Below are 72089 nucleotides of genomic sequence, written 5' to 3'. Positions count from 1 at the left end.
GTGTTTGTGGTTAAACTCCTTCGAAAAGGCTCGACCGATTCTCATGAAATTTGGTGCATATTGGGTATGTCAGAGAATCGGACAAAATCTATTTTTCATCCCCCTAAATGTTAAGGGTAGTCCACTCCTTTTTTTTTTAGATTTTTTTTTTATGTTACAACATTAAAAAATACACAGAACCCCTAACTTTCACCCCACTACGATCAACCCCTATTTTTTTATTATAAATGATATACATGGCAAAACGACGTTTGCCCAGTCAGCTAGTATATCATATATTTACCTTAGCCATCCGCCAAATCCTTGGTTTTCATCATCAAGGGAATCTTGGTTTGGGAGTACCTTTTCATCGACTTTGGTGATCGCGGTTTGAGGTTTGGATGTTTTCTTCACGGGAAAATTCTTTGATTTCTTCATAACTGTGTCATTTTTATAACAAAATTAGAATTGCTAAGACTAGAATTGCTACTTAAATTGATAAAAATAATAATTTATCGAGTTGAGATGTTCATTCATTTGAATAATATTGCTTTACTAGAATTATTCCAGTCGTAAGTTAGATTTCCGAGACTACACATTTCGAATATGGCTTGAATTATTAGAATACTAATTGATCACGTATTAATTTTCAACTGTTGAATATTATATACAGTAGTTGCACAGTTTCGGAAGCCAAGACAATTTAGGGGCACAGAGCAAGGGGAGTGTCAGTTGAACCATATTGTTTTACACTCTTTTATATGAAAAATCAAGAGTGTAAAACAAAAGACGGAAGATGGAACGATGCGTTTGATTGTGATTGGTTGCAATTATTTCGCGTCGCGTGTACGCGTATTGGACTACAGAAGCTGTTGAACAATTATAATAAAACGATACGTGCCACTCTTTTGTATTTCGTTTCACATTCTTACCTCCCAAATTATTTACATAAGCGTTTAATAATTTACCAAAACTTATGAATTTTTAAATAAACTAGACAACGGCTTACTGTGTATATACAGAGACATGTACATACTTATATATTTTACATTCAAATATTTGAATTTTTACGTAAAGTCAAAATCATTTCATATAGGTAACACACAATGTACACATATGAACGTCAAAAAAGAAATATGTATATATTAAATGCTTCTAATTTTAAATTTACTGCCAGTTCTCAAATCAAGAGCGTAGAACAGAAGAGAAGAACTGGCAATAAACTCTCCGTCACTCTTTTTAATCGCCAAGTTTTTTGTTATACACAATATTTGTAAGGATCTGCAACCGTTACACCATGTTCCACATGACATCTTAAGTAATCTATAGTTAATTAATCATAATAAAATAAATTAAAAACAAATATTTGTCCTCTATCTCGTGGGAATAATACATAAGACAATTTATACATAATATTACATATAACAAACGTCTTGGTAAAAATTTAAACAAATATTATTATTATTATATATAAAAAATAAAGTCTAGCATTACCTGTTACGGAAAAATAAGCCACGAATGTTAGCAGAAAACACGTTCCTTACCAGTTTGCACTCCAACTGCTAATCAAATATTGTCTGATCCAATATACGACGAGAGGATATAAGTCTAGGAGCTCCTAAATAAATATGACATAATAATTTTCATTATATCACTAACATTTAGTTATTTTTATTTAATGTTCAAAAAAGCAAATTAGGGATTGTTGGTAGTGGGATGCAGTAAAGTTTTCGCTGTATATTTAATTTGTATATTTTATACTCACTTGTTTTCTGTTATATACTGTTTCTCAGCTAACTCAACATAATTTAATATTAATCTTATGTATGAAATAATTTTTATTTAGAAATTTCTTTTCATTCGTTGTCTTTTGCATGTCGCAGAACATTGCTAGACTTGTAGCTTGTATGTATGATATGTATCCAATTTTTTATGACAGTAGTCTACCGCAGTAGAGTAATGAAACAAATGAACGTAACTGTCATTGTCAATTGAATTGTTCAGCAAGTTCATATAATCATTCTAACAAATTATCGTATTAAACCCTTCATCAAGGAATAATGACTTAAACAATTCCTACTGTAAATGAAAAATCAACAGCTCTTAAACTAAAAATAACACGTCACAGTCGAAGACTAACGAACCGCATTGAGTGAAACCTTTCAGTAATGATCGATATTTAACACTGAGGGTATTTAGGGCAGGTTTATTATTTAACTGGATTAAAATCTTAGTGATGTGCTCCGATTCCCTCAATAAATTCCATTGAAGTCACCCAAACCCCAATATTCTGTCAATAAATCAACCAGTGCGCGCGTAGCTAAAGTCTAGTCTTTTTGGTTTCATAAGTACATTTTTCGAAAAAAATACGATTGCATTGTTTGTCTATTGTTTCTGCAATTTGGTCGCAACGAACAAAAATGTAATAGAAAGAAAATAATTACAAAAATGTAGTACGGCCAAAAGACCCGTCCTGGCCACGAGGCGCAAAACTAAAATACATAATAATATGCAACAATCTGAGTTTAGTTTAATTTTTGTTTGTAGACTACATGAGTGAATCGTAGTGTTCTTCTGCTTTCACATTCATGGTATAGCTGATTCTTTTTGTAAAACATACTTGTTTCATACATATATTCATATTCCATCATTGAGTTTGTTCTTTATTATGTCTTTTGATTTAACCTGCAAATTTAATACAATTTAGGGAAGAAAAGGCAGGCTCGAGGCTGATCTTGATTATAATGAATTTGAAAACAGCATTCATGCATTTCGAGATCCTCTGATTTATGCATAAATACATAAATTATTATGAATTTAAATGAAATCCAAATTTAATTGTCATTGTGAATAAATCTATTGCAAAGAAGCTTTTATAGCTTGGAGAGTAAAATTTCCCTACTTCAAATAACAAAGTGAATTCGCTAACCTATCTAAAAATGTAACTTAAGAACCAATTTTAGTTCGACGGAGATACTAAGGATGCCACTTAAAAATCACTTAAGTGTGGATGGATTAAAAGCGCATTGTAGGTTGAATCTAAATTGAATATCTAAGATTTTCTTTCTCAATCGTTTTTTTACAATCAATGTGCACGATAAAAATATTCCTTTTATTTATATCCTTTAATTAAACGCACTTGTGAGCCTTCTGGCATTGTGAGTGTACATGGGCGGCGGTATCACTTAACATCAGGTGAGCCTCCTGCCCGTTTGCCTCCTATTACATAAAAAAATACTATTAATATTATGATCTAAAACTAAAAGTGCATTATAAATACCTTTAAACCAGCTGGTTTATACTTAAACTAAGCCTTAATTACATATTTAAAAACCGTATTGTTACGTTTAATTATTAGCTAAGTAATAAGGACAGATTATTTGCGATGGCGATACGGACTCATCGAATTCTTTGAATTGTTTGTCCCCATTTGAGGGTAAAATATCAATAGTATAAAGTTTCCATGAAAGAATATATTTATTAATAAGGTTTAAAACTAGCCGTTTTTAATAAATAATAAATTAAACCTGTATTATTTACTGCGTTTCTTCACACAGCGATTGCCGAAGACGGCATCAGGCCTTTTTAAAAAAAATAGGATCTGCCTGAGATCTTGGGTTGTCTTGGCGAACATAACTCTGCCTGAAATGGGCTTTACCTACGACTTACACAAAACGTTTTCTACGAGATTCGGACATCGACTAGGGCCGTCGTGGGTGGTCGATTGCGTGAAGGGCAGGACGAAAGCTCGCTGCAGTAAGTGAAGATCGAAGTTGAGGACCTCTTCTTCCCCGATGAAGGCGGATTTTCACCTGCCTGAATAGGCTTTTCCGCACGGGTGGCTTTATTATTAGCCTTGTCGAAGTGACGTTTGGACACGGCAACGAACCAGACGCGAGGTGAGATTGTGAGTGTATTGGATAATTGACAGTTACAGAATAAGAAGTCTATTTAGTAAGACAGTACAATAAGTTTTAAAAATATGAGTTGCACTTATTTCGGAATAATCTTTTGTCAAAGAATCTTGGCATTTCAGCTTCCATATAAAATACCATATTAATAGACCGACTTTACCCTTTATAATCCAAATTCCTACTTTTAAAGTTATAAATATTAATAGCCTCATTAAAAGGATATTCACATTGAATACTTTGAGTATTAATATTATATACTCCAGCGAAATGATATTGAAAATTTTATGAGATTTACTTTTATTACGATGGTAATCTACTTCAAAGGATTCCACGTCATGGATTATGATAAGCAAGAAAATATTTAATTATATAATTATGCCTACCATCTCTGTCGCTACTTAGATTACATACAATGGTCCTTCTGTAAATAATAATAAATGAAAATGATAGCAATAACTTTGTATGTACTTTAAAATTGAAGCACAGAAACACATCGTTTTATTATTCGTATAGCAAACTACGTCTACAAAGGAAATAAAATAGTCACAGATATGTGTTACCCCATTATTATTCTATACGTATATGTTACGGAAACTAAAACTAAAAATAAATTGTCTCAATAATACATTACATATTTTTCTTTACTTCGCATTTCTACTAAACGTAATAAAAAAAGGTTTTTCTGATAAACGTTACGATGAAATTATATACGTATATATTGGCTGCATTACATGTAAGAGTTTGGACTTTGGTTGGAAACTTATTGTTCAATTACTGCAGAGTAACTAAACAATAGTTTGGTCTGTTTTAGTTGATTTTGTATAAATACTTGTAATATTGACGTAATATCTTCTCTGTGACTTTTCAAAGAGACTTCTAGATTCTATATAGAGAATCTCTCTAGATTTTTTTTAATAAGGTAGGAATAAAAAAAATCATATTACCGTTTTAACATCAGATGATTTGTCTCTTTCTATAAAACTCACGTACGTCACGTAAATAAAATAGTATTTACTATGGGTTTTATAGTGTGTTACCACTTAGGCCATAGTATAAATGGAAGGTCTTAAAATTTATTTTAGTAAAATAAGGTACCTCTAGAAGTAAGCTCCAGAATAATAAGCTTTCGAGTTTACGTAACACGTTGATCAGATTAGCAGCGTCAATTTCGGGAAGCTCAGGTGTGCTAACATCCATGAAAGAGCCGGAGTAGGAAGTACTTCACAATCGCCCCACTGAGGTACTACTTAAATAAAGCCTTCGAGACAACTGCTAAGTCACAAGATAAATTAAAGTGTTAATGCTTATTAATGTTTGATTGTTAATTTAAAACTTTAAATAAATAAATCAGTGGCGCTACAACCTCTTTTAGGTCTTGGCCTAAGATTTCTGAATCTGTTTCATGATCATTTTTAAATCTAATAGGCAAGTAGCTGATCAGCCTCCAGTGCCTGACACACGCCGTCGACTTTTTGGGTCTAAGACATGTGGGTTTCCTCACGATGTTTTCATTCACCGTTCCAGCAATTGTTAAATGCGCATTGCGCACATAGAAAGAAAGTCCATTGGTGCACAGCCGGGGATCGAACCTCCGACCTCAGATATGAGAGTCACACGCTGAAGCTACTTTTTTCTTCTTTTTTTTCGTGGGGAAATGCGTTACACATACCCTCCCGCGGCACAGTTGACCTGGTGGGGAAGGGTCGCACGCTGTTTTAAAATCCAATAAAATAATATAAGCTCTAAATAGTTTATATTTCGACACTTGTCTAGTTATATAATTATATCTTTTAATATAGTTTACGCCGCAGGAAGTGAAAATCTAATTAGTGCTTTCGAAGTTTGTGGCCAAGTTTAATTCGTTTACACTTCGACCCGACCGCTTCCTTGAAAATATTCTTACGCGAACAAAATAAACACCTCTAATTGAATTTTTCATAAGAAAATTGTTCTCAGAAAAATTTCTGGCGGTTCATGATAGATAATTTGCCGGGTATTGAGTGAAAAATATTTAACATGATAATATTTATATTTAGGATTTTTGCAAAATATGCATTATAAAAATATATTATGTTTATTTAAACCTTTAATTTGAATTCTTAATACTTATTACCGATTGTAGATTATGGATTTTTTATATAAAAACTAGCTGACCCGGCAGACGTTGTTTTGCCATGTATATTATTTCTAGGAAACAATTTTAAGTTCAATAAAAAATACTATCTACAATAATAAAATAGGGGTAGATCTTAGAGGGGTGAAAATTAGGGGTTGTATGTGTTTTTGTATGTAGTATCATAAAAAATAAAAACAAAAAAACTAAAAAATAATTTTTTTTTTTTTGGGGTGGACAACCCTTAACACTTAGGGGTTTCAAATATAGATGGTAGCCGTTTCTCAGACTTACTAAATATGCATAAAAAATTTCATAAGAATCGCTCGAGCCGTTTCAGAGGAGTATGGGAACAATAATTGTGACACGAGAATTATATAAAGATATTGTATTATTACTTAGATACAAGCACAAGTTTAACTTTTTAGCTAAATATGTATCTATGTATATATGTTCGTACATTATAATTTAAAAAAAGATAAGTTGGCCACTAAAATAAATTTCCTAGTGTTCTTAGTAAATGTAAATATATAAGTAACATTAAATTATTTTTATCATTTCTCTAGAGTTTGAACCAATCTGGTCTCACGATTTAGAAAGTTCCAGTTCTATTTGATATAACGGAGACCCTCAGATAGCGTCAATCTTCCGAATGGGTCACATCCTACACAATTATATCAAAATGACATTGCTAGAATGAAGACAGTTTATTAAACTTCCAGCATTTTATGTCTTTAGGGAGTTGAGGAATGCTTTCGAGTTTAAAAAGGATTTAAGCTCTTTATTTTCTAGAAGTCAACGATTGCGTATAGTGAATATTATGAATATTATGACAGTGAAGAAGCCTCTCTCGTATTAATGACTGTAGCGAGGTGAGGTATATGGCTCCTGCTTGAGAAAAAAGATATATCATAAAATAATTTTCAAACGAAAAAATTCAAACCCAAAAACATTTAAAAATAATATTTAAGATAGCCTAGTACTATATCAAAAATGTAAAAAAATAGACAATTTCCAACATTTCATTACATATATCCTTGTTTGTCCTTTGATATATTCTAACATAATATGTTTAGATACAGCTGCAAGATACCAATAATTTTATTTTCTTAGTAGTGGGACGAACTAGCAGAAGGCTCTTCTTAAAGGACGAACTTTTTCTAACCATGACGTAGTTTTAACATTAGATATTAATTACTTGATTTTTTAAATTACATACTAAACAATTTACGAAATATTGTAATTTATTTTTAAAAGTTATTTAATCTAAATGTCACATGTCATCTTACTCATACGAGTACAGTGTCTTCACTACAAATATAACCTTTAAATATGTACACTTCCGAATACAAAAGAATCATTTTGTTAAAGCAACAATGAGAAAATTATGCAAAGGCAAGTACTAATTTACTTTCAGACTCGAACTGAGCCAACGCATGCGAGATTGTACGTTAAAATAATCCTCTGGTACATTTCTCGTGACAAACGTTCACAGAATGCGAGTGCAAGATAACCTCCTACGAACGAATGGCTCATATCCGAAAAACATTGGCCTAAATTTTGCGCGACTAACTAAAAACCGTGTGTTCGTGGTACATTAAATAAATGTGGATTCTTTGTAAGTGCTATTTTACGTGAAGAAACATATCAATGTTATGATAAATAAATTAATATCTTTTTTCAAAGTATGTTGGTAATTTTGAAAAGAGTTGGCTTCAGCGTGCCACTCACATCTTTGAGGTCGTAGATTCAATCCCCGGCTGTGGATCAATGGACTTTCTGTTTAAGTGCGTGTTTAATATATGTTGTTTGGTGAAGGAAAACATCGTGAATAAATTGGCATTCCTTAAACCCGGCGTGTGTCAGGTACAGAAGGTGGATCACCTACTTAGTAAAATAATTACGAAAGAAATACAGAAATCTGAGGCCAGACCTAAAAGGTTGTATCGCCACGGGTTTATTTTCATATATTATGGAAACAGAAGCCAATTTTTGAATTACAGTAGTAGGGATTAAGTTTATATTTGATGAATGAAACTTCTGTGTTGCTGATATAATTATAGATTTATTTAAACAATAAACCTAATTTTTTAAGAAAAGTAAATTAATGAATAATTAATCAATTACCTGAAATAATAATATAAACAACATCTAAAGTTCGTTATTTCATAAAAGTTTTTAAAATAATTATTTTAAAATTAAATGATTCCTAATTACATTCCGCAAAAAAAAAGCTTTTTGTGAAAATTCTAGTGACAAGCCAAAACTCCCGTCATTTTCCACAGACTAACAAACTCTCTATGTTACAATTAAATAAAGGTCAATTTCGACGGATAGCAATATAGCAAACATTAGAAATTAAAAGTATTTATTTAAATGTATGAGATTAAGATTAAAATGACTCCTTAATAAGGAAATATAGAATAAATGTATTTATCATTAGTTGAAAATAAACTAAAATATCATTTGTAAACATTAAATAAATTTGTTATAAAAGTTTATTTTAAGCTTATTTATTTTTGCTGCTTAAATATTTTGACCCGTATGTTTACAAACGAACTATTTAGTGAAGATGTGTTTGTACGCCACAGCTTATTTGCGAGAAAAGCTCTGGAATATCTCAACTTGTAATGAAAATTTGAAGAAAAAATTTAGTCGTTATTGAAAAGTGTCATTCAGTTTTTGCTGATTTTACAAACGTCTTTGCAATATCAGTAAATTTTTATAAGATTATCTAGGATTTTAGTAAGCGCATATAAATTTTGCTTTTGTGGGACAATTTACGATGCACCTATTTAGTTCATTTTTATCTACAAAGATACTACCTTACTAATGTACGTTCGAAAGAATTATTTAAAAATAACATTTTCCTCATTGTTAGTCAAATATTTATTAAGAATAGAAAATTAATTAAAAATATTTCAATGATGATATTATAATAGTAAGTATTTCGTTAAACTTTTTTGTATTAATCTCATATCAGTTTTAAGAACCAATAATGATTAATTCTTCATACATCAGCATATAGGGCAAATCAGTCCACAATTATTTTGTGTGAGTATTTTCAAATTTTTAATATTTTTTGCCATTATTTTGCCGAGTCACAAACACACTTTACCTTTTGACTAAATAAACTAACTTAACTCGTGAATACATAAAGAAACCGATACTATTTAGAATGGATGATAGACAAAATCCTTTTGACTTTTTAAGATAAACTAAAATTACCGACGTTAAAAGACATCCCTCAGGGTACTTAGCTGGACCCACAACATTCCTATTCTGTGCCAAACTTTTGACGGGCTTAAGTAATGTCAAAGACTTTCAAAAACACTCTAGCGAGTTTGGGAATCGGCTTTCAATAAACTAACATGGATTATTAGTGTAATTTTATAAAGTTCCACAATATACTAATAGGACATGCCATCATTAGGCATTTCTGAACTGTTTTATTAATCGGTTAGATACGTTGTGGCTATTTGAAGGATTAATTTACCTTTGGTATATACCTAATAACTATTGGATACCTATGTACACACTAGTTGTTTTGCCCTCTTTATTTTAAGTCATTATTAGGAAAAAAAATACAAATTGCCTCTGCTCAAAGATACAATTTAACGTTACGATCTAGCAGACTAACTAACATAAGACTAATAAGTAATTTAATACTAACCTAATTAACTAAAAAGGTTAATTAACATAAGAAAGTGTCCAATAACACTACTTTAAGTCTATTAAGGGGAAGACAATCTCTTCTGTGTACTATAATGTTAAAATAAGTTATGTTTGTTCTACAGAATATTTTTGAAGTGAAAACTTCTTTAGCGGCGTTGTGCACTTTTTTTGGAATGGATAAAAAATGTTAAACTCGCGTCAGGATACGTGACCTGATCGAAAATTCGTAAGATGGATGGAGAGTAGACAGCTGGCGCGGTGTATTTAATGTAATATAAATTGTAATGTTTGTGTACGATAGCGCAATAAATAAATATTGTATTCTACCACATAAATGATAGTACTTTTATACAGATAATTAAAACATTTCTGTTCTCTGTTTATGCTTTAGGTTAAACTCTTCTGAGATAGGTTTTATATTTGTGTAATTTAATTTTTAATCTGTCTGTTTAGTTTCCTTGTTAAATTTTAGGTCAAAATGCCGGTTAACACAAATAAACACCAATCATTTAATTTAAAGCTTAAACACTATTTTACCACTTCTCTCTTTTCAGTTAATCTCCAAAAGATGCATTAAACATTTTTGTAAGTATTACAATGATGTCAAGGTTATAAGAAATATGTTGTACTAAAGTCTAAATACAATTCACAAGCTATGACTCTAAAGTATACACGCGTACAAATAATAATTTTTATTTGCATACGACAACTGCTGCTTTAAGTTGGCGAATGTAAGTAAGGAAGACCCTGAGTGCAATTCCACACAAAAGACTTCGTGTCTTGTTTGTAGCGGAAGGCTGGTCAGCTATTTGGCAATAAGATCGGTCTTTTGTCTACAACAGAGGTTTTTCATATCGAAACTCGACGTAAACGTAAAAATAGTTGTAGCTTTTAGGCCTAAACCGATTAGTTTGTCAGTCAAATTCTGAATAGTTGTAGATTTTGACAGCCGAATGCCATTAATAAGCAATGGTAGGTTGATATATATTTTAGTATATGCTTTAGATTATATAAAACCCTAATAGATATAGTATTTGTTGTCCTTGTCTGTCTCACACGAGTCTACATTTATATAAATGGGAGCGGAACAAAACATTCCTTAACCGCTTAACATTCGTTTACCGTCGTTCATCGTCAACGAGGGTCGCTTTTAAGTTTAAAAATAGATTTAACTGCACGTTGTATAACAATAATTAAAAACTTAAAGTGAACATTAACACGACCGCCATAAATAGCCTTAAAGTTCCATTAAATATAGTGGTGAAATGTGATAAATGTCATTCCGTGTAACGCGCTCGTGATTACATGCAATTTGTCATATTGGCTATTCGTATGCGACGCGATCTGACCATTAACGAGTTTACAAAGAAAAGCCTGATTTAAATTCTGCAACAGAAATAATTAAAACGTTTTTCATAGTGCAATTTATCATCTGGAGTTGTTTAATATAAAGGCGTTATTATACTATAAGCTGTGGAAAAACGTTACTTACGTGTAATAAAAAGAATGGATACGAGAGACGGCTGAAACACATTGTATACCAACATACAATGTAAAAGTTTTTAATTAATTTGTCAATGTAAACTCGCAGAACACTCGCTTATATAATGAAAATATCGTGAGGAAACCGGCATTCCATAGACACAAAAAGTCAACGGCTGATCACGTAAAAGGTTGTAGTTTTTTTTAAGCAATAGGAGGCAAGCGGGCAGGAGGCTTATCTGATATTAAGTGATACCGCCGCCCATGGACACTCACCTTGCCAGAAGGCTCGCAAGTGCGTTACCGGCCTTTTAAGATTTAGTACGCTCTTTTCTTGAAGGGCCCTAAGTCAAATTGGTTCGGGAATACTTCAGTGGGCAGTTTTCACATAGTGGTGGTGCGCGGCAAAAACTGGCTTAGGTACGCACAATTGGGGAACGACGGACGTTTGTTAAGTTGCATGGTTTATTTTATAGAGGCGGTCATAGATGATTGACTTCCTTCCTAACATTATATATCCACATTATTTTTAGTTTTGTCTAGACGGCATAGAAAACTGAAATATCTGCTTCATGCTACAACGCGGAATATGTTATTATTGAATGTGAATTTATTTTAATCATATTTCTATTTAAAATTTTCATATTTTTAATCACACAAGAAGTTACAAAAGTTTTATTCATAAACTGAATTTGAGTCAACAACGCGATAAAAAGCTTATTAATATTTTAATGAAAACGCTTGGCAATATTAAATACCTTAAAACGTGAAAATTACTGCGCCGTAATTACTAAAATTGCACATTATTTTATATCACGGTTTTAATACAATATTAAGTCTAAACGTTTTATTCTGGTGATACGAGAACACTCACGCGAGAATCGAGCACATACTTCGTAACTGACTCTTTAGCTTAGAATCATACTTCTACTGAAATTTCTATATTGCCACCCCACTATGTAATCTGAGGAGAAACATATTATCATTTTTATCGTTGCGTCAGAACTTACTGAACCACCACACTATTCTGAATTCAAGTAAGTCTTGAATTATCTTCCGAACATTTTTGCTTCTTTAAGTAAAGAGTTGTTTCGAATCCATTGATCGTTGAATGTACGTTTCTTGTTGTAGACACAATTCCACGCGGTGGAAGTCGAAGTTAAAGTGCAGTTACAGATACAATTTTTTTCATCGGCATCGTAAATCTATGACAGTTTGAGGCCTGTTCTTCTTTCTAGAACAAAATATTTTTTTCGTATGAAGTTTGACAGCGCTCAAGATTTGTTACATAATAACTTGTCATGTTTTATCAACATACATTTTTATATAGATACTAGTGCTCTTCGAGAGGGGGCCTGCCAAGTTAATAAAATAAATATAAATAACTTATTAGAATATACGACCAATCGTCTAAATTTGAATCTACCCCATTCTCAAATAAAAAAAAAAACATAAAATCATCTAACTGTAAATCTAAACCATTCTCAAACACAAAAATTCCAAATCGTTCTCGCCGTTTAGGGGGAGTTAAATAACTAATACACACAGAAGATTTATATATATATATATAGATTATTCTTAACTATGGAGATGGTTTCTATAAATAGCTCATTCGATGAATTCGTCAATGTAGTATTGTTAAGCTACAAAATAATAATAACAATAATATTCACAATTTTCGTAAAGATATCTGATTTCATAAATAAATAATAATTCCATTCCACCCAATACCGAGTTTTCCATCAATGAACACAAAACATACTCTATTAATATTTTTCTCTTGAAATGTACGTATATTATCGGCTTATTAAATCAGTTCTATAGCTTTGGTTGTTTGAAAACATTGCTCATTCACGTATGTACGAGACAGAATTCATAGAAAAGAGTAAATGTTATTAAGTGAATTCATAAAAATCAAATAGAAAAACTTTTGCAAAGACACTTAATTTATTTAGAACTTAGCTAATTTAAAATCGCCTTGACGACTTCACTTTTAACAGTTCGCTAATTATCTTCTTTAATAGGTTTACTTCTCTTATCTTAATTTCTTTCTTTTTGCAAACTGAAATTGCTCGGAACATTAAAGTTTTCTTGCTTATGGTAATGTTAACTACAGTCTAGAGAAATGTTATCGTAATATTAACAGTCAAAAGTAAATAAAATACAGTTATAACGCATTAAAAAATACAAATAAGTTGTTAAAACACTTCTTTTAAACATTTACAATATATAAACCATTATGATTTAGTTTCTTTTTCAAATGAAATTATAATGACTGAATACATTTGAAGTCGGATTAAAATTTTACAACAATTCTGAATAATTCTAAAATAATAAAATTCCCGATATCTTTAGACAATAATGGTATCATACATTCCTTATGTAATGAAACTCTGGATTTATTTAGATCTATTTAGCTCGGCGATCCTTTGAGCTACAAGATTTATGTAAATTCTATTATCTCTGGTTGTTCTATAACCGTGGACTATAGGAATATGTTGTTTATGTGTGAAAATTTTTAATAAGCGAGTTTTGTATTTATATTTAGTATTTTTATTTTAAAGTACACTCTTCCATTATTTTTAAAATGCATTTAGTAATAGAAGTAAAATTTGGCTTTTTGTGAGAGTATGTTTAAGCAGAAAAATCTGCAAAGTACCAGAGTACAAGAGAGTAACCATACTGCATCTAAATTTATTCCTCGTTATTTCGTCAAGATCAAGAATTTACTGTGCCGGAAATTGAAAACAAGACTTCCCAACCAAGAATAATATGAAAATACGTTATCAATCTATACCAAGATTGTATGTATTTTTGAAATTGATTCATGGTTATTATTATAATATTCATATTCATATCAAATGATATCAATATTAATTTGTAAAATACTTGAAATTCTTCTAAGAAAAATTGAAATAGCGTATTTAATTTTCGGTTATAATATGATCTTAGACTTATATTAAACTAGCAGACTCGGCCAAGCGTTGCTGTGGCTAAAGTGTATGTTATATTACATAGTAGTAAACTATTCAAGGGTAGGAGAACACCAGTCATGGGGACCACCATGCTGTTTTGATGGTTACGCTATTAATTTGTAGCTTATGTGAAACGTTGGTACTTTCAGTACAGCGCCATCAGTTAGAATTGTGACTATCAAATAATAAACAAATATTTTGCAATAAAATAATATTGCGGGTATAAATTGGGATGAAAGCTATCCTATCTTTTAAGTTAGATCAAACTGCACACGGTGTGAAAATTTGATTGAAATCGGTTCGGTAGTTTAGGAGTCCATAGCGGACAAAGAACGTGACACATAATTTATATATATTAAGATAGGTATTATCAAGTACTGAGTTTTGGTTCCTCCGTGGCAAACCAACTGTATTCCGGTAGTATAACGAACAAAATGAACATCAATTACCAAAATGGAGAAAACATTAGACAGAAAACATCGAATATTATGTTTCCGTAATGTATAAAAGCATTCATTTTAACATCACATCAAAAGAGTCTTCGTGAAGATTAATTGCAAACATTAATTCCTATAAAAAATTTATCCTTCTTACGTTTTATACGCATATTTTTAAAATTTTTACCAACGCCGCGCACATGTTCCGTAATATATTAAATTTGGATCATGGCACTTTGACCTCTAATATGAAGGTTATAAGGTGCATTTCAGGGTGATACAGGTTGTTTTAGAAACAGTAACTTGATTATGAATGCACAGCTCGTTACCTTATCTCAAGACTGGGTAACACGGTGGATGTAACCTTCATTTTTGTACATTTATTACTTACGCCACTTAACGCAGCCCTGTATTCAAACCAGAAGCGACGTTGACGTACGCCCATTTTAAAAACGTATTTTTTTCAGCACGGCAAACGGGAGGAGGCTCACCTGATGTTAATTGCCTATGGACACTCTTAATGCCAGAGGAATCGCGGTTGCGTTGCCAGCCTTTTAAGAATTGGTACGCTCTCGCGGTAAACGTACTTTACAACAGTATAGTATGGTTGAATTTTTATTAGGTAAAATAGGATTCTAATAGTAAATAATAATTTTTTAAATCGTTCCGGTTTTTGAGTTTAATTGTTTCCAAAATACAAAATATGAATCCTTTCTCTTCATTATTTCAGTATCTACAATGACAGACAAAATGGAAAGATGACATTTTTGTAAATTAGGAAATAAATAGAAAAATATGATTTAGGATAATTTTAGGTGTAATTACAAAAGTTATTATTTGGAAGATTTAACTTAAAAGAAGGGATTTTTTTGAAAATGCTGCTTTTACTACAGAAGTTTTCTATTTTTCTTTTGTCTTTTAAGAAGTCTACAAAAAATATTTTTCGATTCGAATTAGTTCCTAAGATCTGCGCGTCCAAACATACCTTTATATTTAAAGTACAAATAATTACCACAAATGACTACAAGTAAGTCTACAAATTAGTGAAATATTAAATCTATATTACGATAGAATCTAGGTTAGAATTGCGAGCTCCAAAGCAATACTTGACGTCTATAAACGCGATATCAGGAAATACAGTGTAGAGTTTTGCCATAAAATCAAAAATGCATGAACTGCGGCATTTTAAAGTACATTCCAAGTGTAATGGAAGTTCTCCAACGTTTTGTTTCCTATTGAATTTCAAACATCCTGTATATGGAACTAGCTTCGTGCGATTGATCCCCACAGACTGTATTTACCTGAAGTGTCTAAACGTTCTTTTGAAGACTCTTTGTTAAGTTTCAAAGTGACAGTTTGAAATGTTTGAAGCAAAAATTTTGTAAGCGTTTACAAAAATTCCGAAGATCAGATAAAACTTTTGTGGGGAGGATATTTGAATATTGGAATATGGAGCGAAAATTGGTCTGCTGTCTTGAAAGTTTTCAAGTGTTGGCGGAAATATCCATTTGTGAAATTCGGGCGCTTGCAGTTTAGGGGAAATGTTTGAACACGGCAATCATTGGGCATACAAACGATCTTCTTTCTACAATCTTACAGACCGTAGATCAAATATGGTGTTGCATTTGTTGCCATGGTTACGAATATCTATTTAAATGTTAAAATGCCATCAACTATCTAATAGTCGAAGTTAATCAAGAAAGGAGCGTAGTATTAATATGCCAGCAACGCACTGACGAGCCTACTGGCAATGTGAGTTTTCATGGGCGGCGGTATCCCTTAATACCTGGTGAGCCTCCTGCCTCTGTTATTAAAAAAAAAGGATTACTTTACGCGACAGGAAGAAATAGCCTAATCCTTCTTTACAGCTTTCACAATAAACGACGTAAGACAAAACTTGATGGTTGTTCTTAATCGTTTTAAGAACCACTATCAGACATTTCAATACGTTTTTACTAAATGCAAATGGAAGAAGATTTGTAATTTGTAAAACGCAAACCAAACAACAAAAGGCATCTTTAGTACTTTTAAATGATTGCCCTTTTTTAATATCAATTCAAAATGTATTTTTATTTTGAATATGTTCAAGCATAAGCATAGACCGATCTGAATGAACGAGGTTTCAATTTATTCGTATAGATCTTATAGACAGGATTTTGTAATCAGACTAATAGCTTCAGGATATTAACTGACATGTGAAATGAAAAATCTAAAACTCCCGCTGCCGCGTCGGGATTAGTTGCTTATATATGTTAACGTAAAATTGTAAAAACCGTTAGATTGTAATCTATCGGTTATCGGTTATCGGTATTCGGTAGATTGTACTACACTAACTTAGTTATCATTCAAACTTCTTTGGTCAATTACAGATTAATTTTACTTCCCAACAATTTCATATAACTACCGAATAATAATATGTTAAATTGCAAGCAGTATGTTGAGTTGACAATCTTTCGACAGTTTACAATCTCGCGAGATAGATTACAATCTAACGGTTTTTACAATTTTACGGTGACATATATATTGAAAAATTACTTCCAAAAATAGTCTAATATGTCCAACACACTCGTATATAAAACATTTATTACCGTTTAAGACATTTAATTCTCTTAATACAATATCTATTAATAAAAATAACATTATTTAATACTTTTTAGTGCTTTATTTATTGGATTTAATCTACTAAGTGTTCTCTGACCATAACAAAAGCCTTAATTATCTATATACATCTTTGTATCACTAGAATTACTTTGCGTAAGATTCTATCAACAATTCGCCTAACTCACTTTGGGCTCAACTTTGCATATTTAATGCGGCACATGAATAAATACTAAACTTCTTTGAGCATAAACAAACGTACAAAGATTAATTTGCTTCACAAACCAAAGTAATGAGGGTGAGCGCACACGTCTTGATTATAAATTACTTGTGTTTTCCATTGCAATGCAAAGTGCATAGTTCACGCGTCTGCACTATCACTAATGCGGAAAATATGCTATGCACGCCTAGCTAGCAGCTGTTCGGAAATCGTTAGGAATAAATTTTTATCCCACGTATCTTCAAATACCACTGCAAATATTTAATAAGTTTTATATGATATTCCTCGCTATGACAAAAGAAAACGAGGAAGACAAATAAAAGATGGGAAGGTGATGTGCGAAGAGCAGCTGGCCCTTGTGGCTACATAAAGCTATAAACAGAGAAGAGTGGAAGCCCTTAGAGGAGGCCTATGTCCAAGGACAAGCTGTATAACAGAAATTAACCGGCTTGCCGATTATAAGTGTCTATTTTTTATATTCAGTGCAAATTTTTTAGTACATACTTCACATTTTTATTTTTAGGCTAAAGCAAGCAAAGCATTAGGCTAAAGCAGGCTTTCATTATTATTATACATATGTTGATTGCATGTTCGGTACTAATCTACTAAAGAAAAGGTTAGATTATTGAATGTCTCCAAAAGTACTAGATCGATTTCAAATTTATTTTTACCCTTATGAACATAGGTACATAATATTTAAAAAAAGTTGAGTATTCGTAGGAAAACTTCGATAATGTAACCCAAGGTGTGAAAAACATTCCAATAAGAATCCCTATATCCCGTACGCTGAAACTATTGACCATTACGCAAATTGATGTGCAGTCAAAGAACATATCAATATCTACAAAAAACTCCGCGCTACCTAATACATCAAATCTACTAAATATTTAATAATAATCTAAATATTTAATATAATAAAATATCCAGCTGTGGGTAGCCGGGACTGAGCGCTAGTTTATAAATAATCCAAAACCTTTTGTAGCATAAACATAAATAAAAATTTATTCTTTAGATAAATACATAACTTCGATAGAAATATATTATGTTGACATGAAGGAAAAAAAATAAAAAAGAAAACTTAAAATGTTTAAAACTTATACTAGTATTAGTTGTGTACTAATAATAATATTAAGGATTGTAAGCTAACAAATTGTTGATTAATAAGGCTTTAATAATAATAAGAAAAGGCTACATGGTGTGATAGGTACTGTTGTTACGTTAAAAATGTTTTTAAGAAGCAAAAATTTTGAGTTTATTCATATTCATATAAGTTAAAAGTTGTATGTTAATTTCGGCCACGGCTGCTAAACTTTGGTAAAACTTTTTTCCTTATTATCGCGAGGGATATTACAGTGCACGAGTTTTTGCGTAGACACACGTGTTTTCTTTATTTCTTAACGTTTGTGGAGTGTACTCGTACACAGACACATTCTTTTATTTCACGTTAAACGATGTGTTCGACCGGATTATGAGATTTGTGACAGACAATAGCTTAACGCACACCTAACTTAGGAGCTATTAAAAAACCGGGTCTTAAATCCTAATTATTAAGTTAAAAAGGTTCTTAAAACTTCTCTTATTTCCTTTAGACTATTATATATCTATGACAATGATCATTGTTAGATGGGTGATATAGGAATGTATTATAATACTATAAATGAAGACCTGGTAATTATAGAATCCGAAATAATGTTACTTATACTGAATATCGTTTCTAATAATATCTGCTCGATGCACTCAAATCTTTTTATATAACTGTTAAACTGATTCTTTATGCTGAATAGTTTCGCTTTGTAAGCTCACTGTAAAATTAAGAGCCTTGAAATATATTACATTCTTGGCATAATTACTGCCTTTTTAGAAGCCGTCAATGCTATGAATTCGCAATGAATGTACCGTGTTTACTTTGACTGAATTATAGCGCTTATACTTAAACAACTACGAACTCTTTGACGTTTGGAGAGAAACATAAATTAATTGCTTTTTGGTGAAGTTTTTTTGCAATTAAACTTCACTTAAGGCTTACTATTGAAGGATATTTGATTAATAGAAAGTGATTAATGGCCTTTATATGGCGGCCTATGCCAGGAGGTATACTGAACTGAGGGATTTTACAAATCCCAGATGTGCACTATTAGATTTTAATTTTTAATGAGCGTAATTCACACATGCTCGTAAAAAAATTATTCATTCACAAAAATTGACATCACAGAAACAATATTACAATAATAATAAAGCCCGTTTTATTTCCAATCATGACGATGACGAATTATAATACACAGCTTAGATTATTTTACATTTTTATACATTTTTTTTTCTTTTGCTTGTTATTCTATAGTCTAGCTTCCTGCAGTACCGTCGATCGGAACCCCTTCACGGGTAAAGGCCTCCTTCAGCTTCTTCGTCAGAAACAATATATGACGATGTAAATCTGGCACAGATAGCATTTTATCACTAATGCGGCTTAATAACCAATGAAATAAACATTACAAGACTTCATACTTGGTTTAGAATACCGCTAACAAATCAGTCAAGTAGGTAAAATCAAAGAGAAAAGAATTGCTTTTCTATAATTCTTTGTTTGTTTAATAGATTCATTACTCATCTATAAAAGTCATTAAAAATGTTATATTGAAAGAGTTAGAAACCTTTGATCTGGAATACAATATATGGAGATTGTTCCCCTCATCTCTGCATTTCATCTTAAAATCTTAATAAAGCTATTATTGCCTTCGCTTAATGATTTTCTCACATATTTAACAGGAGGTATCTTGTTAGTGAGAACGGAATATTGTTTATTGAGGGCGTAATTGGAGAAGCAAAATGTGTGCTACTTTTTATGCAGACATATTTTTATTAGTAACATTAATATTTTACGTCCATATTTGTTTGGGATTCGAATCTAGAACGATTATACACTTTGTATTAGCAACTAAGTAGGTTAGGGTTAGGGTTGTAGGAGTCATTTTCCACAATTAGACTCCTGATTGGTCCGTTGTGCGTTAAAGTCCTGGCTAATTTAGCCAGCCTAGCTCCTTCCAGAAGTACAGAAGTCTCCTGGGCACTTCACAGGCTTCCCGGAGCGACCTCACTGTTCCGAGGATTTTTGCACGTTGATTAGCCATAGCCTCGCATTCCAGGACTACGTGGGTGAATGATTCCTCTGCGCTGAAACAGCCTCTGCACAAGGGGCTGTCTGTCGCGCCTAAGACAAAAAGATGTTTATGTAGGAGACAATGACCCGTTATTGTCCCTATCATTGTTTTAAGTAGCAACTAAGTAATAGAGTATGTTGTTTTATACCAGTTTAGGATGATTAAGTGAAGAAATATTTACACATGCCTCATATTCTACCACAACATTTACTGTCCTTAAGCATAACATCCTATTCTTTACAAATTCTATAGCGTTATAATAAAATCATTTTTCACTAAGACTACCTAAACTAGAATTTATGGAGCGCGTCAGTTTGAATATGACTTGATAACTTGAGACGCAAGCTTGACAAATGACGTTGAATTCCACTACGTGACTCCGAATGATGCTATACAATATATCACGATCAAAGTTAATATTTAGGTAAACCTTTAGATGATTTTTATTTTCATGCTGATTTTCTTAGATAGTAAAAAAATAAAGTTTAATAAATATAGTTAAAAAAACTATAAAACACGCTTTTAAAGCACATAAAACTAAGTGAAAAATAATTAATAATTTAGGCTGAAAATAGTAATGAACAAAAAATACTGGTATTATTGTGAAAAAGCGTGGGGCGCTCTGTGCCATATTTTTCGTCTATCGAGCAACCCACGCTTTTTCACACTTTTTAGTTTGATGTCCACTTTTTAGTCCTAGCAGCAATACGTGTTGTCTCAATTTAATCGTATTGCTTTGTGGACTTAAAAAAAAATTTCATTGTTTTTTCGAGATAAACCTATGAAATTATTATATTGTCGCTGATTCTTTATAAGTGTACAAAGTTTGAATTAAATCTATCCGTATAAAGTGGGTCAAAATCGAGTCCGAAGGCCATACATATATACATACATACATACAGGTGAAGCTAATATAAAGCGTGTAAAAATAGGATGAAAAATAATGTTCGCACACACTTTATAGTAATAGTAAATGAAATTATATAAGGAAAGTGTACGAATCAAAAGCCAGTCAACTTGTAAGCAGTACATAAAACCTTAAACCTTTTAGCTCACAAGTATACAGAAATACTCATTTAAATCGTTTGTTCTCCTGAGAGTGGGTTGCGATTTGTTTCAATCAGCCGAGTGGCTGGTAACATCGATAGAGCCTCCTATTTATTCATTACTGTTGGTCTACTTTGTAACACTTTTTAATATATATTGTAAACATGTTGGGATTTTTTAAATGCACACTAAAATTTATGAAAATATATTATTTTATTTTTTTTAAATTATAAATAAAAATGAGCTCATTATCTTAAAATAATACAGATCTTTATCGTAGCTATGAATAATCTCCATTCCTACCAAGGAAGCCAAACTGATCGTCATAATAATAGGTCCAATAAATAGTTTGGGAAGATTATATAGACAGACACAGAGATTCAGAGAGAACTTTCAATATCCGTTTTTCCGTCGAGGATAAAAAGAAATTGAATGGAATGCAGATATTCAATTATTTTTGCTACAGCTATGTTTTAAAGAAATACAAAGTTCTAATTAATTTATTCATTAGAAAACGGAATCAGAAATATTCTATTAATACTATCTATTAAGAATTAATGGCACGTCTTAGGTATTAAACAAGTATTGTATTAAATCCTTAGTTATGTTGAAAAATAAATTTTCCTTCAAAGCTGATTTAAAATGCCGTTTGATTTGCGACCACTCCACGGCTTAGCTCTTCTGCAATTAGATTTTTGCTGAGAGAAAATATTTATTTCAACTCCATTTCAGTATTTCTATAAAGACAACAGTTTTCTTCTAATAATGGCACGTGTAAGATATTTTTGTTTCCTTTATTTTATAAATATTATTACCTTATTTATTGACTCCTTTCCCATAATAACTGTACTTATATAATAATAAAGCCAAATCACCTGCATTCTTTCTGAGCATACCCCACATACATCATACATACCATCACTTTTAAACCATCACACAACTCAGCCGAATTAGGTACCACTTAGTTAATGTATTTAATAATTTTTATTGTTTGTTTCCTTTTGAATTTTTTTGAAATTGTAGTTAAATATTATATACTCCATCTCTGGCTATATTTTTAGTGTAATTGTTTGTTATTATATATAATTTTTTTTGCCTGTAGGATTACGAAATAAATAAAACTGAAGAATTGTTTGCTTGTTTGAACTCGTTAATCACAAGAATCAAAAGAAAAAGCGTTTAGGATAGTTCACGTATATCCCGAGATTGGTTTTATAATATTAAAGTTTTCAAATAATTTCGCAACGAAATGGTCAAGTTCCTAGTGCGACCCCATTCATGGCGTGTAGGGGTATTAGTAACTGGTAACATATATAACTTACAGTAACTTAATATATTTAAAGATTAGCAAAACAATAAGGTTAAATATTGAAAGTTTAGCTAACGGTCTACGGTATTATTATTCATTTTTTATAATTAGAACTCTGTGATATTCTAAATTTGAAAATTTCAATAGTCTATGCCCTTTTTTTGGCAACCGTGCCAATGCGTGCTAACGCATGGATGTTGCATAAAAGTTAATTAAATTAACCAAAATGTATATTTTTTAATAGAAATATTGATTGATATTACACTAAATTCTTTATCCATGTTTTAATCACAATTTTGGAATATTAACGCATAAAAAGTAAATCCTATTAGAATATATTCTATAACATGCCCTACAAGAGAAGGTTATTTCTCAAGATTTAAGACATGAGTACATATTAAGTTAAAAAAAATATGTACACGATTTAAACTAAATGTGCATAGAAGCTTTTTCCATTCTCTCTGCGAAACTTCCATAGCGATTTTCAATTTAGTTTTTATACCGCGTAATATAAAGTTTTCGACATACTAGACAAATTATATGAAATAATTAGAGTTTCGTTAAAGATATTAGAATAGTTCTTCGGTAGGGAGATTAAAATTGAATCAGTTATTAAGTACACCCAGTGGCAGTCATTTAAAACAGTATTCGATATTTAAAGAAACAGAGCTGTATTGAAACTAAAGAGCAATAGTGATTTCGACGTGAGGTAACTAACTTTTTTTGTATGTTCAAACATCGTCTGTACATCGATCGGGATTGAGGTGTCAAATATTTCGACATATAGGATTACCATATAAATAAATAAGTTTAAGTTTAATACATTTAATTATTTTGTGTAGTATAATAATCCCAATTACTATCAATATTGTTATTTAATACTTATATCGGAAAATAATTTATGCGCGTCGCGATATTAAATAAGTATTAAAAGTATTTAAGTAGGATTTTTGTACGCAAGTTGCGTACAAAAATCGCTTTCGGCATTGAAAGTTACTGAGTAAAGTTCTGTGGAAATGTCTTTATATTGGTCGGGGAAAAAATATAAACAGCCCGCAACAAACGATTGTCCTGTTTTTAATATAAATTATTAAAACCAAGTCCAAACAAATCAGACTTTTTAACATCATCTGCATTTTATATATCTCCATTTATGATTTATTTTCTCTACAAAATTCTTATTCACGAAACGAAACTCGATTTTGATGGAAGGTTGATTTACCAAGAAAAATATATAAGGCGAGCTCAATCGACGTAGTGATATCTCAAGAAATTGCGAATTGTGAGCGCACAGTATGGAACGACTTGAACGGTCCATTGGCCACACCCACTAGAGATCCAATATGTTATCTTGTTGAGAATGCAGACATACACCCCGACAGCGAGTGCAGGATTACATTTTCATTTTTTAATTTTATATACTTTCATATTTTAAAGTTATTTAATCTTGACTCTTATTAGTTTTAAACTGGAACCTACAGTAAAAGATTACGCTGCCAGTATTTCTCAACGTACTTTTGAAAAGGTTACTAGTTCATATGTGATATTATTGCAACCATATACATACAGAATATATATTTAAGTAGGCTTCTAAATAAGTGTGCTGAAATGTATTTGTCCACAAATTTCTCGGAAACTTAGACTCATATCAGATAATTTATTTCAATCTAGTATATTCCAACTTCAAAATTACATTAAATTACTTTCGCTTCTTTATTTTGTTAAAAATCCATATTGGAGCACTGGGTTGGAGCTGGGATTTGACCGCGCGATTCAAGGGTTAAAAGTATCACGATTAAGGCACTAATTCTCGAAGAACAAAAATTATACTTAAAACTTAATTGTAAAGTTAATTGCTTAGAACGACTTATTACAGATTTAAATAAATTCGATTAAATATGTCGATAATGTTGGAAACAGCATTAGTAGGCGCAACGTCTTTGATAACGTAAGAACATTTGTCTTCAACGTGGATCAGTACAACACACTGGTTCTTGCCTTCGCCGTCGCACATATCCCATATACACACTTGGGTTGCACACTACCCCGCAAGACTTTCAGTACATAGTCTGGTTTCCAATTTATTGTACCCCACCATCCCTAAGACAAATAATGTTGGGTTAACTAAAGGATAGTAGGGATAGAACACACACACAGATTGTATGTGTGTGTGCCTGTGATAAATAAAACGAATGAGTTATTAAATTATTCTTGAACAGTGTTGCCTTAAAATTAATATTAGACTAATAATTTACTAACAATTAATCTCGGAACTCGCAACATATTTTATCTTTAACCTAAATTTTCCCACTCCATAGTCTTTGTATTATAGTGACTTAAACTTTTCGGCAAACTCACACAAGTGTAAAGGACAAAACTATAGCTTTTTGAGAGTGTCTAAGTTAGCAACTATACTAAAGTTGCTTTTTTGCTAAATTCTTGGTTTAATTGTGTAGAATACAATTTTCACAAATGCAAAACTGTTACCTCAATTTTAAAGGAAAATTATTGGAAATGCAATTGTTCTTTAGATTTTCCAATTAATTGTCCCAATGCAGTAACGAATCTATCTCTGTTACTTGGTTTATTCTTGATGAATTATCTTTGTATTGTTAATGTACACCGCTCTAGTTACCTTAAGCCTAAAATATTAAATCAAAACACTTCATACAATTTGGACACAAGACCGTATTCGCGGTTAGATATAGTTTGACAAATGGTGTCCAAATGTGAGGACACTGCCCGACACGATATTGTCCATAACAAATGGAGGTCTGCGCCGAACGGCTGATCTACTTGGATTACTATATATTACTGGTTGACATTATCACGAGTCTCGCATGAATGTTTGACGCGTTTAATCATTGTTCATGATGTTGGGTTAACTAGCTTTAACTAGAAAGCTTACGTAATTATTTTAGTATTGGTATTATGCGTTATATTATTATCGAGCAGTGTTGGCCTAGTGGCTTTAGCGTGCGACTATCATACGTCGGTCGTAGGTTTAATGCCCGGCTGTGTACCAATGGACTTTTTTTCTATCGCATTTAACGTTTGCTCGAACGGTGAAGGAAAACATCGTGAGAAAACCGACATGTCTTAGACCCAAAAAATCGACGGCGTGTGTCAGGCACTGGAAAAAAATGATCATGAAACAGATTCAGAAATCTGAGGCCAAGACCTAAAGAGGTTTTTGTTTTTTTTTAATTGGTATTATGCTGTATACAATAAAAATCATAAAAGACATATATTCGAAGCTAGATACCTGTTAGTTCTTTGAGAAATCGTTATCTTTTTTACGCAAAACATCAAAGCAAAATCTACAACAAACCAAAGAAAAAGCTAAAAGCATAAAATATACAGCGGATTGATGTCGTGTTATTGTTCAATTAAGCGAAATTGCCTTTTCATTAATACACTTAAGTTTTTAATAATTACTCAAGATATTTTTTAATAAAAGAATTAAGAAATTATAGCTATTCATGTGCATTATATCTAATATATAAAATTCTCGTGTCGCGGTGTTTGTGGTTAAACTTCTCCGAAACGGCTCGACCGATTCTCATGAAATTTTGTGTGCATATTAGGTATGTCTGAGAATCGGACATCAATTTTTCATCCCCCTAAATATTTTTTTTTATTTTTAGATATTTTTTTGTTTGTTCTAATGATACAGCATTAAAAAATACATACAACACCTAACTTTCACCCCTCTACGATCAACCCCTATTTTTTTATTATAAATTATGTACATGGCAAAACGACGTTTACCCGGTCAGCTAGTTATTATATTGTTAGCGGACTAACGCCATCTTGTAGCAGAAACCTATATAAAGCATGGCAACACCGGCGCTGACTCACTTTAATTGCGAGACTTCGTGCGGAACGGACTTGTTACTAATCTTACCTCAGTAGATTTTAAAAGTCTAAAGTACCTACACGTTCTAATCTTTTGTGTTTCCTAATAATAATTTTGTGTGCATATTGGGTATATCTGAGAATCGGACAACACCTATTTTTCATCCCCCTAAATGTTTAATTTTTAGATATTTTTTTTTCTGTTTTAATTTTTTCATGATACGACATTAAAAAATACATACAACCCCTAACTTTCACCCCTCTACGATCAACCCCTATTTTTTATTGTAAATGATATAAATGGCAAAACGACGTTTGCCGGATCAGCTAGTTATTATATAATAACAGTGCTGTTATGGTAAAATGAAGCAACAAAAATTGTATCGAGTATTTAATGTGTGCAATAATTTTTCCAATAATAACGAGATCCCGCAGGCGTTTGGCTTCATTCCGCGGAAATATTAACAGCGAGAAAATTCTTAACCCGCAATGATTAATGTGTTGGCACCTTAACACAATATTAACATGTCTTTCGAAATAAATGAAAACAATGAATTACTTTTATGTGTCCTTTAATTTGATTTTTAAGCGCACTACATATTGTTATTGAAAGCCTAAATTATGTATTACTTGATAGCGAGTAAATTTTTTGTGTTACGCTATTACACGTCATCTATATAATTTACTAGCTGACCGGGCAAACGTCGTTTTGCCATGTACATCATTTATAATAAAAAAATAGGGGTTGATCGTAGAGGGGTGAAAGTTAGGGGTTGTATGTATTTTTTAATGCTGTATCATAAAAAAATAAAAACAGGAAAAAGAATCTAAAAATAAAAAAATAAAATATTTAGGGGTGGACCACCCTTTACGTTTAGGGGGATGAAAAATAGATGTTGTCCGATTCTCAGACATACTCAATATGCACACAAATCATGTGTGTGTGTGTGTTTCATGAGAATCGGTCGAGCCGTTTCAGAGGAGTTTAACCACAAACACCGCGACACGAGAATTTTATATATTAGATTTAGATATGCAGATCCCGTAATTTTGATGGTTCGTTTCCAGTGAACTGTTAAGTGGGACAGTACAGGTGTGCAAAGATGATCCCCTACTTGCTTTAAGTATTCAATAACACGGAATCCCATTTGCCCTATCTATCATTTGCGTTATGGAACTTTCAACATAATAGAAAGAAGCAAATATGATAAGCTTATTTACGATATTTATTATACTGATATAATCCATTTAAATTTCGTTGTTGAAATACAATACAATTTGCTTGATTTCCATAACGTTTTGAACGCATACTTCATTATGCTAACCACGTTTCAATTCAAGCATTGTGGTAAACTTTGCAAACGTATTTACAGTACAGACCACAGGTGAGCATAGTAAAACAATCTGAAGCATAACTTCAGCTAAACAAATGAAACGCTTTGGAATTAAATGGCAAACATTCATGGGCGCAGATAATGCGGAGATGATCTAACCTTTTAGAAATAAATTTTTGTAAGCAATTATTATTTTGGCTGATAATGTTATGATATGTGTCGGTTCTGGAATTTAAAAACAATTGAACGCTACAACTATACGGGTGCACTTCATCAAAAATCAAAGTAAAGAGTGATTTTTATACAGATATTAATATTAAGATAAATGAATACAATATAGCAATGGTGCATTACAATTGTATATTCAAAATTATTTCTTCTACTCACGTAACCTTCGCTTTGTACTGAAAATAAGGACAGTTTTGTTTTTTCTGGAGTTATAGAACTTTATGCCAATACGCATAAAGTTTTCTATTATTTTCTTTAATAAGCGTTATTTTATGATTGACGACGTGCTTTATTATCATACTATTGCCTTACAACTTATGTAACCTGCTTTTTTATATTTTTTATATGTATGTTTTTGTATAAGGTAATAAAGTGTAAATAAATAAATAAATATTCATCAATGTCTCAGTGACTTAGTCGAACCAGGGTCTGGAACTAACATAACCAAGGTACGAGAACTGGTGAAACAACCATTATTTCAGATTGTTCTTCATAGAAACAAATATTATAAATACATTTCTAACATATGACTTTTAGTTTTTATTTGTCTAATATGTTTTAGCCTCCTAGGTAGCAAACCCTAACACTATCGTGAACCATTCCATTGTTAAACCAAATTCGCTACCCTCCATGTATTGTTGATTAACTATGTTTTATCAGGTTTTTGTGTAAAATATAATCAAATTTATCCAAGGCACTAAACAAGACGTAAAATCACTCCTACGGCTATGAATTGTCTCCCGGAAACAAAACAATAACGCTCCATCCATCTTGTCGATTCATAAGAAGCGACGCTTCATTAGTATAGGATTATTATTGCTAATGCTAAAATGGGCGAAATTCATTCATCAACTGTAATCCGAGGCATTACCGCAACAGGGACCAGTCACATGCTAGAAAGGTCTAATTAGGGACAGGGATAATGGATGTTTCAAAAATGTTAACGGTTTTAACCCGTTTTATGAGGTCAATGGCAGTAATCACCGGATGTATCATGACGGCGAAATCATATACTTTATTAGCGAATTTAAAGGGTGTTTAATAAAGGGCATTCAAGAAGTGTTAGGCTTTTATCTAACGATATGGGGAAGGAGAACGGCGTTAGAATATACAATAGAATCAGATACATTACTGACTGGCATTAAACATGTTTACACAAAATTTTAATTACAATCTATAGAATTCAAGTTAAGACTTTATCTATATACACACTATATCTTAGCGACCTGTTCAAGATATCATAAACTCCATGGACTCACAAATCAGGACAAATCTAAGAACAGACGTTTTGTATTCCCAACGCCAAAACGAAGGACTGTGTTTGGCCAACGCTCCTTTGCATTTAGGGGCCCCTTCCTTTATAACAAAATTTCCAAATCTATGGATTCTGAGATCGTTAAACTATCCAGATATAAACTCGCAAGTCACATAGAAACTACACTTATTATTATATTATGATTTTTATTATTATATTATCTTGGTATGAGGTTTACTGGTAAACTACTTGGTAAACTTTGAGGTTTTAAAAACTAACACAGACACAGTGCACGATCATAACAACTTTCAGCTACACTCTCAAATACATACACACCCATTCACACACTCACTCATTCTTAATTTGTAACACTAAATTTATTATATTTTTTCTTTTTAACTGTTGTAAACATGTACTACGTAATAATTGTTTTCTAGTTACCCACAACACAGGGCCTCCCTAGTGTGGGGACTAGCGATATATGAATTATGTCAAAACCCTTTTGTCATAAATAAAGTTTTTATTATTATTACTATTTAAAGAATTGTTTCTCAATATTACCTTATATGGCTTTTGTAATATTCAATAGGTTTGAAATTAATCAAATAAATTTCGATTAAACATATTACCTTCTAAGAAAGTAAATTTAATAACGTCTAGAAAAAGTAATAAGTAAAAGCAAAATTTCAAGAACAAATAGTGCTCGTACATCGTAGTTTATTCCTAATAAAATTAGCGAAGCGAGAAATTTTGCGGTTAGGGTGATCGTTTCGGACGGTAAGAACTCTATAGTTAGTGTAACTTATGATGAAGTTTAAGCATCTTATTTCATACAAACCTTTTTTCTAAGTCGCAGATGTAAAAGTAAGAATGCTAAGTAATCTCTTTCAAGTTTTTCTCATTTTTTAAAATCATAATCAATTTAAGCTTCGCGCAGATGTCGAGTACATCTACTGTACATCGTACTGTACTGAAACAAATGAAAGCGTTAAGGAATATTTATAACAAATATTGTATTAAAATAGCTCATATTATTGATTCAACTGCCTTGAAGTACTAAGTTTTGTCTTTTGTATACACGTGAAACGGTAATAAACACAATTTTAAATTTATCTTATTGTGAATCCAAAAGCTGAGGTAATGTTTTAGAATTAACGTGGCGATGAAAATAATTCATTGTCGTCTGTACTGATTATTTAGACACCGTTTTTTGCTTAAATATTCAACCGATATTATTTTAACTAATACCAAGATCAAAAAGGACACTATAATAACACTAAGTTAAAACAAGACTTACAAGAGTTAGTAAATGTATTAAGCGATTAAGCTAACTAAATTTTGCTTTGAAACTCGTTACTCAAGGCTAACAAGTTTCAGATGTGTAAACAAACACTTAAGCATTTTGTCTATGGGTTTTTTATATAGGTTCATTAATATATAGGTTTGACCAGGACAATCATAAAATATCAACCTGTCGTCAAGGAATGGAACGTTATGTACTAAATTTAAAACTGAACGATATGATATGAAGTACAGAAATAAGTATAAGAAAGAAAACAAAAATTATTGATCCATTGCAAAAAAATTAAGTAGAAATGCGGGTCATGCCACTTGCATAAAATTTGATTAATGGACAAGCAGGGTAACAAGGTAGAGAGGCCCACCAGAGGAAAGCAAGCAAGGTGCTTCTCACTCGGCGGGATGACAAGCTTAAAGATATTGGTGGGGAAATTTTGGGAAGTGGCTTCAGCGTGCGACTATCACCTGAGGTCTTAGGTTCGATCCCCAGCTGAGCATCAATGGACTTTCTTTCTATGTGCGCATTTTACATTTGCTCGAACGGTGAAGGAAAACATCGTGAGGAAACCGACATGTCTTAGACCCAAAAAGTCGACGGCGTGTGTCAGGCACTGGAGGCTGATCACCTACTTGCCTATTAGATTAAAAAAAATATCATGAAACAGATTCAGAAATCTGAGGCCAAGACCTAAAGAGATTGTAGCACCACTGATATATCTTTAATTTTATTTTTATCCGTGAAATAATACAATTAAGATTAACGGTACCTTTTTAATTAGTAGAATTAGTTTAGTAGCTAATTAGACAATAAATTCATACATAATGTAAAAAATAATTTAGAGAAATTGTAAAAGAAAAATTACGTTCTTTATTACACCATGATATTGTTGATGATGATGTTATCCAAATTAAACATTTAAATAACACTAAGAGCCTTAATTGTGTAGAGGCTAGTGAAGGATGTATAAAGGTTTTCAAGCAGCGCTAATGGCAGGGACGTGGTGCCACAATCTGAGTTAGCGCCTCACCTAAATGTTCTATTTACTAAGCTTTAATGCTCCCGACGTTGCAACAGATAAATGACTGTGTATAAATCATTTTGGTTTGTAATTTGTAACACTTGAAACTGAAGCTAACGTCTTCCTGTAATGTATGTAATGTTTCTTGTTAAACGGAAATTCGTAAATGCATTTGGTATTATAGAAAACGTATTAGAAAGTTTAGCATTAAATAAAAATATTGAAAGCGTGAATAGTAAAATAATTTAATTTTGATTGTATAATATGTGCAGAGATGGCCGAGTGTTCTGTGTATGTCTGCATTTAACACTTGCTCGTACAATGAACGAACGAATGTACGACGTGTAGGCCCAAAAAGTCGACAGCGTGTTTCAGGTCCAGAAGACTGCTCACCAAATTGCCTATTAAAAGCATTTAAGCTTATGAGACAGATACAGAAATCTGAGGCATGGACATAAAGACTGTGGCACTGGCTTTTTTATAATTGTACTTTTTATTACTTAATTGTTTCGATGTAATTTTCCATTATTAGCTACAATAGAAATTTTACTTTTCTAATTATTTTGAAAATATTAAACATTTCATTATAAGCAAGGAAAGCAGATGCAGACTGTACACCAATCTCTAACTATTATTACACGAGGAATCAAACTCCGTTATACATATGCCATGTGCCACTACGGCGTAGGTGGTTTTAAATTTTATTGTAATTTTTTTTATATAAAAATACTACCTCTATCTAACGTTTATACAATTGAAATATTATGCACAGTCAATGAACGAGGGCATGAACTCCACAATAAATTGTATCCGAATAGCGATTGGCAGGATTTAGCTACAAATAAATCTTTACAACTTACAAGATTTATGCGTTAGTGCCTAGAAATATATAGTATTTTTAGTTTAGGTTTATATATGCATTTTATCCTTCTTAAATGTAGTAACTTAACTATCTCGTACAATTATTAATATGGTACGTGTGAATTATTTTATTAATTTACTTTTCGTTTACTGACGTTTTAATATAACTCCTACACTTCTTAAATAAAAGGTTTCAAATATAATATATATAAAAGCGAAAAGCAATAAATGAAAAGAATCAATTAGGTTTATCAATTATTTCACAACTTAGTTAAGAATTTTGAAAACTTTCTTAAGTTCTATTTAATCATTAAGATAATGTGAATGTGTAATGAATTATAGGCTGTGTACAGCAGTTTTACTTGCAATAATTAGATCGTTGCATTATTTTATATAGCCTATAGTACTAATACTATAGAAAATAACAATATTATTTAATTTCAAACCAGTGCTACTGGAAATGAACGCTAAGAATCAAACAAATACTTATAAAAATTAAGCCATTGCAATCTAACTAAAGTAGACTTTCGTCTCTTTATGTAAAATTACCATGATGAAAACAGAGAAATGGATACTTTTTTAAAGCAGTACAATTAGATTTATTCTTTATGAATAAGGGTGAGGTGAGGTAAGCACGAATTTATTTTTTATAAAAAAATTAATTTGAACATAATTTATTTACTAATTTTCTATTGTTTCATAACCCAATATTTAACTAGTTTAAGCAAATTAAATTACCGTTTATTATTTTGATGCCAAACAATGAAAAGCCGACGGATCATTAATAATCGAACAACGATACCAGGTAACACTTTTTATGGAAAACTGCAACGTGCAAGAAAATCCATTTTAAACTTCAACAAAGTACAAGACTGAGCATCATCATTTCTCAGTTGTTTCCTGAATATTTGAGTATAAAAATGTTTTATACCATTAGTGTGAGGGAATAAAATGTGAGTGACAGAGTAAATGTTGCAATGGATTCTGAACGAGACGTGTTTCATTGAGCGTGACAATTTGAAGGTTGCAAGAACTATTCTTTTGTTTATTTATTTATCACTAGCTGGCCTGGCGAACATCGTACCGCCAAACAGTCGATTCTTTATTTTTTTTTAATACTTATTCTGCTATTCGGGACACCGGTCTAGCTAGTAAGATAAAAAAAAGAAAGTTGATAATACAACGAATACATTATGTCAAAAAATAAAAATTTACCTTCCCGGAACCCCTCCACTAACACTTGAACTTTATGATATGGTATTAAAGTTCAAATTGCCTTTAAATATTATTACAAATATTTTGTATGGGAATATAGAAAAGTGTTGTTTTTAGACTTTTTCACTATTTTTTTTAAATTTTTCTCTCCGTAAGAACCATCCTCGTACTTCAAGGAATATTATAAAAAAAGAATCAGACAAATCGGTCAAGCCGTTTTCATGTTATGTCGTGACAACGGAAAACGGGTTTCATTTATATATATATAGATTTAGGGGCCTCATAGACTAGCGATCTTATTAAGTGGCAGCTAGGTGAGGGTACCGGGTTCGATTCCCGGTTCGAGGGCAAGTTTTAATTTAATTTAAATTTGTTCTCGGCCTTTGGGAGGGTTTTGCGGTACCGGGCGAGTGCCTAAACCGTACATGGAGGACACGGTCGAATTTCTAAAGACAAGCACGAATTATAAAAAATCCTATACTTGACGCTGGCTAATGCACAAATTCGTGCCAGAGCCATAAAAAAAAATATTTATCAACACTTTGTTGCATTAAAATATAAAAATTGAACATAATTAAATAAAAAGGAGGGCATCTTGCGGCCTTATCGCTTTCGAGCGATCTCTTCCAGGCAACTACTGTGAGTAAAGACAAAAATGTATTAAATAAGATCAGGTAGGCAAGAAGTGCAAAAATAAATATTACATATTAAGAAAAAACCTAAACTGATAAAAGATACATGAAAAATAAAAAGTAGAAAATGCACATGAATTACGATAATTTAAGATCAGTCTCACGTCAGTTAGTAGTTAGTACCAAAGTTAGGGATACGATGTGGACAGGTAATGTTTGTACAGAAGAAATTTAAAGAAAGATAGAGAAGGAGCTAAGCGAATAGGGACGGGCAGAGAATTCCATAGCGTAACTCCAGAGACCTTAAAACCTTATATTAATATTGTAATTTTAACTAAGTAAAGTATAGCATGAATAAATATTAAAAATAATTAAATATTGAAAAGATAACATGATTTTAATTAATAATTGTATATTGTTTCATAGCCCAATATTTAATCAGTTTAAGCAATTTAATTTAATTTAGTTAGGTTATAAGAGTAAATATCATATAAGTATATCAAATATCTTTGCCAGCATTAAGAAAGAAATAAGATTGTAAATTGAAGCTTATGGAAAGACCCTTGGGACCCGTGAATGCTCTGAAGATATGCTATTTTATTATTGGTGTGACAAATGTAATACATTTGTCACACCAATAATAAAATAGGTACCTGAGGTAACAACATATATTTTTAATTATTTTTACTTTATTTAATAATAATATTTTATAAAATAGGTATACATTTCAGCGTATTCTAAATAAACTGTAACTAATCTTTATTATATATTATTTGTTAGTAAATATCTTTTGATTCGGATATATATCATGCTAAAATTTCAGCTCGATGCAGAACTTTTTGAGTTTTTGAAGCGTACACAAACCAACATAACATTTATATATATAGATTTGTAATTGTAGTTGAAATTAAAGATTAGAAACAGCCATTGAATGTTCATATGAGATATTAGAATGAAGTATTTTTCGTATTTATAACGGATGGTCCATGTATTAAACTGAAACTAAATTGTCTCAGTCTGACGTTGACGTTGGCAAAGGTTTGGTTAAGACCTCCAGAACGTTTGGACAACCTGCTCTTTCGACTTTCTATCTTAGCGTCAGATTTAGAAACGAAGTATGGGTCCCGTTCGTCAGATTCCATAAATAACGTTCCTATTTGATTTTCAGAGACGTTTAAAGTCTCGGGCTTAGTTTACTCCAAGTGGAGGAAATCGGCGATTTGAACGACGCTAAAATGCAATTGACAATTATGTAATTAAAATTAATGATGAATGATGTAAAACAAAATAAAATTTAAAATATTTTACAAACTAAACAAAATAATATATTTCTATGTTAAAAATAAATTGAGCATTTCTAGTTTATTGATTACAAAAAAAATCTTTTGACCTTGAATTAATTTTCGCCTTACAGTTCAACAGTCTTAAATTAATATTTCTTGCAGATTCAATAAAGTAATATTTAAATATGTTATTGCAATGACTGTATTATATTTTTACCTAACTTCACAGATTATTAAAAATATGTTCTCTGTAATTACACCAAAAACAATAAAAGCCAGACTAGGCGAAGTTTGACACAAACAATGTTTCGGAATACAATTATCTAAACTTGACTTGACCGCGACTTCAACTGTCTTACAAGCTCTTTGAATCACAGTCGTAGACTGGTGTGCGGGGCGCGAGAAAAAGGGTATGTACCATGCTTTAGTCAGCTGCATTGCACCGCAAGTGACGGTTGTGTATAAATATTAATCCCTAACAAATACTATTTGTTGCCATTTTTTTATGTAACAGGAGGCAAACGGGCAGGAGGCTCACCTAATGTTAAGTGATACCGCCGCCGTGATAGTTGTGGAACGACGGACGTCGAGGTGATACGGATGGTATTTTGTATTTTGCCTTGACGTCCGATAATGAAACTCAGGTATTAGACCGAACAACTCTGAACACTCTCCATGGTAAATGCGGTAGAAGATGCAGAGCGACCCTACATCTCTACGCATCGCTAAGGGATCGAGCCGCACGGAAAGTGACCGGTCGTCGACGATTCGAATCGCTCTTCGTTGAATACGGTCAAGTGGAAGGAGCTGGTACTGGGGAGCTCCCGCCCAGAGGTGAGAACAGTATTTCATGTGGGGCCGAATTTGCGCTTTATAGAGTTGCAAGCCATGGCCCGGAGTGAAGTACCGTCTGGCCTTGCTGAGCACACCAAGCTTTTTGGAGGTTAATTTAGCCTTCCCTTTAAGATGACCGCGTAAAATCATTAACATTTTTTTGAATATTGTAAACAAAAATATTACAAATGTAGCCGGGGCGTATTTCGCGAGACGTGTGATATGAAGCTTAGATATAGAAAGTCCCTGGACACAATGGCAGGGGAGTAGAAAAGGTTATATTGAAAAAAAACAAAAACATTACTAAAATTTTCTATTTTTTTGGACGTCTAAATATATAAACTAATATACATAGTACTCTGAGCAGTATCTGACATTCCGTTTAACACATTCAGTTGAATTACGAAGCCAATAATATGCATCGTCAGAGCTGTCGGGCGTCAGGGGAAACTACGGGGCGCTATTGTCCTCCAAATATGGAAATATACGGGAGCATATGACGCTCAAACGTCAATGTGAATCATAGATTTACTTTGAAGCAAGTTTTGGTTTGGTGACGCCAAAGACAATTAAAGTAATTATTTATTTATAAGTACAACTACACATATGCATATTATAAAAGAAAACTCTTAGACAATATAAAAAGCCAAAACAGATTAAATTTATAAACAAAGTATACACTATACAAAACAGAAAACATAATAATAATTATAGTAATCATAATTTATTTATTGCTAGAATTTGGTACAAAAATGTGTATGGTGGTACAATAATAATAATAATAAGTTCGCATTTTCTGCCACACACAATGGCGTGCAAATTTGTCTAAAGGAATTTTACATTAGTCTTTACTGTCAAAGTCAATTCTTATATTATTTGTATCGTACATATCATATCATACTTTATTAAATTTATATCAACTACAATGTCTCGCGCAAATAATCATTATATATATAATACACTAAGTCGCTTTTTAAAGACTCTAGTCGGAAGATCTTTTAATTCAGTGAATAGATAAAAAACTACAACTTAATATTTAAAGGGAAAACGAAATTAATACTAAAGCTAAATAACGTCAAAGTCTTCTCGCTTCCTACAATATCACACCCTCTTTGTTAGGTGGAAATTTTGTACGCCTTCATAAATTGTATTGTAGTCTAAAACCCGATAGATTATATTTCTATGAAGACTTGTCGCTCACTTTAAGGGACACACTGAAATGCATATACTAAATTCAGAGAAGGAAGTTTATACTTGAACCACCTAAAAATGTATGTCAAGTATTAGTTATTAGTAAATGTAAGTTAAGAACAAACTTCGTAAGAAAATAGGTACCCGACCCGTTCTTCTTCGAGTTGTGCCTTAGATTCACTTTGTTAATGCAAATATTGGTACTTACCTGCCTTGCGATTCTGTAACTCACACAGCGGTTTTCGCATCGGCGGTCGCTCTCAAATCAGTCGTGAAGCAGTCATTTTGACAGTGAGTTCGAAAAGTGAGTTACAGAATCGCAGGGCTGTACCTAAGTGATAAAAGTCAAATTGTAAATAGCAATAATTAAAAATATATATATTTCAATTATACTTCAATTTAAAAACGACTACAATAAATTTTAAACCTAATTTCCGTATTTTTCAAGCTATATAAATGAGCAACAAAACCGGCAAGATTAAGGTCAAACAGACAATGAGGCGAACTGTCATCAGCCCTTTTATTTTGACACCAATTCGTAAAAGGCTGCATCTGAAATATTAATATTTTCCTTTCAAATGGATATGGGATTAATTTGTTAATTATAATCACCCTTGAGGTCGATTACAAAGGAAGGTTAAACGCATTTTGTTGATTTTTTAACTTTACAAACAGTTTGACAAACTAATACAGATAAAGGCTATACCTAGGTACTATTCTTAACAGTCGAACTATCAATCAAAGGCATTCTATAGTATATTACTCATATCTATATATATAAAAATGAAACCCGTTTTCCGTTGTCACGACATAACATGAAAAAAACGGTTTGACCGATTTGTCTGATTCTTTTTTTATAATATTCCTTGAAGTACGAGGATGGTTCTTACGGAGAGAAAAATTAAAAAAATTGAGTGAAAAAGTCTAAAAACAACACTTTTCTATATTCCTATACAAAATATTCGTAATAATATTTAAAGGCAATTTGAACTTTAACAACATATCATAAAGTTCAAGTGTTAGTGTAGGGGAGGTAAATTTATATTTTTTGACATAATGTATTTGTTGTATTATCAACTTTTTTTTTATCTTACTAGCTAGACCGGTGTCCCGAATAGCAGAATAAGTATTAAAAAAAAGAATAGACTGTTAGGCGGTACGATGTTCGCCAGGCCAGCTAGTTACATATATTATAGTTAAGCATATAGTATAGTACTCGTAGTCAATACGTACTTCTGATTCAATTCCTCATATTATTATAAATTTCCCCCATAAATCTGTCAATGTCACTTGTAGGGTAAGTTTTAACAAGATGGAAGGATTGTAACTTAGATAAACTTGCTACGGAAATCGAATATCCATAATAGATTCGTATGAACCATTCGACTAACTACTGCTATAGTATTATTGTCAAGTTTATTTGTTTTAAGATTGAAATGAAATTGAAGAATGAAAGATTTTGACGTCATAACGTCTTTAAAATCGTTTTAGTCGGGTGACATGTTCAGAAACTTGTGTCACACCAAAACCTCACGAGCGCGATCGCAGGTATAACGAGAGAGAGACGGACCGATCTCCCGTCTCATCTCGAGCGCTGCCAGACATTCCGTGAATGTATGAAGAAAAATGTATATCATAGTCGAATAAGTAAACTTGTCATTTTACACCCGAAATTTATCATCAAAAGTGTGAATAAAACGATAGATGTAATTTAAAATTTGAAAAAATTGTTATCTTCATTAATTCCTTACTTCCCAAAAACTTATATCACCAATAAGACGTTATCACGTAAACATCTCGATCGTAAACCTACTTTACAAACAACCAATATTTTTTTTGTGTCGTTTTGTTAAATTTTGTCTTTACTTTATTTTGGAATAGTTTATCAAATAGAATAGTTTATAAAAGAAACAATATTTCTCGAAATCATGACCAATACCTCAGAAACTCAAAGAACTATCATTCATTAATACTGAGAGAAGTTAACATAATCGATCTTAATTAATCTATGGAAAAAAGTTGTGTGAGTTGTTTTGATATTGCTTGAAGGTTATCTAAGACTCTCATGGGCCACGACGGTACATTTTTCTTTCTATATGCACAAATGGCACTGATTTCACGGTAAATAACGAAATTGGCATGTCTTCTACCCAAATATTTGAGACATATGTCAGGCACAGACTTATTATAAAAACATATTTATAAATCTAAGGCACGAAGAGTTATTGCAGCACTTGATTTTTCTTTAAATTAATTAATAATCAGTGGCGCTACAACCTTTTTGGTCTGGGCCTCAGATTTCTGTATCTATTTCATGATCATTTGTTAATCTAATATGCAAGTAGGTGATCAGCCTCCTGTGCCTGACTTTATGGGTCTAAAGGCAAGCTGGTTACCTCACAATGTTGTCCTTCACCGTTCGAGCGAATGTTAAATGCGCGCATAGAAAGAAAGTCCATTGGTGCACAGCCGAGGAGAACCTACGACCTCAGGGATGAGAGTCGCATGCTAAAGCCACTAGGCCAACACTGCTCTGGAGACTTAATAAACCTGGTATAATTCCCAGAAACACGACTAAATTAAAGCATAGTTAATTGTAATTTCCTACTATTTACGGTAAATACTTCATTATTAGACTAATAAATGTAAAACGCCCATAAATCTGAGCATAATAGATATCCAAAATGGTGTTAATCAGAAGATGTGTGGCGTTTAAATCGCCCCTTATGTGGCCATGATACACATACTTTTCATATAATATAATGTCTAGATGTGTCAGAGCAGACCAAATATTTAATTTTAATACCAAATCGTGGTCATAATGTCCTTTTACCAAACGATAGGTAATCACAGCCAACAATCAGTCATTGCGTTTTTCACAGTGTACATTGAAGTTATCTTTACCAGCCCTGCGATTCTGTAACTCACTTTTCGAACTCACACAGCGGTTTTCGCATCGGCGGTCGCTCTCAAATCAGTCGTGAAGCAGTCATTTTATGATTTGGCATTCTGAAAAGGTGGGAGCTTGTAGTTTATTATTTATCAGAATGCCAAATCATAAAATGACTGCTTCGTGATTGATTTCAGAGCGACCGCCGATGCGAAAACGAGTGTGTGAGTTCGAAAAGTGAGTTACAGAATCGCAGGGCAGGATAGTAAGCGATGTATTCACTGGTACCCAGAAATCGGTAGATGGTTACGTGTGTATGCAGAAAAATACTAAGGACAAAATATTAATTTGAATTATTCACATCAGTTAAGCAATATGTTAATTTATGATATTCAAAAAGATTAGTGTTATGGTTATGATTAGTAGTAGTACCTGCCGGTTTCAGCGGCTATCACCTGAGATCGTACTTTCCATCACAGTATGTATGTGCGCATTAAAAACTGGCTATTACGGTAAAGGAAAACATCGTGAACATGCCTTAGACTCAAAAAAGTCGACGGCGTGTATCTGGCATAGAAGGCTGATGAAAATTAAAATGAACACAGAACGGATACATAAATCTGAGGCCTAGAAGGGTGTAGCGCGTTTTTTTAAATTATATAGTATTAAGTTATTCAGTTAAATAACTCAGATACTTCCTATTATGTTCAGAGGAATTGTTCGGACTAATACCATCATCGTCGTTCCACAACTGACCATTATTTAAGGTAATTTTTGCCACGCACCTCCACTGTGTGGAACCAGTCACCCACTGAAGTATTTCCTAACCAATTAGTCCAAGGGTCCTTCAAGAAAAGAGAGTACCACTTGGTAAAAAGCCGGCAGCGCACTCGCGAGCTCTCTGGCATTGAGAGTGTTCGTGGGCGGCGGTTCATGTGTTCTATAAAAAAATCACATCGGAATCAACGACGACATCACCCATGGCTAAATATGATGAACAAAATTGTACAGTCAAGTAAAACTAATACTATAATTAAATTAAACATAGGCTAGGAGTAAGTACGATATAGTTTTAAAAATATATCGGTTACATAATCATATCTAAAATATTCATGATAATTATATATTTCGTTTCATAATTCGGTCACTGTGAGGATAATCACAGACCACAGAACAATATTAAAAAATTAAAAACTTGCACCAGGATTTAGATACCGCCTGATCCTTTGTTTTTTCTAATATACGATCAGCCGGTATAGAAAGAAAGTCCATTGGTGCACTGCAGACAGTACTAGGCCATCACAGAAAATATGAGATTTATAAAAATTTGGGCCTACTTAATCAAAAGATTTCCATGAGGTACTGTTTACTTTGTATGATATCCTGTCAGCTTGTCTATTAAAAATATAATTATCATGTGTCATTACCATATTCTCATTTTCAATTTCGTCTTTTTTACTACAGTTTTTTAGCAAACAAAATTAGCCTTTCGTGCGTGTTACAACCGAGCCTTCACCGGCAATCAGAAATTCGGATTCATTAGTGTCCATATCATTTACAGCATATTTATTTATTATTCATCTCAAAAATATGCAGGACAGTCTTCAGCGTAAAGTCGGAAATGGAACAATGAATGCTCTAAATCAACTGGTTCCAAATATGGCATTTCGAACAAGAAGTATAAGTAATGTTTCGTAAGCATAAGGTAATTGGTAAATTCGATCATTTCGACCAGGGGTCTCCAAACTTTCCAGCCTTAGGGCCATACTGATTACTCCATGAGTAATCAGTATGGATCAGTAAGAGCCAAAACCATATGTCATTATGCTTGTTATAAGTTATGTTTTTATCACAAAAACAACAACAATGACCATATCAATGTAGATGTCATATAAATAATTATTCAACATAAATGTAGAATACTTCAGTTAACTAAATTTATTTTTCTATAAAAGAGTTTTCAAGTATGCTAGCTCTCCGCGGGCCGGACAAAATCTGTCCGTGGGCCAGATGTGGCCCTCGGGCCGTAGTTTGGAGACCCTTGATTTAGACCAAGACAGTATACGGAATGAAGCTGTAATAGGCGTTGGACGTACTCACTAATTGTGGAAGAGATATTTGAGCATTTCACAACAGGTATACAATTCACATCTAGAAGTTTGTATCCGCACCGAACATTTCAGATCGCTCTCAAATACGCGTAGGCATTTCCCGAACGCTGCGGGGGGCTACGTGACAGGCTTTTACTCCTAAAATATTTGTACTATTCATCGCCTTAAGGAGCATTAAACGCTGACGTTTCGCTCCTATTTTTTCTTCTTATTAAGCGAAAACAATTTCGAGGAAAACTGATACGGTTGTTATTTATAGACGAAAAGGGTCAGAGTTTCGGTGTTTCATGATTGTTTGCTTATTTTATAAATGAATTAGTCTAGGTTTAATATATTCTTTGAAAGTAATAATGATAAATATGAAATAGGTTACTGTTTTGGGTCTAAATAACTGACTCGACTATTATGAATTTCGGTAAAAACTAGGTAAAGTGATAATAATAATAATAAGTTATTGCAAGAATATGGTACAAAAATGTGTAAGGTGGTACAATCGTAAGTTCGCATATTCTGCCACACACAATGGCGCGCAAATTTGTCTTTAAAGGTATTTCACATACGATTTAATTATACGTCAAATACTCAAATGATCATAGACAATCTATTGCCATTTTACAATTTATCGTATTATATTGTTAAAAATTAAATATCTAATCATTACGATTTAATTGACCATTCAAATCAACAGATTGATATTGATTTCCCCAATGCCCTATAAAAAACTTCCTCTCATCTTTCAAACAAATCTTTTGTTACGCAACATTTTAATCTTAAAATTAGGCTAAAACCCCACTCCAGCATTTGTCGAGCCATCAAAAACCCTCCAAGTGGAACGCTTAAAACAAATTTGCTCTAATTAACGGACGATAATACCGAGCTGGCTGAATGAATCTGCTATTAAATTATACAGTAGTCTGTAGGAACTGTGGTTTATCGCAAGAAATTTGAGTTTTTATTAAGAAAGTTAGGCGAAACTTGTGTAACTAAAATTCTTAACTTGAAACAAAATAACAAGTAGGTTTTCAGAAATGCGTGGTTATTACCTATGTAGAATAACTAGAGTAGGACAGGACCGATAGTTTGACCTCCTCATCCGGGGCACAGGGGTTTTCAACCATCGCCAAACTCTAAAATTGCCCTAGATTTCGCGGACTTATTTCATAGAAAAATCTTATTATTTGGCCCCATTTAAAATTTAATTTGAGACCTGATTTGCAGAACATGCTAACCACTAGACCAACAAGGCAGCCATTTTTGTAAAAGAATACAAATATAATATATTTCAACTGATCTATTCATAAAAAGTTCATCAGTGTAATTCTACCGTTTTAACTAAAGTTCTATCAGTCACTTTTCATCGCAGTTTAAATACAATTTATAATAAGGGGGTAATGCTTTGCTCTCTTAGATACCATCGAATTATTTAAATTAAGAAATTTCCGACGCGCAGAACAGAAAATTCTGACAAATTTAAAATCTTGCTATTTATATTGCGGACTCTTGAATTATATTTTGTTATATAATATTTTTTGTCTAAAAAACGAACGAAATCTTAAAATTATATTCAGAATAATTTGTTTTAAGAAATGTAACATCATAGTAAATAGTTATATCATAGTTTTGATATAATAGGAAAAACTAATTAAAATCAACTTTAATGTTCTATTCTAGATTGTTCTTAAGTATAAAAATTATATGATTTATAAAAATTCCCAAACAGAACAAAAATCTTTGTTGTATGCAAAAAGCAAAGATGATTAAGATTTCCCACTTTAGCATTTACCTTCAGTATGTTAATCCAAACCGATAAAACGAGGAAAAAAATCTCGTTACATGTTGTTCCGGTGATTACATTACGTTGAAATCCCAAGTGTTGCTGTGGTTTTGTAATTCAGTGAGAAAAATTCCCAATTCGAAGGGTATACACAACGCATGCGCAACACAAACGGCCAAGCGTGATCGGCAATCACCGCAGTCGTAACTACGCGTAGAGAGCATCGCCTGTGTTTATTTTGTTTTTGTGGCGATCGTCTTTTATTGGATTTGAAAGTGGTCTGGAAAACTTCTAGTGATGTGTATGGGAAGGTATGTATGGAGTTTTATTTATATATTTATAAGGTCATAGAAAGTTATAGATAAGAATGAATAATTATTAATATTTAATAGTTTAATTATTAATGAAATATTGCGTGAAATAATCCCATAAAACCTATGTATAATGTAAATAATTCATTTTAGGATAACAATATTAGTACATACTTCTCAAATCTAATATATAAGCTGAATATATATTTTTTAAGTATCGATTGTTTCTATGACATATTTAATGAAACGATTTTAATTAATTTTCGTAATTTGGGTCTTGTGAAATAAAGCATGTGTCGCCCGCGGGATAATCATTAATCGTATCAGATTAAAAATATTAATTATATAATTATTGTTGTATACATTAGGTCTGTATGTTTATGAAAGTTTATATTATCGGCGGATAGGAATATATCTAAGAAGACAATTTGTGACATTTTCTGATGTCGATAAACCTAGCACGATTCCTTGGAGACAACTAAATTTGACTGAACATTCCTTCGTCACAATTCCAGTCACGTAAGGAAATTTCTATAAATTGTAACTAAACAAATGAAGGCTGTAAAGTATTGCATTCTTACAAGCTGTTAAGTCGGTCATAGCGTTGTCATATAGTTTTCCTTGATCGAAATGATATCTTTTTTCAAGTCAGAATCTTTTATAATCTTAGCATTATATACCCTACCATAGGTACTTTTATTTACTAACCAATACTAACAAAGCACCTAAGACTTAATTGTTATTAACCCATTTATCAATGGTCAGAAATAACTATTATTATTATCAGATACAGTGTTAGCATTTTGAACTCTTTCGAGTTTTCTTCATCATTCTAATTTTATGTTTTACTAGTAGACTCAGCCAAGCGTTGCTGTGGCTAAGATTTTTGTTATATTACATAGTAGTAAACTATTCAAGAGAAACGGCAGGAGAACACCAATCCACCATGCTTTTTTGGTGGTTATGCCATTAAATTGTAGCTTATGTGAAACGTTGGTTATTTTGATAAGGATCAATACCTAGGTACGAATAAAGAGCCTTTTCTAGCGGTGTTATTTTAATTAAAAAAATTAATAAAAGGACGCTTATTGATGTGTCCTGAAAAATTGTAATACATCATTTTGTTCTATCATTAATAGTTTTCACAACGCACGCGATTGAAGGAATTTTTTTGTTTATTTTTTTACACCTTGGGTAAGATTATTCAAGTATTAGTAAGCATCCCTAATTTTTTTGAAAACGAATAGTGTAGCTTGCCAACGGTGAATTTTTGAAATCGGTCCAGTAGTTTCGGAGCCTATTCATTTCAAACAAACAAAAAATCAAATCTTTCCTCTTTATCATATTAGTATAGATATCATAGAATAAACAATATATTTTGGGTGGTTGTTTACTTATACAATAATCACACATTAACAATAAAAAATTACCAAATTAAGACGCGATAATCCAAAATGTTATTGTATAATTTCAATGAGTTTACCGCTGGTAGTGTTATCAGTAAAGTTATGCAAAGGATAATAATACTAAATCCCTATGAATTGACAGCCATATTGGATGATAATGGACTATGTAATACATTTCTGACGTCATAAAGGGTCTTAAGGAAAACATTGTTAATGAAAAAACGCTGTTACGGTTAGAAAAGTTACGATGAACAAAAATATTCTCCGTACTTAGCCAACCATACAATTATTTAGTAGATTAATTAATTAAGTTACATATCTATAGATTGTCTAAGAAACTATGGTGAAACAATTTTTTAGGAACTTAATATTCAAATACTTTAATGGTTGTTAGATGATTTTATATTCAAAAATCATTTAATCATATAGGTAACACAATGTACACTTATGATCGTAAAAAAAAGAAATGTATATGAAATACTTCTTACTTTACATTTAGTGCCAGTTCTCAAATCATGGGCGTAGAACGGAAGAGAAGAACTGCCAATAAACTCTCCGCCACTCTTTTTTATCGCCATGTTTTTGTTATTGTCCATCCATCACCAGTGATGGTCTACACCAAGACCGTGGCTCTTCGTGTGCCCTTCGCAAAAGTCGGTAGAAGCAATCCCTCACCAGATAAATTATAAATCGTGTTGAAAAATTGTGGAATTATAAACATGGTCTTAATGGTCTAAGATCCCGATATACAACGACCTTCACCGAGATGCTTATTTAATGAAACGTATTTTATATTTTATTTAATATGTCAATAAATATAATCCATATGGGTTGCCTAGCAAATTTCAGTCTAGAGTATTTTAATTAATATTTTTTTTAAAAAAATTTTTTAAACATTTCACCGGTATGATTATTAGATAAATTCTATACCAATCGAAAGTATGAAGCCCATAGAATATGCAAACGTTAGGTTGTTTTTAATCAATTAATTATTTATGTGTATATTTTTATTTTCTTATAATATCAGTATATTGAACACTTACATACCTACTTATTGTAAATTAGGAAAAAAGTTGCGCAAATACGACTAAGAATCGATCTCTTCTAAACAATAAGAAAGAAAACACAACACAGACATACCTCATCTGAAACTTGGACATTTATCCAACGTTGGTCTGATTTTATTTTTATTTATCGATTATTTTTCATATCTATAACATATAATTAAAGTTTTTTCAAAATTTATTATGCTAAAATGAAAGTTATAACGAGCAAACTTAAATTGGAGGTTTGTCACGCGAGTTTTAAACCAACCAGGCGATTGTGCATTACTATCTATATTTTCTCTGAATATTATTAAGTTTGAGACCATTTTATTTTAAAAACTTCGGTCTTATTATTCTTTTAATCGCAATTAGCTTAGTAAATATAACGCAAATACAAGTTTTAATCATTTAATAGTTATTTAATATCTTTCTACGTCAATAATTACGTGCAGCGACCGTAACAACTAGCTAGATATTCGTCTTCAGTAGGATTGTGTCTTCAAACCTTAGTTGCTTACAAATTGTTTCATCAATCTGCGCTATTAGTTCTTGACTTTAGTGAAGGAAGTATAGTATACATTACATCAGGAATTTAATATCAATATACATGTCACTTTGACGTTTGACGACTCATTGGTCTAGTGGTTAGTACCCCTGACTGCGAATCCATGGGTCCCGGGTTCGATTCCCGGCTGAGATGAACATCGATGTGATGAGCATTTGGTGTTGTGCTCAGGTCTTGGGTGTTTAAATATGTATTTATATGTTTATCTATCTATAATATGTATGTATATCCGTTGCCTAGTAGGTACCCATAACACAAGCTTCACCAGCTTAGCATGGGACTAGGTCAATTGGTGTGAATTGTCTTTAAAAAAAAAAAAACTTTATAGATTGTGTTTACCATCATGTAGACTTTAATTCAAAATGAAAGACTCGGGTATGAGATAGATTGTATAAAGCGTCGTCAACTCATTGCGGTTTCATTACATTAACGTAATGTAATTACGTATTTCGTATCACCTGTACATTTGGGTGCGACTTCTTTTGTTTGTAAATAAAGGTGAATTTTATGGGCTTGGTTGATGATATGTTCCTTTTCATTTTAAATTAATTTATTATCTACAGTATCTTTAGTTAATGGTCATAAAGCACTACAATCTTTTAAAAGTCTTGTGCGATTTTGATCATTGGTAATTAAGTGTTAAGCCTTATGAATCAGGCATAGATAAGATACGGGTTTAGGATTTGTCAGTTTTTTCTTGTTTTTTTTATCAAGCATGAAGCACCCTATTAATAAGAATCTAGCAAAGCAGGGGTTAACTGCATGGCTACTGAACATCGCACTTATAATTAATCTGCACTGATAAAAAAATGCAATTAGTATCTTTTATTTCTAGTCTCATATCAAAGTCTTTTTGACTGGCCTTTTAATTTGGATTTATAAGTGTGCGTCCCAAACATTTTTGAATGTTTGGTCCTTATCACTATCGGACAATATTCTAAATAATATGTAATTAAAGAACAATATAATAACATAATCTTATTCTAACGATAAAAGCTAGGCCACCGTGAAATTGTCACAAACAATAAATAAATATGTTAATTACATGAGATTAAAAAAAAAATCAATAAATTATATACATTATACATTGAAATAAATACCTAACCTTAAACTAAAATATATTTATTATTAAAATATATATTATTTAATTATATGTAATTAAACGTTTTTTAACTCAATGCTTAATGTAGGCGAATAAGACCGACTCTAGATATTGTCTATATACATAAAATATTGTAGACAACTTGATCAGTCTAATTGCCATCGATTAACTTAAGTACTATTTCGTCTCTTCCTATCAAATCGTGTTTGTGCTGTAAAGAAAAGAGAGAGAATTTTTTTCAATTTATTTTCTCGTCTTGAATCAGTAAACCACTGGAGATGACAGCTTTAAATCGGGATTTGCGTACGAACGGATCACTGTAGTTGAAAGAATAATGCTCAATTCGAAACGTGAATTCATCGCAAAACAATGTTGGAATACGTTAGAAAATTGGAAATTCTAAAGACATAGTCATGTATGGTGACGACCTGTCCCGAATTCACGCATTCTAGCGACAATACTTATTAAATATCTTGAAAATATCAAATCTTTTTTCTTAATCTAAATTTAAAACAAATCTTTGTTTTAATTTATTTTATTATTATTTATTACATAAGATTTCATGTGGAACGTTGTGTAAAACAAAAAACTTAGCGATTTAAAAGAGTGGCGGAGAGTTTATTGGCAGTTCTTCTCTTCCGTTCTACGCCCTTGATTTGAGAACTGGCAGTAAATGTAAAATTACAAGCATTTAATGTATTTTTCTTTTTTGACGATCATAAGTGTACATTGTGTTACCTACATGAATAAATGATTTTTGTCTTTTTGACTTATACATTTAGCCCTAACTATTCAGGGATATAAGCATCGTTATACTTTATTTACAAGTAATTTATTACCGGCACTAAAAAACATTTTAATCCTAGAATATTTTCTTTTACAAGTTTGATATCGTAAATTAAAATTATCTGTACATTACATATATACGTAAATAGTATTATTTTTCTATAATTTTGGCGATTTCCCAGACCAATGAATGCATTTTTACACTAATGTTAATAAGGAGGAGGAGGTAGCTATGCAAAAAATAGCAAGAACATGTCGTTCTTCCATCCATACAATCTAAAAAATTTAAAGCTTTTTTTTTATTATGACCTATCTGATAATTGCAATACATTGACACAAAAGTATCACCCAGCCATTGTACAGAACATTTAACAATTGTGATCGCACGCCTCAATCCTGATACAAAAACGGATGGAGCAACTCCGGCCTCTATATTGTGTCATTATTACATCGCAAGTAAATTGAATAAGCCACGGACAACACAATCCCGTTCAATGTAATAAACTATGGAATTTGATAAACTAGTAAATTATAGTTATATATATGTCGACAATTTAAATATTTTTGGTTATTAGTTGTTTTAACGAAATAATATTACAAATATTCATATTTATTTTGTGACAAACTCAATTATAAGGCAAGTGTTTTACCCAGTAACATGTAGTATAATTTAAAAAATGCTTTAAGTAAACAACATATAACTCTTCGGTTCGGATAACGGTTCGATATCCATGGGAAAACTGTTTTATAAATTATTAATACCGCGAAAAGTATAATTATTACTAAAAATGTACGAGGTTAAAAAATCAGGATATGACAAAGCACCTTTTAAAAAAGTTTTGTGTGTCAATTTTATCATATCTTAATCCATTTAGAATTTATGTTTATTAATTGTTAAACTTACAAATAATACAATTATTACACAAAAAAGTTTGACACTCTAAAGTAGTACTAATTAAGTAATACAATTATAAATTCATTTGCATAAAATTACAATATTTTAAAATATAATTTTTTTTGTGAAAAAGCTGTAGTAAATGAAATTGTTCATTAATATTTAATATTATAAATGTGTACGTGCGAAATGAATTGAATAAATTTAGGGTCATCGTGAAATAATGCGTTTACGAACAATATGTCTGTTACGCCTATTGTGTTTTGGGTCAACTCCTATTGAAGTTTCAGGTTTAATTTTAACGTGTTTTTCATCAACAATGGAAAGATTATAAGAGATAAAATGGAATTTGTAAAAACCGATGTTATTCGTATCTGTACTGAATTAATATTTATTTAAATAGTACGAGAGTACTTTGAAATTTGGTCATCTTGCAAACCACGCAACCATGAGTGAGCCCAATTAACATTGGTCCGTGTATATAAATCACTAGAAAACCGTCTCAGATACAAAATCACCATCTATATTATATATATAACAATTGTCTATGAAACGGTCACAGATATATGGCTGCCCCAAGTTAAGTGACTTCATATAAAGTATTTTATTTACGGATTTTGTATTAACATAACACATAACAGGATTTTCAATATCCTTTCATAATTGTGTACTTTCAATTTTGAACTTTATAAAAAACTACTTAATCGATCATATCATAAAGAAACCAGTGCTACTATCTTTTAAGCCTCAGATTTCTGTACCTTTTACGTAGTCATATTTTTTTCTAGAACGCCTTGGTTCGAACCTACGACCACAGGAATAATTATTGCGCTTCATTTATTGCATTCAATTATTGCTCTGGTATGTACAAGAAAATGGCATCGTACAAATGGGCCTAAAAGGCTCACACCCCGATGCTACTAAGCCAACATTGCTTCGACATAATAACATTGACTGTATCTATATAGATATATTTACTAGACATAAATAAATTTCCTAAGCTTAAAGAAGATTTAGGTAACAGTCGGAAGATATCGGATCATTGAATAGTGTTCTAGCTAATATTTTTTCCATTTCGGCTAATCCTACAATCGTTCATGCGTAGCGTGTGATAAACTCTCCCTTGTGACTGGATGACGGATCGATCTAGCGATTAGTCACTCGATAAGTTCATGAGAAATGTCTAAATGGTGTTTTATATTGCGTGTATAAGCTGTAATAGCGTTCTGTCTTTGTTACCTGTCTTCTACAGTTCTGCTCCATCAATCTCGTGTTCATTATACGTATAAATATAGGTATTGTGCATACCCTTTTCAGCTAGTATTTTTTGTATTTGTGCTGTGGAACATCCTTGACAAAGATTTTACTCATTTCACAAAAGAAACCTTTTATCTCATTCCGTCAAACTGTATCTACGCTTTGATGGAAAGAGACAGATGAGTACTTCAGTTAAAAGTGTGCAATTGGACTGATTTAGCTTTAATCAATAAGAATGATAATTTGTTTTATTCATAAAAGACTCTATATTATATTTTATGAATGTCACTTAATATTATATAAAACGTTTCTTATTAAATAAAAATAATAAATACATACATAATTATCATTAAATGAATAAAATCCAAACTTTGATGTAGGCACGCAATAATATAAGCTATTACCAACCAAAATAACTATGACGCGACCTAAATTACTTGCTTTTAGTCCCCGTAATTCCTACGAGGTTGTCATTCTTTCACAATTCATATATTTTAATGTGATGCTAATTGTGTGTGTATTAAGCTCCGACATCCAAAAATATGTCTAATAAGTACTTCTTATATGAATATACTAAAAATAAATACAAATTTCAAGATAGGTGGTTCGTTGCATCCCTTGATGAAACGTGAAACAGATAAAGGAACTAAATCCCGTCTAGCTAATTTGCGTCTCGTTTGCTCTTGTAAATCTTTACAAATATAAAAGGTAACTTAATTCGACAGTATTACATTACATTTTAGGTACCTATATATATGTCCCCTCCAGAAATGGGCTGATAAATTCAAAAGCTACTGAACTGATCTTTGTCAATTAGACTAACCACGAAGTTAGTCACGAGTCAAACCAAAAATAATAATCATTTTGACATGTCTTTAAGTTTCGCAGAAATTGTGGATCAAGATATAAACATAATTTAATCAAATCAAAATCATTTATTCATATAGGTAACACAATGTACACTTATGAACGTCAAAAATAAATACACATTAAATGCTTCTAATTTTACATTTACTACCAGTTTTTAAATCAAGGGCTTAGAACGGAAGAGAAGAACTGGTAATAAACTCTCCGCTACTCTTTTCAATCGCCAAGTTTTGTTTTACACAATGTTTGTAAGGAGCTGCAACCATTACACCATGTTCCACAAAGCAATATAACATTTATTTTACAAAGTTTCAGTAAAAGTACATAACTATTGATTATTTATTTCAATTGCATTTCTGATGACATTTCAAGATCTCTAACAACAGTTGACGGCAAGTAAATTTATCTAGGTCGATACTTGCAATCTGAATTGAACAATCTGAAGATTGCAGCTTGGAATTTATTCTAAGGCTTTAGGGAAATATTTTACATATATTTTGTAACAAGATTTTCAGGAAAATTTAACAGCCTTCACTGCCTCAAATAGCTTTTGAATTCCTAGAGATTTTTGGAATTATCGCTTCAAAATTAAACGTTTTTTTGACACAAACGTTCCGTTATACGTAAGGCTTTATGGAGGAATATTGACAGCAGGATTCTAATGGAAATTATTAAGACTTCCCACAGACTTACCTGAGGCTTAACTTAGTAAGAAAAAATAGCTATAAATATTGGCATAGTTCTAAAGTAAAATTCTACTTGTGTCCGAAATAATATGTTTGGTCACATAATCAACTTTGGGGGTCTAACCAGCAGGTGTAAAAAAGTGAAAGAATCAGCTGGTGGAATGGATTAAGTCGAACGTTGAACTCAGGTCTATATTATACTTAATAATCATAATTATTTTATTATAATTCAATTTTGAATTTACTATTATTTTGAACAGTTGTGAGAATAGACACTTTCCGTGTAAGATAAGATATTATACTTATATACTACAATATCTTACTTGTAATTTTGTTAAATTTTTATATCATAAAGCAACAAAGTGTAAATAAATAAAAATAAATAAAATCTTATTATATAATATCACTCCTCTTTTACTGTGAAAAGTATCCTGCTATGGAATTCCTTACCAATTGATATCAGACAAGCTCAGTCTTTAAATTTATTTAAAAAGCTTCTTTTTGATGATTTTTTTCTGCCTCGTAATAAGCTACTACTTATATATATTAATTATTGTGACTCAGTTAACCTTTTGATTGGCATTTAAATTTTTGTTTATACATATTTTTATTTTTTTTTTCTTTAGATTTTACTTTACTTTATTTTAGTTATAGTTACGTGTTATTTTGAGTTTTTTTTTGTTAATTCTTTCTGCACTTCTTGTACTTTACCCTCTGTAAGTGTTTCTTTTTTATTGTTCCATATTAGGGTTGCCTGGAAGAAACCGCTTGTTACCGATAAGCTCGCCAGTTGCCTTATAACTAATGTAACCTGGTTCTTAATTTTATTTTTTTACATGTATGTTTTTGTATAAGGTAATAAAGTGTAAATAAATAAATATATGATACAAAAATAAGTATTTCAAATAGAATTGTTTTCGTTAATTAATACCAACATAATAACCATTACTAGCTCCCTTAATCGCTGAGCCGAAACGCTGTTATTGAAGTACACGCCAAGCAATTTTGTTTTGGCAATTTTTCGTTATACGTCGCGTGACATACGTGCGTGATGGCGTGTTACCTTAGTTTGTATAAACATATACCTAATATGACATGTAGATCACGTCGTATTGAAGTATTTTTAAGTTCACACTTGATTTGACTTTGAAAGTCGGAGTTTAAAAGACAATACCAGAATGAGAAACTTAATGATCACATTTCTTCAAACTATTAATAGTTTGACTTAACTATTTATTTTTACTGCCAATATTTATTAAATTCTGAATGGTTATTAAATTTAAAAATTCAATATTAAAAAAACAAAATTGAATGTGTATTATTCTTTTTAATTGAAAAATATAATTTCTTTATACAGAGTCGTAGTTACTAAAATATATTGACGTCTGACTTGAAATTCCTCGAAATAATAGCGATAAAATCCAAAATAAATGTTTGAGTTCAGGCCTAATCTGTTGTAAATATGTAAAAAATATATACTGCACAACTTAAGTTGTATTGTTATTCAAATTTCACTCTATTAATCGAAAAATACACTAGAAATCGCGCCTCTGTAAGTCGAAATTTCAGCAGTTAAATCGTAAGTCCTTCTTAAGTCGAAAACTCCTTTACTCGTTTTTTTTTTTCATTTCCATTTACATTCGAATTATAGAGATTCCACCGTATATGTAAAAGTATTTTTATATAATAGCGTAAATTATAATTTAGAAGTAGAAATAAAATCATTTTTTTAATTACACTGTGATTTTGTGAGTAATTCCGTACGTATTTTATTACGTACGTATTATATTTGCTACACTATAATTTACGCTAAAATATTCTGTATTAAATAATATAACTACGTAAATATAAAAACCCTTGGTTTTACAGTACTTATTAGAATGAGAACCGTTTTGTCACAGCACTGCGTCAAAGATAGAACTACAGGAAATGAATAGGGCACTTCAAAGCGGCATTTATATTCAACCCCTTAGAGCCTCCGAGTAAGGAAGTGAGCATGAAACTACTGCAAAGATAAAAATATAGTACTGTTTGCGTGTTTAGTCTGCAATTTTTCAAATGACGTAAGATTACAATAGAAAGATGGATGGCTGATCAACTTATTAATATCGTGCCCATACTCCGTTGTCCATTTTAAATACGAAATATAATACATGTAAATGCTTATTTGTAACAAATAAGTAGGCACATACTTAATAAATTATTTAATTAGTTAAAACAAAAAAGGGAGATCAACATTTTGTAAACGTTCTTAATTAATCAATAGTACATCACAAGTGACTCAATTGTATATTATTGGGGATTAAGAAAAAAATTAAGATGTACAACGAAATATGATAATTTAAAAGGGGTCAAAGTATAAAACTTCTGAATTGTTCGCTTTCAGGGTTGTCAGTTCAAAATGGAGACGAGTTATTTCAAATAATACTAACTTAATTTTCAAATGTCATTTTGTCTATGACAGAGACATTACATGATTATTATCCTTTATTAGTCTCGTAAACGAGTAAACAAATTAGGCTTTCACTGATTGATCATACTAAGATTAAATCAGCTATAAATTAAAACCTTGGTTAAAGTGATTATGTGATAATTATATAATATGTTATTATTTATAAAGTACAAAATTTACTTACTTTTTCAATTAGAAGTTGATATATATTTTAAGTCTATCTTTAATAGTTACATTTCATAATAATTATTACAATATTTAATTTACGTCGTTATGAATCAATTAGAGAACTTCTTTTGTTAGTCGATATTTTGAAATACGAATTTAATCTATGGGTAAGCGATGCTCTGTGGTTTATGCCCGGCGTTCGTGATTACGTTTTGGCGGGAAGATTGACGTGGTATTAATGGTGGACAAATAGATTTTACTACTATGTGATTTTATAATTAATGTTTCAGATATTTGAATTTCTTTGTTTTCTATATCTGTACAATTAACTCATTTACAGTTAATTCCGTATTCCGTTAAGTGAGGCGAATTTCGTAGTAATTTGGAAGTTATCTACAATTAACTGCAAAAATGTTCCTTCTTCTAACTTCTTTATACGTAGGTACTCGTTATTACTTTTTATCGAAAATGAAGGTCACGTAAAGTAGCCTCGATTCCCGTCTTACAAATAACTGACACATATTCAAAGGCACAAAAGACCAGTCACTCTTTTCATTTACTTAAATCAGGTAAATAAAACTTAATTTAATAGTTGCCTCAATGTAAAGTATTTAAGGGTTATTCTTTGCTGACCATTAAGTGTAGATAAACATTTTTAAAACAGTTTGTGAAATCTATTGTAAATTAATTGTAACCGTTTCAGCAACGTTATTTCTTTCTTAATTTTTCCTACAAAATGAACCATCATTAATATATTTATAAAATATTATTGTTATTGTAGACTTTGGCTTATTTATGTTACTAATGAGTATTAGTAAATTCCAAAGGCAAACCTTTGTCAAATAAACGGTGACACGAAAATTGAAAGCTCTTTCTCGCCATTATGAGAATATTATTTGCTATTTAATTATCGAAGACGGTTGTTTAGACGCAATTGGCGTAAAATAATGAGTATCAGAGCAATTACTTTTGTGTGAAAATGAGCAAATGAAACGAAAATGGAACATAAAATTGTTGCCATTTTGTTTCTTATTTTTGTATGAACTTAATACTAGTTCAATGTGACATTATATCACAAACTGATAACATTTGTTTGAATATTGAAGAAATTAAAAATAATATTGAATATTGAATTTCGCTGTTTCAAGCTGTTTGCATGACGATGAACTTATAAAACTTTTGATATTTTTCTTTCAATCAATTTTCGCTAAATCAATGCTACTGTTAGATTATTTAATATTGTAGAGTATTTTTGTCTAAAGGATTTTTTTTTTCAGATACCAAACAGCGGAAGGATGATTATGGGTCATCCATTTCGTGGAGCGCTGTTCATGTCATTACTACAGTGTTTGTTCCTGAGAGGTAATTTTTTGATAACGTAAAAAGTTTTCAATTTGTATTGTTTGAGACAAGAATATACATTCAGCCTTTTAAAGGTTATTTTAATAGGTAACCATAGCTTAGGACTCTCAACTCTCAGATGACTTATTAAAATAAACTCAATGCTTTTGGGTCTAAGCCTAAAACATCTAAGTAGATAACTGTTCCTAAAAGGCCGGCAACCCATTCGCAAGCCCTCTGGCATTGAGTGTAAATGGGCGGCATGGTATCATTTAACATCAGATTAGCCTGTATGCCCCCTGTACTATAAAAAAAACGGAGGTTAAATTCCAAAAGTATCATAATACCAAAAAAATCTTATCTAGATGATGCTTTCTCATAAATCAAAGTATTGTATGAAGCTTGTGTATTTATTTCATTCCACTTGACTGCTTTTGAATAAACGGCCTCAATAAGGGCAAAAAACTTGGCATCCCTTTGTTTAGGGATGTTAATAATGCTTAAGCTGTCTTTTTAACGTCTCTTTACACGAACATTATATTTATTAGAGTATAAATAACTATTAATGGATGTACTACACGTTTATTATTTCCGTATAATAGATGTTTCTATTCATGTTTGTTTAGTCTGTACTCCGTGACTTTGTTCACGTGGAAATAGGAAAGCGTATATTGAAAGATCAAAGCGTGTAAAGATCATGCTTCTTCATCTTCAACGTTTTATCCTATTAGGGTGTAAATAAAAAACGTATCAAATGTAAAAATTCAATCTCTTAAAAAATAAACATAATTATTTTCACGGTTTTCCAAAGAAAATGATGAAACCATTTAAATTATAAGAACAAAATATTAAATTAAACGAAAACAAAATTCCAATATATTTACTAGCCGCCCCCGCGAACTTCGTATCTCCTTAATGCCTAGCCTACCTTTTTATTACTTACCAACATGGAACATTTTCTTGAATGAAAACTTTTTAGGTTTTTCTGTGATTTTTTCTCTATATAAACCTCAGAGTTCAAGTTATAAGTTCTTAACTAACAAATAAAAAATAGGGGTTGAACGTTAAAGGAAAATTAAGAATTGTATGTATTTTTGTATGCTGTATCATAAAAAAATAGACTAAAAAATAAAAATATTTTTTACACCACCCCTTATCACTAAGGGGTTAGAAATATAGATAATAGCCGACTCTCAATCTTACTGAATATGGATAAAAAATTCATAAGAATCGGTCGAGCCGTTTCGGAGTATGGGAACGAGCAACGTGACACGAGAATTTTATATATTAGAGGATTTACTTTATACATGTTTCTTGGCATACATATAAGGTATAAGGAATCAATTAACATATTATTATTATATCATTTAGCGATTCAAAGGGGGAACGCTGCCAGTATCTTCGGAACCTTGCCTAAAGGGACTCCTTAATCTATATATATAAAAAGAAAATGGTGTTCGTTTGAGGCTCTTTCAGGCTTAAACCACTGATCGTATCGACATGAAACTACCACCATTCGATGCGAAATTTTTCCTAGATGGTTAATTCCAACGTTCCTTCATTTTTTTATTTCTGTTTTACTTTTATGAAAATTTTTCCCGCTAATAAAAACAAAAGAGGCTTCCTAGAACCTCTAAACGTCAACATCTGTTAAAAACTCGATTTTCGAAATATTTCAATTTTCTTAGCGGGAAGTTAAAAAGAAGAATAATAAAATTATGAAAAAAAAAAAATAATGAAACATAAAATTTATTTTAATTCGTCCAGCAAAGCGGGCGCGAAACGGCTAGTAATTATAATAATTACATATTTTAGTTTATGTTAAGTTTAGTTATTTATTTCAATGTATATTATTTTATTATTATTTTTTATTCAATATTAAAGTGCATTTATATATTAACATATTTTTATATATCTCAATAGCCAACTCGGGCGCAGACTACCCAGATTCAGTCACAGAAATGTCGTCACGCCAATTTCGAGCAGAATACCTTCAAGAGTGGCAAGGGTCACACGCACCCTATTTCGACCCAGGCACTCCAAGAAATATCACCGGATTGGTCGGTCACCCAGTGCGATTGCTGTGTCGTGTAAAAAACCTACAGAATCGAACTGTAAGTATTTATACACGCTTTATATTAGCTTCACCTGTATGTATGTATGTATGTAACCGACTCCTTCGGACTCGATTTTGACCGATTTAATTCAAACTTTGCGCATCTGTCAAAGATCGATGACAATGCAATAATCCGAAAAAAAATGAAAAATAAAAAAAAAAATTAACTAAAAAATAGTTAAAAAAAACTAAAAAACACGCTTTTAAAGCACATCGGTTTCACTGAACGCCTCCATATTACTCTCAGGCACACTACCTCTGGATTTAAGAGTACAAGAGGAAGCTACTATGTATGAATCCAGAAGGGGTTTATCTCCGAGTGGATTAGAGGATCTTAAGATAGAACGAAGGTCATCATTTAAGGATCTACCACACCCTGCAAAACAAACAGGCCTACATTTTAACATCGTTGATAACCACGAACGGCTGGATAACGAAGAAATCCTAAAAATGTATACCGATGGTAGCAAGACTAACCTCGGAGTGGGCGCGGCTTGGTCTAAATGGGAAAATGGAAGCGAAACGGAAAATCTAAAAATCAAGCTATCACGACATTGTACTGTATACCAAGCTGAATTAATAGCCATCCGCAGTGCAGTCGATGATGTCATCAAAAACAAAAAACATGCCGCAATTTATAGTGACTCACGCGCGTCCCTGGTAGCCGTCACGGGCGAACGCTCTCTAAATCCTCAGGTAGTTGAAATTCGTCATAAGCTAAGAACAAGCCGAGAAAAAGGCATCAACATAGACCTTCATTGGATTAAGGCCCACATCGGTATACCGGGAAATGAGAGAGCGGACGCCTTAGCAAAGGAGACGGCGGAAACATTGGGGACAAAAGTGGATTACGTAAAGATACCGCTTTCTTACATCAGGAAAGAGGTTAGACAGAAAACGATATCGGAGTGGGACAAACGGTACAAAGATACCCATACCGCTAAAACAACAAAATTCTTTATAAGTAGTGTTATAGACGGGTACAAAATTATTAGACAAAAAAGACCTAGCCCACAAATGATGCAGATCTTAACAGGACATGGGGCGTTTGCTGAATACCTGCACAGATTTGGCTTAAAGTCAGATCCGTCGTGTACGTGCGACTCACAAACGAGTCAGACAGTGATACATCTCATTGTAGAATGTCCTGTATTCGGAGCCTCCAGGTGCGATCTCGAGCAACAAATCAATACAAAGGTAACAACCGAGCATTTACCGGATATATTAAAAAACTTCAGATCGCAACTGGAAGATTTCTGCAGTAAGGTAGTGAGATGTGTCACTCGCTGCAACAAGAGCGTAGCAGAGGTGAGACGGGCCCCCACTGGCCCATGAATATAAAATAGAAATATGTGTATTTTTATGTATGGATATATATGTATATTAGGAAATCTCTTAATGTATATATGTATGTATATGTTTCTACAAAATATATGTACAAAATAAGGTCCCGCACCACAAGAGTCGGGGATAGTGGGAAATTTATATTAAAAAAAAAAAAAAAAAAAAAAAAAAAACACATCAAACTAAAATGTGAAAAATAATTTCTAATTTAGGCTGAAAATGGTAATGAACAAAAAATACTGGTATTATTGTGAAAAAGCGTGGGGCGCTCGGTGCCATATTTTTCGTCATTCGAGCTAACACTTTATGACAATAAGAAGAAGTGACGTATATAATAAACTATGTATATACAATAAGTGGAACACTCCTATAGTGGTTTAGGAAATTGTGGAGGTGATACCATCTGTATCACCTCCACAATTAAGCGTTTTTAAGGCACTTTTTGCCGCGCAGCTACTATGTGGAACCAGCTGCCCACTGAAGTATTTCCGACCCAATTCGACTTAGGGTCCTTCAAGAAAAGAGCGTACCAATTCTTGATAGGCCGGCAACGCTCTTGCGAGCCTTCTAGCAATGTGAGTGTCCATGGGCGATTAAACTAAGACAAGATGACATGGAAAGTAGGCTACATAAAAAATCATACGTTCATCATAATATTTTAAGACAAATATTTCTGTATAAGTAAGTCTAAAAAGATCTGGGGGCACGGCAGTACGCCCGCCAAATCAAGCAAAAAACCGACACGGCTGTCGCATCCCTTTCGCGAAGCATTTCAGGCCATTTTTGACACCCTTATAACTTCTTTGTCGGTAAAATTAGAAGCCTTTTCAGTTACCAAGCTGGCATTTTATAAACACGGTATTTTTCAATTTTAACCAGTAGTTAAATAATTACTTACTAGTTTCTTAATTTTGTCACTCACTCACTGACCGAATGACCGACCTTATATGTTTAAAATAAATAGATAGAAACAATCTAATTTAATATGTATCTCCATTGTGATTTCGTGGCAAAGTCAAATATATTAAAAACATATAAGATTAATAATATTAATATGGTCAGGATAAGATGTTGTTAGGTTAGCTTATTACGTAATAACTTAAGACATAAGGTCCCTTAAGTAGGGATTGAATAAATAAACTAACTTGGTATTACATGGACCTCACAACTTTTACGCTAGGAGAACTGCCTTGCGATTCTGTAACTCACTTTTCGAACTCGCACAGCGGTTTTCGCAGCGGCGCGGCGGTCGCGCTCAAATCAGCCCTGCGATTCTGTAACTCACTTTTCGAACTCACACAGCGGTTTTCGCATCGGCGGTCGCTCTCAATTCAGTAGTGAAGCAGTCATTATACGATTTGGCATTCTGATAAACAATAAACTACAAGCTCCCTCCTTATCAGAAAACCGCTGTGCGATTTTGAAAAGTGAGTTACAGAATCGCAAGGCTGAGTTGTAAGACTTCTTTTTTTAGAAATTATGTTTTTTATTGTCATTAAATTTACGTCTAAAAATGACAATTCACATACAAAACTTACTAGATAACGGGATGGGCTCACCGCTATTTGAAATGGAAAATGAAAATAGCGTCATCACGATTTCTTTTCAGTCCAAACTTCAGTGAAGTTTAGCCGCGGCTCTAAAGGACTTGTTTGCGTTAAGTGCTGACACCTAAAATTACTATTTTACTTCGAATGCGCTGAAACGCTTGAAACAAAATTGTCGCTCTCTGCGATATTCCTATAGGTATATTATAGGCAAAGATACTGCAACCAGATATCAAATATCTAAGACATGTTGTTTGTTATAGTAGGGTAGTAAAAACAAAAGTGAATAAATGATAAATATTATCTAATTATACGCTTATTGTGGTAATTGGGTACTAATGACATTGAAATAAATAAAGAAAATTCAAATGTGTTTATAATCGACGTAGAGAATATTATTAGTGGAAATTGTATCTATAGCTAAGCTAACCACTTGAGGGTTAGAACGCACGAGCTCAGGCTTGAGAAAAATACACACTAGGCTTACATTGCTTCGAGCTAGTGTAAATTGCCCAAAAGTCTATCCAGAAACATAAGCAAGGAGTTAATTACTTACTAATTCATCTATCATCTTTTACTGCCTTTGCATTACGAGTCTGTTTATTTCCATAACTATAAAATTTAAGATCGGGCCAATTGTATAATTCATAAATATACTCCAATACGCTTCATAGAATAGGATAATCAAACGAAAGTCGTTTGTAACGAATAAAACATACTCTAAAGCTTCAATCAAGACCCATTTATTTTTCTATCAATATTTATTTTATTAAATAATATAAAATAAAATATAATAAACAGTGAAGTATTTATTGAACAAAAGGTTATTTTCATAACGTTTTTTTACAAGACAATATATATACGGCTTGCCTGGTTCTTTGAGTAGCAGAGGGGATTCCTGGTGTGACTCTCGTCCCAGATATTGGTGAATGCGCAAAAGCATTTACTTCATGGTTACTAAAAACTGTATGCGCGTTACAAATTATGAAATCGTTCTAATCCCGTTTTGTGGTTAATTAGATTATGCTCCAAGGCATAAATTCCAATGTTTTCAAGCAGTTGTTACACCTAAATACTTAAAAATATTAGTTAAGAACTGCAGTGGTTCACAATTTACAGAAACAATTTATTTATTTATGTAAATACTTAGTGTTTTATACAGAAAAAATAGTGTAGTCACTTTTGTGTTCTGTATATGCGTGGGTCTATCTAAATTCTAAATAAATCAAAATCAAATTTCAACAACAATGATTTATGTGTATTAATGACTAGGAACTTGTAAGATACACAGTAAGTAAAACATATAACGAACAAAATTAATTCTAATTCCAAATAATTTTAATAAATTTTCGAATAGCCCCTCCTAACAATCAAATTGCCCCATGGTTGAGCGTGGACCCCACGTTGGGAACACTGGTCTAACCCGTTGCCAGGACACAAGTCCTTAATGTTATATTAAAATGTAGCATTACGATAGTACTGTATACGTTACCATGATGTTCTTTTTCATATAAAATACATTTTATAACGCCAAAAACAAAAGATTTTCTGAATAAAAATAGCAAACGTCCAGCCTACGAACACGTACATAAAATCGTTCAAAACGTGAAGAGCCTTATTCACTTTATATTTATGATTACCCCCCGAGATAGCGATCGTTCACTGTTAAGTGCGCACTTCGCCATCTCCATTGATAATCCCGATACCTTCAGGATAATGGGATATCTAAAACGCGGGGCTTTATATAAACTTTATTTCCCAGAGCCTTTATTTATTTCTGAATATTGAATTGAAAGTGCGTTCAATTAATGTTAGTCATAGTAGAGAAACATTAAATAAGAAGTTATGACTTTAGTTATTAACTAATGTTCTTGTTAATTTCAAATTTATTTATCAAATAAGTTATATATAATAACACTTTTAATAAGTTATAAATTCGATAACACGTATTAAAGTAAAGTTTTCTGTTGACGTTCATAAGTGTACTTGTTTACCTATATAAAAAGTTATTTTGAGTTTTAGTTTGAGTTAAAATAATTATGAATCTCATCAATCAGTCAAGATTTATTTTGGGAATATTTATAACTAAAATTAATTATACCTATGATAATAGTAGTACTATAATATAGTGTTACCGAATTTATAGTGTAATTATTGACCACGATTGCTGTAAAGCACTCCAAATGTTGAGTTGTGCAAATAAAGTCGGGTTGTTAGAGACTTTTTTTATTACTGTGAAGTTACTGACAAAACCAAGGACTTAATATTCTGCTGATACATCTTAAGTAATAGGTATAAATTTATATTTTAAGACTAAAGTTTTACCATAATCAATATAAAGTTAAAACATAAATTATTACTTTGGTTCATATATTTGCATATTATAACCGTTTTCTTATCGACAAAGTCATTTAATTAATTATAATTTATTCTCATTAAATTCAACTTGGAAATTTTCTTAGAAAATGTTATCAATTGGTTGAGCGAATAATTTAAAGGTTTAAAATTAATAGAGAAGTCATTATTACGACGTAAACGTACACACTTTATTATAGTAAACAGCAATTTATACAGCATGATTTGTTTGGTAGGTTTAAATTTTTTGTACGAGTTTTGTGTAAGAAAACGCTTATCGGGAGAGAAATGGATAAAACTAGAGGTGGGCGCAAAAGTAAGGCTTTAAATTTATAAAAGGACACTTAGACTTATCATAAAGATTAGGTATCAATGGATACGTTTTCAGAAACTTGTATGAGCCCTTGCTAAGCAACTTTATTATTTTATTTTATTAATTATTAATTTTAAAAAGACACACTAACTAAGCACATACTGACACTTACAGAGAACACACGAAAAAATACAATACATGCGTGTGTGAGAAATGAAATAATACAACAAAAATAAACGACAATAAACTAGATGAAGACATATAAATATTAAATCAAATATGCAATTCAAAAATTGTATATTTTCTTCTTTGCAATTGTTATTGGTGGGAACAATAGCAAACTTACGCCATCTCATAATTAATATATTGTTAGACTAAATCCTAAGATTTGAGAGATTTTGATACGAACAAAGACAAATAACTGATCTACGTTTGCCGCAAGCAAAGTTTGTTACAACATTTTGTAAATTGAAACCTAAGAGTACATAATATTTGACAAATTATGCCATAACCTAATATATAATACGTCTATTAAATTGCGTAAATACGCATTTGCCAGTTAAACTAACCAAAATCCTTACATGAATATTAAATAATTTATACAAAATTATAACTGTGTCGTATTCAGTGATATTCGTTAAACATTGAACTTAATAATTTCCATATTTTGAACTATGAGGAAACCTTTATATTCAATTTTGTAAAACACCGCTCTAGCAAAACTTACTCTGATGACTTTATTCAACTTCGTCGGGTTTCAGCTATCTCCAAGTTTTCTAACTATTTTATTAGTACAGCACATTTCCGAATTTCGACGCCATTTAAATGAATTTAAATCTGTCAAATGTGATTCATCACTTTTCTTCGACTTTGACCTGGACTTCATCGTTAAAGTTCAAGAAATTATATTGTATTGCTGTTTCCGCAGCGAGTTGAAGACTTTAAAAAAATTTAAAGTAACACCACACCGCGTTACTCGCGACCCCTAGCTAACAAAGAACCAAAAAGAATTTCCAACTTTGGTTAAAGGTTCTTACATTTTCGAATATACTTACGTAAATCATAAGTTTGGTAAAGTAATAAATGGTAACATCGACGTATCATATTTATATAAAAATTCTTACAGCGGTGTTTACGCTCAAAATTAATATTATTTTATACAAATATTTTACGCAGCGTATTTATTTATAGAACTTATAATAAAGCCACAATTTACTCTACAAACATAAAATCTATATTTATATACCTATGTCTTACAAAAATGTATTCCTTCTTGTGACCTATGCAGCGTCTAGTCGAGTTCGTTTTGTGTTTATTCACTTGATAAATAGGTATCGTGGGTGCGTCACCGTGACATCCACCTGCTAACAGTGGGCCGTTACACGTACACATCAGATCAGCGCTTTGAGGCACAGCACAAGCCGCGCTCCGAGGAATGGGCGCTTCGTATCCGCAGCCCACAACGTCGTGACTCCGGCCAGTATGAGTGTCAAATTTCTACCACACCACCTATTGGACATGCCGTTTTTCTCAATATTGTCGGTGAGTTATTAAATTCAATTCTTCTTGTCTCTAGTATACAGGGATGAACCAAATCAATCAAAAATATCTAATTTATTGCTTAAAAATAAACGCTTTGTTTAGTTCTTTAAAGAAATATGTATTTTCAATTATTAAAGGAACGATACCTTCGTATGAATTAGAAATTATCGCTGTGACACTATGGTAAAATACCACATGTTTTCTCTTAGAAGTTATAATTTAAAAGAATGATGAGTCTTATCAGTCATGTCAAAGGTTCACTCACACAAGATTGTGGTTGGATTAAAATACATATGACATTATAGACATGATGGGACAGATATTTAATTTTCATAAGAGGCAGATGATGAATACCCCATTTTTAGACTCACTTATAAAGTTAATAACTCACTTATCAAGTTATAAATTCAGACTACCGTTAGTAAATTAAATCAATAAGACATCTTAATCAACGATTTTCCGTTATAGAACCAGAGACTACAATATCAAGTGGATCAGAGTTGTTCCTACAGAAAGGATCAACTATCAACTTGACGTGTACAGTGAGGCATACTCCAGAACCACCTACGTCTATTACTTGGACACATGGAGAACAGGTTTGTTACATCAAACTCCATTAATCTTATATCCTAACGACAGATAATTACTATCGGAATAAATATTTTACTATTTCGTCAAGAAAAGAGTCGGTTAATAAGTTTAAATTAATAACAATAGCAAAATCTCGTTTTCATGATTTTATTTTACATTTTATATTTCATCAACGTAATCAGTTGCCATGAACTCGTTAGTTAGAATCGACTCACGGTGGGGGTCTTCCCTCAGAGATACGACCTCCAAATGTTTAAAAAGCGAGTGTACTCCTCCCTCAAAGGCCGGCAACGCACCCACTTAAAATGGGTGTCTATGGACTGCGAAGACTGCCCTTTTTGATCGTCCCGCAAGCTCGTTTGCCCCCCTATTATATAAAAAACAAATTAATAAATGGAAATAAATGTAAACCTATCTAGTCAACATAGTTAATGAAACATATTTTCCTTATAATTACAAAACATACAGTAATTTATTTTCGTATCACCTCGAATTCCGCCCACCATTAATCAAATTAACCTGAACTCTCAATCAATAATTACGTATTAATAGAGTATTGCAAATTGAGTGCTTTGACGAAAACAATCATTACACATAGGAATAGTTAATACACTTCAATCACAATTGTATCGCTTAATTTAGCATGAAGCAGATTGATATAGAGTTAATTTGTTAAATTGATTCGTTAATTTACCCTATTTTAGAAATGAAATTATAAAATAGTAAGTGGTGCTTATTCCATTATAAATCTTGCATTCACTAATATTTTATTGGCAAATTCAGCCTCCTGTACCTTCGCGTTACTATAGTTACAATTGTTGACATGTGTGCGATTTTCATCCTTCAAGTCATGCGTTTAAATTATGGTTAATAATAATAATAATATGTTTTTATTTGCAAAGAAAGTGGTACATTTAGTTTGATTAATTATACAAAAAATAAATTATGAAATTATTATTAGTTATGAAACTATAGATTTTTCTTTCTGCGTGCATATCGTGAGGAAGCCGATACTAAAACTAAACACGTCTTTTAGATACAGTTATTACTCGCTTATTCAGATCGGTATTAAAATAAAAAAGTCAAGTCAAAATCATTTATTCATATAGGTAACACAATGTTCAATTATGAACGTCAGAAAAGTATATATTAAATGCTTCTAATTTTACATTTACTGCCAGTTCTCAAATCAAGGGTGTAGAATGGAAAAGAAGAACTGGCAATAAACTCTTGGCCACTCTTTTTAATGGCCAAGTTTTACAGAAATCTAATGCCTCTGAGATTATTTTTTCTATGTACTATCCTAATTTAAACGGTTTCATAATTAATTGGAAATGTTTAACAGCAAATATTGTATACGAGAAATTTAGTTGTAGAAGTTAAACACTGAAGCAAATTGTTGAAAATTCCAAACTTATGTTGGTTGCGCAGCTCGGATTGCGGCTTTACACAATAAAATTCAGCTCCGAATTAACGCTTTCATTGTAGCTATTTTAAATTTGAAATGACTAGAATGTTTTACTTGTAAGCTGAAAATAAACGCTAATATATTGTGAGACTATTGTCATTGGTTATGGTTTTTACTTAGCTTCTAATATGACTTCTATTCGCTAAGGTGATTCGTATGAAAATGTTTACAAGGCACCAATAAGGGTTATATTTCATATGCCAGTTGTATTTCAATTTTCTTCTTCACCATACTAGTAAGTGTCTATTGCAGTAATAAAAATTGGCATAGCCAGAATTTGAACTCACTAGCTCAGGGTTTAGAGTCGTACACAATGTCGTAAACGGCGTTGCTTTAAATTAAACCGCTTTTGAACATTTGTAGAAGTATTTTGTGAGAACCAGGTAACAATATTATGCCATATAGCATAATTATATATATTGTGAATAATTTGATAATTTATCAAATATATAAAATGCTCGTGTCACGGTGTTTGTAATTAAACTCCTCCGAAATGTCTCTACCGATTTTCGTAAAATTTTCTGTGGATATCGGTTAAGTCTGCGAATCAGACAACATCTATTTTTCATCTCGCTAAATGTTAAGGGTAACCCCTAAATTTAATTTTTAGACAATTTTTTTGTTTTTATTTTTTATGATAAAGCATACAAAAATACAAACAATCCTTAATTTTTCCCCGCCTACAATCACCCCTACTTTTATTGTAGTAGATAGTTATTTTTATTGATCTATAAAATTATTCCTATAAATATATACATGGCAAAACACCGTTTGCCGGGTCAACTAGTAATATAAAAATATAGCTTTAGTTTTCATTATTATAAATATCCTATTATACTGTACCTATTGTATCATAATTTAACGAAATAATAAATTGACAGGTGATAAATTTCGACTCGGCGCGTGGAGGGATATCGCTTGTCACCGAAAAAGGTTTGAAGAGTACAAGCCGGCTCTTAGTTCAACGAGCGAGGGGTTCTGACGCGGGGCTCTACACTTGTGGTCCAAATAATGCTCCGCCTGCTTCAACGAGAGTTCATGTCTTATCTGGTAGGTTGTACTTCAAGCAATGGGAAAAAATAAAAAAGTAAATTACTATAAGGCTGTGTTCAATGTCAGCGATGCAATGTGCTACTCGAATTTACACACAGCTAACACAGCTTTAGTCTTAAAATTCTTTTTCGGAATCATAGCAAATATATTCACTTTTAAATTCCAAATTTATAAAAAACGTTACCTTTTTTCGTACTATTATTTCGTTAACTATTCGATTTTACATATTGTTCGAGATAAGTGATCGCGTTGGAGTCTTTTCCTATCGCTTTGGCACTTCAATAGAGTAACAATTGTTTATTTATTTTTCATTTGTTTAATAATGCTTTCCAATATTTTTTTTGAACAGTATAACAACAGTGTTTTTAAGCTATTGCATAGATTTTACCGCGGGCTTTGAGCGTGGCGACTGAATCAAGAAATTCCGTAACGAAAAAAACCCGATGACGTAATATTGGTGCGGCAAATACGTGTTAGAGTGGGACAGAACGCATACTGCGCATTCCCATCTCTCTGATCGGAGACGTAGCGTGTGCGCGGCCGGTGCAGACGGTACGCGTAAGAGTGAGACAGACTATATAGGCGTTTTAGTCTGAGTCTGGTGGAGTGGTAGATTGAAATATTATCAAAGAAAAAACTTGAATTAATATCAAAGAAAAACAAATACTGCATAAATAATAAATAATTATAACTGCATAAGTTGATAAAAAAATGCTATGCAATAGTTTTACCGCGGCAGTCCCCGAGTGCCACACGTTTTTTTTTAACATATTTTCTATTTATAGGTGAACACCCGGCGGCCATGCAACAAGGCTGTGCAACATCGTCATTAGAAATGTCAGTGACATTAACATGTATAATACTTATTTTATCCATTAAAATACCTTTTTAGTATACAATTATCGTATCAATCTAGTTCAAAACGATACAAATCTCAAATTTGGTCGTGTTATGTACAAAGAGACAAATATTAACTCATAAGTAAATGTTTCGTGCATGTAAGATAAGATAAATAATACATATTTTTAATTGTTATATTTAATTGTATATTACGTCATAATAATTTACGTAATAAAATCGCCCGCGACTTTATTAGAAGTTAACACAAATACTAATCACAATTTAACATATATGATAGGTGTTACATACATATGTGTGACGACAGTTTCAGACACAACATCCTACGCTGTGAGACCACTGCAAAGCAATCGAAACATGAAATTATGTAAACGTTAAATAATAAGAAATTTTATTTTAACTGACTCCGGTACCACTAGCAATGTGGTTTAAGCGTGAAACCCTAGTTCCTGAGGTCGTGCGTTCGAATCACTGCTGTGCACCGATAGAATTTTCTTTCGCAATTAGCTACGGTGAAGGGAAACATAGTGAAGAAGTTTGCAAGTCTAAAAACCAAATATCCATGAAATCTGTCAGACAGAAGGCCATCTACTTGTCTATAAAAAATATAATATATTTCATTTCATTTCATTTCATATCATATAATTTTTTTTATTATATCTCTATATATATATATATATATAATTGTAGTGTCACAATGTTCATTCCCATACTCCTCCGAAACGACTCGACCGATTCTTATGATTTTTTTTTGCATATTTAGTAAGTATGAGAATCGGCTACTATCTATATTTCAAACCCCTAAGTGATAATAGTGTCCACCCCAAAAAAAATTTTTTGACCATTTTTTTCGTTTTTGTTTTTTATGATACAGCATACAAAAATACATACAACCCCTAATTTTCACCCCTCTATGATCAACCTCTATTTTTTATTATTCTAGATAGTTATTTTTATTGAACTAAAAAAATGTGTCCTAGAAATAAGAAGTACATGGAAAATAAAACGTTTTCCGGGTCAGCTAGTATAATAATAAAAATGATCGAAAAAACGGATGCAATCTGAAGCCAAGTCCTATATAGCCATTGGATTATTATTATTACTGGCCCCACTAACGTAATGGTAAGATTCAGATTCGAGACTTAGCGCCTAACATGCCTTCCGTATGTCAAAAATGTATAGGATTTTATCTAAGGGAAATTTTCGACCCAGCCCTGCGATTCTGTAACTCACTTTTCGAACTCACACAGCGGTTTTCGCATCGGCGGTCGCTCCCAAATCAGTCGTGAAGCAGTCATTTTATGATTTGGCATTCTGAAAAGGTGGGAGCTT

General features: G+C 31.9%; 1 protein-coding gene across 1 annotated transcript; it reads left to right on the top strand.

Annotated features, from left to right (window-relative positions):
• The first annotated feature begins 44900 nt into the window (after positions 1 to 44900).
• LOC125055588 (igLON family member 5-like) lies at positions 44901 to 71389 on the top strand. Its single transcript, XM_047658044.1, has 7 exons — positions 44901 to 44999; positions 57507 to 57591; positions 59494 to 59684; positions 66577 to 66787; positions 67256 to 67383; positions 69728 to 69896; positions 70685 to 71389. Exons 2-7 carry the CDS (start codon positions 57525 to 57527, stop codon positions 70789 to 70791), a joined length of 873 nt encoding a protein of 290 aa, XP_047514000.1. The 5' UTR covers positions 44901 to 44999; positions 57507 to 57524; the 3' UTR covers positions 70792 to 71389.
• Positions 71390 to 72089: the final 700 nt, after the last annotated feature.

This window comes from Pieris napi, chromosome 13 (genome assembly GCF_905475465.1).
Source record: "Pieris napi chromosome 13, ilPieNapi1.2, whole genome shotgun sequence".
In the NCBI taxonomy this organism is placed as follows: Eukaryota; Metazoa; Arthropoda; class Insecta; order Lepidoptera; family Pieridae; genus Pieris; species Pieris napi.
The sequence above is the reverse complement of the archived record's forward strand: the minus strand, read 5'-3'. Positions and strand labels throughout refer to the sequence as shown.

Excerpts from the sequence above, each read along its gene's own strand:
- LOC125055588 (XM_047658044.1), top strand. The coding sequence starts at position 57,525 with ATGATTATGGGTCATCCATTTCGTGGAGCGCTGTTCATGTCATTACTA. Across the intron at positions 59,685-66,576 it reads AAAACCTACAGAATCGAACT|GTATCGTGGGTGCGTCACCG; the intron begins GTAAGTATTTAT and ends CTTGATAAATAG. Across the intron at positions 69,897-70,684 it reads GAGAGTTCATGTCTTATCTG|GTGAACACCCGGCGGCCATG; the intron begins GTAGGTTGTACT and ends TTCTATTTATAG.